Here is a 72089-nt window from a genome sequence, read left to right as displayed (position 1 = left end):
GTCTCGAGCCCACTGTTAATAGCTGTTTATTGTGATAATAACTGAAAACTCAAAGTTTTAGGGATTGTGGGATAATGTTTCCTGTTTTATTGCTGATCTAAATTATCAAAAGATTTCAAAAATAATAACTGAAAATCTATTAACAGTTTTCGGAAACTTTAATAGATAAAATTAAGATCAAAACAGTAAAAACACCCACTAATCCAAATTATATTCCAAAATTTAAGGAATTTTCGAGTTTACTTAGAACAAGTGATGAACCCTAAAAAATAAAAAAACATAATTCTGGAAATCCGAAACCTGAATTTTAATGGTTTTGTAATGGATTTCGTAACAACAAGTTTAACCCTTTATGATTTCGAGTCAAATATTTAAACATTCTTCCGAAAAACAGTGACTTCGGCACATGGTACTCGAAATCAGCCGAGACATTTAAAAGGCTTTAAAATTTCGTTTTCCAGATTTTTGATCCCAGAATAATGGATACGAAAACAGAACTGATTTATCAACATATGCTCTGATACCACATGTTGCATCAGTTCTGTTAAACATAAGGGAAAACATGTAAATAATACCTGTTACAGCAGACAGGCCAGCAGAGAATCCAGTCAGAGATGCAGCCATTGAGTTCGACATACTTGTCAGGATGATCTGGTTCCTCCTTAGGGTGTAAGATTATGATGGTGATGAAACCGAAACAAGGGAACGTTTCGGTTGGGAGAGAGAGCCGATTGGGATGTTATGAGGGTTGGTTGATTCACTAAATTTGTAACATCCCAAAACCCGAATGTTTATAATTGCCATGTGTTCTTATATGACTTAGCACGAAATGTAATAACTAGGTTATTAAACCTAGTTAAATGCTTGGTTAAAACAACTAAGAATATGAAATTGGGCGAATTATGAATAAGTGACAATCATGAGGGGTTGATATGTAATAAATGGAAAGTTAAAATATAAAATAAAAATTAAAACCCTAATATCACTGTGACAACCCTCACAAAACCAGGTATCCGTACGACTTAATTAACTATTAATTGTTGCCTAATTACTGTGCTTAACTGAGGTTTATGATAAACTGCTACTTGATTTTTGATACTTGTACATATCTGCATCATACTTTGATTTTTCCGTCACTACATTATTTAATTACTGAACTTTAGTGACAAACATGATGCACAAAAGCACAGTAGCATTTGAACGGATAACCTATTGAACATGCTGATATAGCCAGCATCAGGCAAACACTGCCTCTAAAGGCCTGTATGAGCCAGAAATATTTTACTACACCCATAGTGTGTATAGAGATACAAGGGTTGTATAATTGCGTCTCTAGGAATAAGATATAGAGATTGGATGTGCCTAAAACGTATTCTAAGCACAAGACACAGCACTTTTATCTACATACTAGCTTCTAGCTAATTAATAAAGTGCCAAAACATGAGGAATTATTCCTGACACCTTGCAGAATAAATTGTGTCGCTAAAAATATTATTTACGACGCTTAAAGGATTACTTAAGCACTTTAACGGATTACTATCTGACCGAACAACCGGACTATACCCGGAACATAAAAATATTGCCAGAAATATTATTGGTATTTTTCTGAGCCAGTTAGGGTCCCTGATTACCCTAACACCCGCTTTATAACGCATTAAACAACTAACGGGGTTAATCCCTAAAGTTAACCGACTTAACCAAACTGAACACTAACTGTACGATCAAGATCCAACCGGGTGACCCCACCCCCCTTAGGGCCGGTTTGGTCCCTTTGGAACTAGGGGAGTACACTTTTTATTATTTTATTTGGGTTCGTGGATATCTAGACGACTTGAAACCGTTGGACGATGATCTCACTTTTCTCTATAAATACACACACTCACACATAGAGATCACATCCACCCAACTTCACTCTCTCTCTTGCTCCCTCTCCCCCTCTCGGCCGTGAACCACCACACCCAACCATCCATCTTTCGGTTCTCGTCTTGACATTCCAAGTGCACACAAGTGTCGGGGATCACGTACGAGGAAGCTAGAAGCAAACGGAAGTTGGAGGACCACGTGCATTTGCTTTTATCCACGCCATTTCCGACTAGATTCTTCCCTAGCCCCGAGCTAGAGGTATAACATTTAAAACTTGTTCTTGAACGTATCTAAAGTGGTTAAAAGGATTTTTAACGGTTAAAAGTCGGTAACCCATCTTTTGAATCTAAAACGTCTACAAAAAACTCGAATATTGTTGGTTAAAAGCATATAACGCGTGTAAAAGTCGTAGTATTCGAATATGTTGGTTGTAGAGACCCGATCTACGATGTGGTGGCTCTTATCATCGTTTAACCCGACTTTGTTAAGATCCCGAATCTTGACATACACTTGTTTCTTTTGTACAAGGGTTAAAAGGTGAAACTCCACCACACGAGAAACATGAACTTGTGTAAAAGTGTTTTGACATGTAAAATAGTATTTAAAACGAGCCGATCTACGTATGTACAAGTGGTATATTCGTAGAACCAAGTGTCGAGAAAATCATGTTTTTATATAAGTTGGATAACATGTTTACAAAGGTGATTTTTATAAACTACAAGTGTATGAACACTTGTGAAACGAAAGGTCCGACAAAATAACAATTTTTATAAAAATTGTCGGGAAGTTGTAAAGAGTGATTTGTTCCAAAAACGGGGTTTTTGCAAGACTAAACTATTATATACATAGATCCACTAAATATAACGAGATCTACACAATAGTTTTAGAAAAATTACAAGTTCATGTAATAATGTGATTTTACATACTAGTCTACAAGTTTGAAGTATTGAAACCTGTTTAATGTGTTGGAAATTGATTTGGTTGATTTGAAGAATTGTTGAAATAATTTTGTAAAAGAAAATGATACGCTTGAAAGCGTGGCCACCTCCAGTTACAGGGGAAACTCTGGCGAAATTTTCTAAAATATAACACTTAGAATTATTTACAAGTGTTAGACTACTTTTGACATGTTTTCAAACTATATTTCGCCATGACTTTATCACAAATATTCGGAGGTGGGATTTTTCACAAAACTAAACGTGGTAAATATTTGTTCGATAAATATGATTTTTCACCACACTGTTTATTATTATTTTGTGAAAATATATAAATATTATTTTTAGAGTAAAAATAATATTTACTAACTTTGTCGAACCCAAAATAATACCAACGCTTACACGACAAACATATAAGTTACAATGGTAATTACTATTACCACTTAATCGCCAAAACGTAACTTACGCTTTATACGGAAATATTCATAAACGCATATGTTGTCAACGTATTATTTTGGAAAGTATTATGTAAAGAGAAAATATATTATTTTTGAGAAAAATAATTATATTTTGGAATGAGTAATAAAATATATTAAGTGAGACTTAATAATACAAATGCACATGTATTAATTCCCCCATCCTTGGGAAGGAGATTTACTACCAAATATGTACAAGGAACAGTTGTCTAACTGTTTCCCGAAAATTAAACTATAAAGCTAAGGCACGGCCATCCGTCTAATAGAATTAGCACATGTAGGTCGTTGCGCAGCAGTTGGATATTTGGATTACTTGGTATTGTGACGCACTCACTGTGAGTTCATGTCCCCCTTTTCTCTTAACTGTTTTCAGTTTTATAAACTGCGGGGGTGAAATACATGTTACTATGATTATGAATATGTTTATACACGGTATGGTTAGCGTAATGAGGTTTGTTACTCAGATCATGTGAGTGGGTAGGCACAACTTGAAGCCATTAATCCTCGTAGTAGGACCGAGGGACAGGAGCGGTAGATCTATCTGGGTGTAGCGAGCCCAGCCCCAGGTCCAGCATAACGGACCTCGGGGTGACTTAGTGCCCGACGCATAAATCCGCTAGGTTTGAGTCATCCCTACTTGCACTTCACACATATCAATGGCCTTGCAAACCATTGGTGATCTCTTTTTCCTTACTTGCTACATACCAGGTTTTTGATAAAGATAAAGGTTTGTTTACTCACTTTCGCATGAACTCGCTCAACATTATTGTTGATTTTTCAACTTACATGTATTTCAGGAAATTAACGATCTGGCGCGGTATGGCTTGTTTTCCGCTGCATTAGGCCCAAGGTCATCCAGGGTTCGAGACTTGTGACTCTTTCCTGGACAAGTCACAGTCCCTGAACCATGTTATTTTAAGTTTGCATTTGTAATGTTTAGACAAGTTATGGTTGTTGGGTGTTAACCCATTAAGACAATGTTTCATATTTTCAATGGATGATCTTGCATATTTTTAATTCATATAGCTTGTTATGATTAAGCTATGGTATTAAGAAGTTACACCAAAATTAACCACGCTTCCGCAAAGCCAGGGTGTGACAGCTTGGTATCAGAGCTCTGATCATAGCGAACTAGGATTCCTTCTTGAGTCTAGACTATGATCACTAGGGCTCTCACGAAAACATTTTTCTGCATACCACTTAAGTCCAGATCCAAAACCTTTTTATAAACAAATGTTGAGCATATTTTATTTATTATTTTTAGGCTCAGTCTGGGAGGCTGAGGCTCGGTCTGGGAGACTGAGGCTCGGTCTGGGAGGCCGAGGCTCGATCTAATGGATCGAGGTAGTTGTCTAGTGGGACTAGGGAGTCAGTCTGGGAGGCTGGGAGAATTTGCTAGTGGGACTAGGGAGTCAGTCTGGGAGGCTGGGAAAGTTGGCTAGTGGGACTAGGAAGGACAGTCTGGGAGGCTGGGAGGCTAGTGGGACTAGGTGGATTATGTGATTATTATTTGGTAGCTTATGTGATTACCTGATTTACTGATTATTTGTGCATACTTGTGATTGTGTTACAGACACATGGATACATCAGGCACCGGAGACTCAGATACTACTGGACCTCTACCCATAGTGTCGGATGACATTGTGTCATCGGAGCATGAGGTGCATACCTCAGACTACACGAGCACGGATGATGATGACTTCCAGCCGTTCGCTCTACCCGACGGCATTGATGAGCATGCTGATGACTCCTTGCCCTTCGCTTTACCCGAGGGTGCCTATGAGCCTATTGATGGCGATCCTGCTGAGTATCTTCCCCTTGTTGTGATTCCAGCTCCGATTCCTCTTGCTTCTTACCCAGCACACGAGCTATTACCAGACGCCGAGGCTGACGGCGACATTGATCTCTACGAGGACGAGCCTTTTGAGGACGAGGTTCCTGATGCAGCCCCTTTACCCGCTGGCGGTCTCTTGATGATCGCTGGTGCCCTAGCTGGAGACTCGCCCGTCCACTCACCAGTCCCAGACTCCTTTGAGTCTGTGGCATCTGCTCCGTCTCACGAGGTGAGCACTCAGCATTTTGTTCATGACTCGGACCCCGATCAAGCATCTTCTGCCGCCCCCATTCCGAGCTTTGTGTTCGAGCACGACGATATTGAGGATTCCGATCCCGTTTTTCCTCCAGGATTTGATCCTGACCGCGATATTGAGTATATTCCTATGGACCAGCATATGGAGGACCCTGTTGATCCTGCTGATCCTATCGACCCCATTGATCCAGAGTTTGATTTTGACATGGCTTTTGACGACCCGGAGCCTGCCGTGGCCCCAGAGCAGGCAGCTGCTTTCGATCCTGTACATGAGCATGACTTGGTACATGCTGACGTTCCTGTTGAGCCTGTTTTGGCTGACCCGCCAGTTGGCGATCTTCCCATTGATGATGTCCCTTTGTTAGTTGCTGATCATGCTGTTGATCCTTTTGTTGACCCACCTTTGATTGCTGACGTCCCTGTTGACCATCATATTGATCATGTTGATCCTGTCATTGCTCCTTTTGATCCTGTACCCATTGAGCCTGAGCACGCTCTATTTGCAGAGCATATGGATCCACCCGATGAGGAGGCTCAGCACGGTTGGATACCGGCTGACGAGGATGTTCCACCGCTTCCACCACATCACACTGAGGCACCTCATACTGATTTTTCGTTTCAGATCCCACCGTTTGTACCTCCAGCAGGGCCTGGAGAGGGCTCTTCAGCCCACCCTTTTGGGCACATACCGATGCCTATGCCTTTCATGCCTCAGATGACACCTGTTCCATCTTCTGTTCATGTAGCACCATTCGATCCCACCAGCATGCCACTGCTTTGGTCATCTTCCTCACCGATGCCACCTACTGATCCATATCATCCATTCCATATGGGACATACCATTGAGGACGTCTTGATGTCCTTTGTCCATCAGCATGATTCCCATACACAGCGACTCCAGGAGCTCGAGAGAGCTCAGTTATCACTAGGTCCATATCTTGGTCAGACATCTTCATCTTTTCAGCCTTTTCGATCATTACCTCCTGACTATGCTGCCCGACTTACGACCTTGGAGCAGCAGATTGCATCTGTTATTCGCACTCAGCAGGCGATGGAGGAGGATTGGCTTCATTTACGCCGCTTACTTTACGCTCACTTTCCCCCTCCTCCACCCCCATCCGCATAGGGCTCATTGGTACCATAGTGGTAGGCGATGGTGAGACGACCGCGATTGTGACTGCACAGCCTTTTGGAGACCATCTGACGATACTGATTTTTGTTGATATTTGTTGATGTACTGGATGTATGTGACACTGATGTGATATTGTTTTTGGCGGGGGTGATGTAGCCCCTATTTGATTTGTGATTGTATGATACAGTGACGTACTGATACCCTTACCACATTATGGTCTCGATATATATAACAATCGCCGTATTCTCACCATATCTGATTCACTTGATTGCTTATTTATGTTTTGTGACATGGGATGTTGGGACATGGGATGTTGTATGTATGATATTTGCAACATGGGATGTTGGGACATGGGATGTTGTATGTATGATATTTGCAACGTGGGATGTTGGGACATGGGATGTTGTATGTATGATATTTGCAACATGGGATGTTGGGACATGGGATGTTGTATGTATGATATTTGTGACATGGGATGTTGGGACATGGGATGTTGTGTGTGATATATAGATAACATGAGATGTTATATGCTATTACTATTACTATATAGCTTTATTATGGCCTGACCAACGTACACATCTTTAGAAGATGGCACCAAGACGTCAACCGCAGCCGATGCCCACTACTCCTGAAGAACTACAGCAGGTTATTGCTGCCGCCATTGCTCAATATGCTGCCTCGCAAGGAGGACCAAGCGGAAGTAGCTCGAACATCAACGGCAACCAAAATCCTCCTCATGGTAACCCTAAGTCATTAAGACATACCATGGCCTAAATGGATTCCTTTAGCAGATGCTAATGCCGTTCCTATGATGTAATGTATGTGCAGGGTGCACCTACAAACAATTCTTGGACTGTAAGCCCATAAATTTCGACGGCACAGGTGGTGCTGTTGCTTTCGTCCGCTGGGCAGAGAAGACCGAGTCCGTACTTCGCATGAGCAAGTGCGCTGTGGATCAGCAAGTCACTTACATCTCAGGGCTATTTGTGGATGGAGCCCTATCCTGGTGGAATCTACAGGTCCAGACCCTTGGCGAAGCCGCAGCTTACGCACTGACCTGGACAGAGTTGAAAGAGCTTATGCGCAAGAAGTACTGTTCTCGCGCGGAAATTCAGAGGTTAGAGACCGAATTCTGGCACCTTAAGATGGAAGGTTCCAAGATAGCTGAGTATGTCCAGAGGTTCCACGATTTGTCGCACGTGGTACCCTACATGGTTACACCGGAGTTCAAGAGGATTGAACGCTTCATTTGGGGATTGGCCCCTCAAATAATCAGCATGGTGACTTCTTCCAAACCTGCAACCATCACAGAAGCCATTGATCTGAGTGTGGCTCTCACCGAAGAGGCGATTCGGTTGAACAAGTTTGATGGGGTTGAGCCCAAGAAGAAGGAGACTCATGTGGAGTCATCTGGTGGTAATAAGCGAAAGTTTTCGAGTTTCAAGCAGAGCACCGGGATGGTGGTTAAGAAGGGAGAATCGAGTGCGCCAGCTCAGGATTCAGCTGGTGGTAGAAAGAAAGGGAAGGGATACATGGGTGCACATCCCAAGTGCAACTCATGCCAAAAACATCACTCTGGTCGTTGCAGCCTGAGAGTTTGTGAATCATGTGGGAAGACTGGTCATACGAAGGATTTCTGTTGGGCTAATGCTGGCCGGGGAGGCCAAGGAGGAAATGGGAATAGGAACAACCGTGGTGGTGCTGGGAACCGCCCACAAGGAAATCAGGGAGGTGATGGAAACCGTGTTAATAATGCTAACCAAGCGGGCGCCCTGAATCGGAACCAGGGAAACCATCAAGTTGGAAACAATGGTGGAAACGGGCAGAGGCCCGGATGTTTTAATTGTGGAGATCAAGGGCATTTCAAGAAGAATTGCCCAGAGTTAAACCAGGCACGCGGAAGAGTGTTTAACATGGAAGCCAGGGAAGCGCGCCAGGATCCCAACGTTGTCACTGGTACGTTCCCTGTAAACCAACGCTATGCATCCGTTTTGTTTGATACTGGTGCCGATTATAGCTTCGTATCGTTAGAATTTAGAAACATGCTTGGTTTAGCCGCTAGTAAGCTAGATATTCCATACTCGATCGAATTAGCAAATGGAAAGTTAGTAGAAGCTAACGAAGTGATTCGAGGTTGCGTAATCGAGTTGGGAGAGCGTGAGTTTGCTCTCGATCTACTACCAGTCCAGTTGGGAAGCTTCGACGTGGTAGTAGGGATGGATTGGTTATCGAGTAACAAGGCAGAGATAGTTTGTCACGAGAAGATTATTCGTATCCCGACCAATGATGGTGAGACCATTGTTGTTCATAGGGAGAAGCGTGAGACGCCGTTAAGGATGATTAGCTGCTTGAAAGCAAGGAAGTGTTTGAAGAAAGGATGTGTTGCTTTTCTAGCACACATTGTGGATAAGAAGGCTGCTGAGCCGAAGATCGAAGACATCCCTGTCGTGAGGGAATACCCAGAAGTCTTTCCAGAAGACTTGCCTGGCTTGCCACCTCAAAGGCAAGTGGAGTTTCGCATCGACTTAGTTCCAGGCGCCGCGCCTGTGGCTAAGGCACCTTACAGACTCGCTCCGTCTGAGATGCAAGAACTGTCGACACAACTTCAAGAGTTGTTAGACAAGGGTTTTATCCGACCAAGCTTCTCGCCTTGGGGAGCTCCAGTTTTGTTTGTAAAGAAGAAGGACGGTAGTTTTCGGATGTGCATTGACTATAGAGAGTTGAACAAGCTGACGATCAAGAATAGGTATCCTCTGCCAAGAATCGATGATCTGTTCGACCAACTTCAAGGTTCAAGCTTCTATTCAAAAATCGATCTTCGATCTGGATACCATCAGTTACGGATACAGGAGGAGAGTATCCCGAAGACAGCCTTCAGAACTCGATATGGACACTACGAGTTTCTCGTTATGCTGTTTGGTTTGACAAACGCACCTGCAGTGTTCATGGATTTGATGAACCGAGTTTGTAAGCCATACTTGGATAAGTTCGTGATTGTATTCATCGACGACATTTTGATTTATTCGAAGACAAAGGCTGAGCACGAGCAGCATCTTAGAGCTATTCTGGAGCTGCTGAGGAAGGAACAGTTGTACGCCAAATTCTCTAAGTGTGAGTTTTGGCTAAGAGAAGTGCAATTCCTTGGACACGTGGTGAATGGAGATGGAATCCACGTGGATCCAACCAAGATCGAGGCGATCAAAGATTGGGAAACGCCAAAGACGCCAACCGAGATTCGGCAATTCTTGGGTTTGGCTGGCTATTATCGAAGGTTCATCGAGAACTTTTCAAAGATCGCTCAACCGTTAACGCTCCTCACGCAAAAGGATAAGAAGTTTGATTGGGGAATCAAACAGGATGAGGCGTTTCAGATACTGAAGGATAAGCTTTGTAACACGCCAATCTTAGCTCTACCAGAAGGCACTAATGATTTTGTGGTATACTGCGACGCATCGCGTCAAGGATTGGGTTGTGTGTTGATGCAACGCCAAAAGGTTATTGCCTACGCGTCACGCCAACTGAAAGTGCACGAAAAGAACTATACCACGCATGATTTGGAGCTAGGCGCAGTGGTTTTTGCTTTGAAGATCTAGAGGCACTACCTTTACGGTACAAAGTGCACAATCTTCACAGATCACAAGAGCCTCCAGCATATATTCAATCAGAAGGAGTTGAATATGAGGCAAAGGCGATGGGTCGAGTTGTTGAACGATTACGACTGCGAGATCAAGTATCATCCAGGGAAGGCGAATGTGGTCGCTGATGCCCTAAGTCGTAAAGAGAGAATCAAGCCCATAAGGGTTAGGGCTATGGAGATGATAATTCAGACCGACCTTTCCTCACGCGTTCGTGCAGCACAGAAGGAAGCTCTCAAGGAGGGAAACCTTGAGGAAGAATATCTCCGTGGGATGGAGAAGATTTTGATGCCAAACAGGGAAGGAACATTGTGTTTTGGGAAAAGGATTTGGGTTCCTCTGTTTGGTGGTTTAAGAGAGGTTATCTTTGAAGAAGCTCACAAGTCACGGTACTCTATCCACCCTGGAGCGGATAAGATGTACCAAGATCTTAAAGATTATTACTGGTGGCCTAGGATGAAAGGCGATGTTGCTATGTACGTGAGCAAATGTTTAACTTGCGCCAAAGTTAAGGCGGAATACCAGAAGCCTTCGGGACTCCTGCAGCAACCAAAAATTCCCCAGTGGAAGTGGGAAGAAATCTCCATGGATTTTATTACGAAGTTGCCAAGGACGCCAAGAGGCCATGACACTATCTGGGTGATAGTGGATCGCTTAACAAAGTCAGCACACTTCTTGCCTATCCGCGAGAAGGATAACACAAGCAAATTGGCTGAAATCTACATGAGAGAGATTGTTACACGCCATGGAGTACCTCTCTCGATTATTTCTGATAGAGATGGGAGGTTCGTATCGAGGATATGGCAGTCCTTCCAGGAAGCTTTTGGCTCAAAGCTGAATATGAGCACAGCTTTTCACCCGCAGACCGACGGTCAAAGCGAGCGGACGATTCAGACATTGGAGGACATGCTGAGAGCATGTGTGATGGATTTAGGCGGTAGCTGGGATAAGCATTTACCCCTGGTTGAATTTTCATACAACAACAGCTACCACACCAGTATTGGTGCCGCGCCATTCGAAGCGTTATATGGGCGCAAGTGCAGGTCGCCGCTCTGTTGGTCTGACGCAGGTGATAGACAATTGGTAGGTCCCGATGTAGTACAGGAAACTACAGATAAGATCGCGTAAATCCGAGATCGCATTAGTGCGGCTCGTGACCGTCAGAAGACCTACGTAGATCTGAAAAGGAAACCTCAGGAGTTTGAGGTTGGGGATATGGTTTTGTTAAAGGTATCACCCTGGAAAGGTGTAGCACGCTTTGGGAAGCGTGGGAAGTTGAATCCGCGCTACATTGGTCCTTTCAAGGTTTTGGAAAGAATTGGGACCGTAGCATACAAGTTGGATCTACCTGCCGAACTAAATAATGTTCACGATACATTTCATGTATCCAATCTGAAGAGAAGTCCAACCCAAGTTAACGTTGCCATTCTGATGACACGCTCCACTTCGTTGAAGAACCTGTCGAGGTCACGGATTGGAAAGTTAACAAGACCCGCCGGAGCAGTGTCAAGCTCGTCAAAGTTCGCTGGAATGCTAGACATGGTCCTGAGTTCACCTGGGAGCGTGAAGACCGAATGAAAGAGAAATACCCCCACTTATTTCCTAAGAACCCTGCTTCTACAAGCAGAATTTAAAATTTCGGGACGAAATTTATTTAACGGGGGGAGAATGTGACAACCCTCACAAAACCAGGTATCCGTATGACTTAATTAACTATTAATTGTTGCCTAATTACTGTGCTTAACTGAGGTTTATGATAAACTGCTACTTGATTTTTGATACTTGTACATATCTGCATCATACTTTGATTTTTCCGTCACTACATTATTTAATTACTGAACTTTAGTGACAAACATGATGCACAAAAGCACAGTAGCATTTGAACGGATAACCTATTGAACATGCTGATATAGCCAGCATCAGGCAAACACTGCCTCTAAAGGCCTGTATGAGCCAGAAATATTTTACTACACCCATAGTGTGTATAGAGATACAAGGGTTGTATAATTGCGTCTCTAGGAATAAGATATAGAGATTGGATGTGCCTAAAACGTATTCTAAGCACAAGACACAGCACTTTTATCTACATACTAGCTTCTAGCTAATTAATAAAGTGCCAAAACATGAGGAATTATTCCTGACACCTTGCAGAATAAATTGTGTCGCTAAAAATATTATTTACGACGCTTAAAGGATTACTTAAGCACTTTAACGGATTACTATCCGACTGAACAACCGGACTATACCCGGAACATAAAAATATTGCCAGAAATATTATTGGTATTTTTCTGAGCCAGTTAGGGTCCCTGATTACCCTAACACCCGCTTTATAACGCATTAAACAACTAACGGGGTTAATCCCTAAAGTTAACCGACTTAACCAAACTGAACACTAACTGTACGATCAAGATCCAACCGGGTGACCCCACCCCCCTTAGGGCCGGTTTGGTCCCTTTGGAACTAGGGGAGTACACTTTTTATTATTTTATTTGGGTTCGTGGATATCTAGACGACTTGAAACCGTTGGACGATGATCTCACTTTTCTCTATAAATACACACACTCACACATAGAGATCACATCCACCCAACTTCACTCTCTCTCTTGCTCCCTCTCCCCCTCTCGGCCGTGAACCACCACACCCAACCATCCATCTTTCGGTTCTCGTCTTGACATTCCAAGTGCACACAAGTGTCGGGGATCACGTACGAGGAAGCTAGAAGCAAACGGAAGTCGGAGGACCACGTGCATTTGCTTTTATCCACGCCATTTCCGACTAGATTCTTCCCTAGCCCCGAGCTAGAGGTATAACATTTAAAACTTGTTCTTGAACGTATCTAAAGTGGTTAAAAGGATTTTTAACGGTTAAAAGTCGGTAACCCATCTTTTGAATCTAAAACGTCTACAAAAAACTCGAATATTGTTGGTTAAAAGCATATAACGCGTGTAAAAGTCGTAGTATTCGAATATGTTGGTTGTAGAGACCCGATCTACGATGTGGTGGCTCTTATCATCGTTTAACCCGACTTTGTTAAGATCCCGAATCTTGACATACACTTGTTTCTTTTGTACAAGGGTTAAAAGGTGAAACTCCACCACACGAGAAACATGAACTTGTGTAAAAGTGTTTTGACATGTAAAATAGTATTTAAAACGAGCCGATCTACGTATGTACAAGTGGTATATTCGTAGAACCAAGTGTCGAGAAAATCATGTTTTTATATAAGTTGGATAACATGTTTACAAAGGTGATTTTTATAAACTACAAGTGTATGAACACTTGTGAAACGAAAGGTCCGACAATATAACAATTTTTATAAAAATTGTCGGGAAGTTGTAAAGAGTGATTTGTTCCAAAAACGGGGTTTTTGCAAGACTAAACTATTATATACATAGATCCACTAAATATAACGAGATCTACACAATAGTTTTAGAAAAATTACAAGTTCATGTAATAATGTGATTTTACATACTAGTCTACAAGTTTGAAGTATTGAAACCTGTTTAATGTGTTGGAAATTGATTTGGTTGATTTGAAGAATTGTTGAAATGATTTTGTAAAAGAAAATGATACGCTTGAAAGCGTGGCCACCTCCAGTTACAGGGGAAACTCTGGCGAAATTTTCTAAAATATAACACTTAGAATTATTTACAAGTGTTAGACTACTTTTGACATGTTTTCAAACTATATTTCGCCATGACTTTATCACAAATATTCGGAGGTGGGATTTTTCACAAAACTAAACGTGGTAAATATTTATTCGATAAATATGATTTTTCACCACACTGTTTATTATTATTTTGTGAAAATATATAAATATTATTTTTAGAGTAAAAATAATATTTACTAACTTTGTCGAACCCAAAATAATACCAACGCTTACACGACAAACATATAAGTTACAATGGTAATTACTATTACCACTTAATCGCCAAAACGTAACTTACGCTTTATACGGAAATATTCATAAACGCATATGTTGTCAACGTATTATTTTGGAAAGTATTATGTAAAGAGAAAATATATTATTTTTGAGAAAAATAATTATATTTTGGAATGAGTAATAAAATATATTAAGTGAGACTTAATAATACAAATGCACATGTATTAATTCCCCCATCCTTGGGAAGGAGATTTACTACCAAATATGTACAAGGAACAGTTGTCTAACTGTTTCCCGAAAATTAAACTATAAAGCTAAGGCACGGCCATCCGTCTAATAGAATTAGCACATGTAGGTCGTTGCGCAGCAGTTGGATATTTGGATTACTTGGTATTGTGACGCACTCACTGTGAGTTCATGTCCCCCTTTTCTCTTAACTGTTTTCAGTTTTATAAACTACGGGGGTGAAATACATGTTACTATGATTATGAATATGTTTATACACGGTATGGTTAGCGTAAGGAGGTTTGTTACTCAGATCATGTGAGTGGGTAGGCACAACTTGAGGCCATTAATCCTCGTAGTAGGACCGAGGGACAGGAGCGGTAGATCTATCTGGGTGTAGCGAGCCCAGCCCCAGGTCCAGCATAACGGACCTCGGGGTGACTTAGTGCCCGACGCATAAATCCGCTAGGTTTGAGTCATCCCTACTTGCACTTCACACATATCAATGGCCTTGCAAACCATTGGTGATCTCTTTTTCCTTATTTGCTACATACCAGGTTTTTGATAAAGATAAAGGTTTGTTTACTCACTTTCGCATGAACTCGCTCAACATTATTGTTGATTTTTCAACTTACATGTATTTCAGGAAATTAACGATCTGGCGCGGTATGGCTTGTTTTCCGCTGCATTAGGCCCGAGGTCATCCAGGGTTCGAGACTTGTGACTCTTTCCTGGACAAGTCACAGTCCCTGAACCATGTTATTTTAAGTTTGCATTTGTAATGTTTAGACAAGTTATGGTTGTTGGGTGTTAACCCATTAAGACAATGTTTCATATTTTCAATGGATGATCTTGCATATTTTTAATTCATATAGCTTGTTATGATTAAGCTATGGTATTAAGAAGTCACACCAAAATTAACCACGCTTCCGCAAAGCCAGGGTGTGACAATCACACACCTGGGCGTGTGTGTCGATCAGAGCAGGAGAAGAAAAAGGGAAAACCCCTAATTATCACAAATTCAGCAAATTAAAGCCCTAGATGTGATTTTGAGTCCATGCATGTCTCGATTTTCTGATCATCTATGCATTCTTGAACACAAGGTAAGTAGAATTTTGGCGTTTGATGACTTTGAACATGATGGGTGTTCATAAATCCATGAACTTTTGGGAAGTTAGTATGAATAAAGATTAGAAAACACCAATATAACATGATTGATGCTTGAATTTGACTAATTTAATAGTGAATATGAAAACCCACTTGAAAGTGTCATGATGAGAAGGATTATGTAGAAGTTCTATGTTAATTAGTTTAATGATCAAGTATGATAGTGTTCATGATAAGGATTGTTAGTTAGAAACAAATTAAAATGAAGGTTGCATAGAAAATTTATGAAATTTGGTGTTCATGATGGTGTTGATATGTAAGGGTTATATTATGTTATGATGCTTGTACATTATGCTTAATTAGTTGTATGCATGCCAAGTGTTTGTTAAAATGCTTGAATCATTAGCTAATGCACACATACATTCACACATGTGTAGTTTCAATGTGGTTCATGTTCTATGTAAGAAATTGTGAGAATTATTGTATCATATGGTCTCTAACATGTTTATGATGCTTAGCATAAATTGTGAACATGAATTGATGATGTAAAGTCGAGTTTTAGTTCATAATTCCAAAGATTTACAAAGCTGATTGGAAGTAATTATTGTTGCGCACCTGTTTTGAAAAATTCGTATAAAATCAACCGTAGCTCGGTTTAAGGCATATGATATATGGTTGGAAAGCTATCAGAGCATATTACATTTTTCATGTGAACATATTGAGCTAATTCAGATCGTATAGAGGCAAAAATGGGTCGAGAACAGCTGCTGTACAGAAAGTGCAGCAGTGAAAAGAATGCGTATGGTGAACTCAACATGAATGATTGTCCATATACCCGTTGCCTAAACACTATATGTTGTTTTGGATGAATTATTAGGATTGTTAAGGTGTGATTAAAGTGTCTATATGAATGAAAATGGATCGTGCAAGTATTTTCTTAAATGGGTCGAACGGGTTGACCATATAGTCAATAATCTAGTAGAAAAGTATGTGGATTATTATCAATCTATTTGAATGGCATGTATAACCACGAGGTATAGTCTAATGATTAAAGGAATGAACTTGTTTCCATCAAGGTGTAGCAAGGCTTGGAAGACAACATGGAAAACAAATGGAAATGGTGACGACTTTCTTACGGGCTAAGGTAAGTGATCTCGATTCACTTATTAGTATGTATATAGAATTTTGATATTTATGAATGTGGGGAAATCATGTATGGTTGTGTAATAAAAGAGAGAATTAAGATAAGTAATTCTTTTTGTTAGACGAAGGTAGTTACCTAAGATGAAGGTAAATTGGTGGGATTAAACGGGTCGAATAAATGTGCATAGGTAATGAAGCAATATGTAATTCGTAAAGACTAAGGACCCGGGGTAATGTTCTTAGTCAATTATGAAAGGAATTGTTTTACGGATGTTTGGGAACAAGTTTCAAATGTAACGGATGCGAAACGAGCAAGTTATGCAAATTTTAATATTAAAATGGGATGCTGAACTGGGCTTCACCGTAGCTTACGGTGCCCACCGTAAGCTACGGTGGGAGCTGGGGCCCTACTTCTGCCGTAAGGCAGTTTACAACTGCCGTAGGACTTTTGGGGGCCACCGTAAGCTACGGTAGCCACCGTAGCTTACGGTGGAGGTTTATTGCATATGTATAGTTTACGAATTTCTTTGTTTTTCCTTCGATTTCGGACCCCGTAAACCCATTCCAAGCCTCATTAAGCATACATAATGTTCCTCAACCCTACCAAATGGCTTGGTGAGCTACGGGTGAGCATGGATCTCATTCTTAAGATCCAAAACCATCCGAAAGATATTTTAAAAGTGTTTATGATGTGTGAGTAAGAACGGGGTATGTGAGCGAGTATGCGGGGTAATGAATTAAGTACGTGGGTATGCATGTATATATAGATTTCACTTCATTCCAAGGGCTTAAGCTTATAAGTAATCATAAATAGGAGTGAGTATGTATATGAGTTTGTTCGTACGTGTATTTTTATATGGAGGTTCGTAATTAGGATATGTCAGTAAGCCATAAGGAATTATGTATGTGGTTTGTAAGAGCTAGTATGTATGTATGAATGTAATTAAGTATTTTATAAGTATGTATGTAAGTATGATGTGTGTGTGTAGTATGTGACCGACAGTGCACATACGGATGTGTGTAGGTACGATGTAGTATTAATTGTACATGAGGGAATGGGGCTTGTATATGTGTGTACATAGCCTTAATATGTTTGAGCACTAAGTTACTAATCATGTGCCTTGAGAATGTAATGAGATTGCAGGTATGCTATGGTAGTCCATCGTGAAGTTTTGAGGAACTGAATGCAAGATTGTACTCGGAAGGATAATCAAAAAGTCTGGCACACGTAGAAAGATTGCGGCGTGATCAATTAATTATGTATGATAGATTATGAATGTAGATTATCAAATTTTAATGACGTGCACGTTGTGGTGAATGTAGGTTACACGGTCTATCGTCGGTATAAAGTATTGGAGGATTGAAGATCGAGTCAAGGGCAAGAATTGTACGGGAAGAGTAGTCACATAGCTCAAACGCGTATATGTAATTGATGTGAAAATTCATAACGAACGATGTAAACCCTTTAATTGACTTTAAATATTTCTAGTAACGAACCCCAAGTATGATACATGACTAAGATAGAAAGAAATTTTTAAAGGCCCAAGTTTTCCGCTGCGTCATATTAAGGTATTACGTTTTAGGGCGTTACAAAATTGTGTAATTGTCTAACCCTTAAACTCTCTAATAATCTCCTTATATATACATCAAAGAGGAAACTCAATTAGTTAATAAAGATAATATGGTCTATCAACAATTATCAATTAATTATTAATAGGTTATTATTATATTTTAATCTAATATAATATAAATGATTATAATGGCTAAAAAAATAAATATTATATTAATAATATATTTAATCTCACAGTCAAAACAACCAAGTCTCATGAATAGCGAGGAAACAACTTTACCACCAAACTACGTGATATCTACCATTTTATTATTTTATTAATATAATCTAAAGTGGCATAACTTTAAGAAAAAATAACTTATAGTATAAGTTTGTTTCATTTATGTACCTCGTGATTGTCAATTTTATAATAAATAAAAAACTATTAAAGCATTAGTGGCTTGTTAAATGTTGAAGTGTGATTGCTAGAAAAACATTATTACATATTTATATCATCCAAAAGATACTAAGTTTTATAAAAGCTGTTAAAACTTAAAGAGTGTCGGCACCCTGATTGGCCAACTTCAACTTCAACTTCAATTCTCTCTCAACATCTTGCTGATCACATTTCAACACACCGTCACACTCACACTTCCAGATCTTGCTATTCGAATTCAATATAATCTCATTCAGATTGTGGAAACTGCAATCAATAACAGTTACCCTCATAGATCTACACACACAGGATGGGGTTAATGAGTTCAGATGATAGGGCTGTTGCTGTGATCATGGTCGGTGGTCCCACAAAAGGTAGTAGTTCTTAGTTCATTTTTAAGTGGGTGTTTGGCATTCCTTCTCAAAACTAACTTATTAACTTATATAAGTCAAAAGTGAGAAGTTAGAAATTCTAACTTCTCAAAAATGACTTCTCAAGGCATAAAATCCTTCAAAATAAGCTAACCCAAACACTCAACAAATAACTTATTAACTTTTATAAGTCAATAAGTCATAAGTTGCTCCAAAATAAGCTAACCCAAACACCCCCTAAGTAACTTCAGTTGCTATCATAACTTCATCATATCAATTGCTTTCTCAATTTTCATGATCAATAATAATCAGATTAGATAGTTGTTCAATTTTACTTGATAATAATACATGCTGTTTTTGTCTGTTTTTTGGATGTAAATTTAGGGGTGTTAAACGGGTCATGCTTGCGGGTTGGTGAGTTCAACCCGACCACGACCCGAACCCGAACCCGAAAATCTTATCATACATATGAACTCGAACCCGAATCCGAAAATCGTATCATACATATGAACCTGAACACACGACCTGAATTTTCGCGGGTCAACCTGAAGACGACCCACTCAATGCGAAAGTTTTATTTTTTAATTTTTTTCGGCAAATTAATATAGGGAAATTAAAATTTACTAAGAAACAGAAATGGATATTTATATCAATTTCTTTTTTTAAGTTATAATTTTGATATAAAATACGGACCCGGTTTAATTTATGACATAAAATGTATCGTAAAAAGTATAGGATAACATAAAGGAGTTAAACGGGCAACCCACGCCAACATGACTGGGTTGATCTGAACTCGACCCGTTTAGCTAAAGGAGTTCACGGGTTCAACCTAAAACTGACCCGAACCCATTTAGACTAAACCTAAACCCGTGAATTTTATGTTAGGTTCGTGTCGTGTTTTCGGAATTTCAGGTCGCGTCAGAAATTCACACCCGTAGATGTAATGTTGTTATAGCAGACTCTATAATCTGAATTTACTACTGGTTTGATTATTAGAGAGAATAGATTGGTTAGGTTTATTGTAATAATATTTACCGACTAGGAGATGTGATTTGATTTGATTTGATTTTTTTATCGTTTATTAATTATTTATAGTTGATCCATAAAGTAATACATAATACGTTACGGGTTTTCATTATTGTATATTTTTTAGGTACCCGGTTCAGGCCGTTGTCGCTGAATATTCCAAAGCCACTTTTCCCACTGGCAGGACAACCAATGGTTCATCATCCAATCTCTGCGTGTAAAAGGGTATGCTCTATGTATTAATGTTAGCGGAGTTTATTATCTATTACAGTTTTTATTATTAATTAATTTGTCGTTTATTTTAAGGTTCTTTTTTTGTCTATGGGTTGAGCATTATGATAGTTATTGACGTTTTATCATTTTATATAATGGTTCGCTTTATCATTATCTGGGTAGGGATAGTGTACATTAATCCAGAAGTGTGAGAAGTGTATCATAACACTATATATAACACTATATAACACCATATAACGCTATGTAACACCATATAATACTATATAAGACTATATAACAATGTATAACACTATACATCTATCATAGACATGCTATCAGACAAAATATAGTGTTATATCTGTTATATAGTGTTATATAGTGTTATATAGTGTTACATAGTGTTATATGGTGTTATATGATGTTACATAGTGTTATACGGTGTTTATATGGTGTTATATATAGTGTTATAATACACTTCTCACACTTCTATTAATGTACAGGATCCTCTACCATCATTATCTTTTTCGTTGTATTCAACACTGTAAAAAAAAATATTGACAGGTGCATTTTTTTCAGCTCTTTTGAATACTTTTACCAAACAGAACACCCAAAAAATTAATTTACTTATTGTTCATATGAATCATGATCACAAAATATAATGTTCTTATGCATAATTCTTTCTGTTATAGATACCAAACTTAGCACAGATCTATCTCGTTGGTTTCTACGAGCAGCGTGAATTCGCCTTATATGTATCTTCCATCTCTAACGAGTTAAAAGTGCCAGTCAAGTAACTTCCGAATCTCTTTCTTACTTATGGTTTTCTATTCAGAAGGGGATGGCGGCGCAGTTTGTTGCCCGTCTACCTGCTATCCTTATGTAATTTGCCCTGTTGATTGGAATGAAAATGAATTTTCTCAAAAAAAAAAATGTTACTGAATTTTCCTTTGTATCATTCTACAAATAGATACTTGAAAGAGGACAAGCCACACGGGTCTGCTGGTGGTCTATACAAATTCAGAGATCTGATCATGGAAGATAATCCGGTTTAACCTTCACCTTCACCTTCTCGTTCTTGATTTACTGCATTAACATGAATAACTTAACAAAGTGATTATGTTAATATGGTACTGTTTTCTTTTTCCTCACAGTCACACATCTTCTTGCTAAACTGTGATGTTTGCTGCAGTTTCCCATTACCTGAGATGCTCGGTAACTAACTAGACTCGTTCTTAAATGTTGACGATGACTATTAAATTTCTAAATGACCTGTGCTAATATAAATATACACATTTATATTGTTTAGATGCTCATAAAAGATACGGTGGGATGGGAACGATCCTTGTAATTAAGGTTCGTATAGTTTATATATATATATATTATAACGCAAATGTATGTCATCTGATCTGGCCATATTTTTCTTACTTGGTGGTGTTGTGTGCTGTTTTGTTGTATAGGTTTCCCCTGAATCAGCAGACCAATTTGGTGAGCTGGTAGCTGATCCCGATACCAACGAATTGCTGCATTATACCGAGAAACCTGAAACTTTTGTATGTTCTTGAGTAAAGTCAACCACTTGCATCAAATTATCACTCTATTCGTCTAATATTTATCTGATCTACAGGTTAGTGACCGAATAAATTGTGGTGTTTATGTATTTACACCAGAGATTTTTACCGCCATTCAAGGTGTTTCCGCACAGCGAAAAGATAGAGGTCAGTTTATATGTTTTTTCCACAATTTGTAATATTTGCATCACTTCCTTAACACAGATATCATCATTTTTTTATGTAATTGTAATATTGTATTAAATTAAATTCCACATGGATGTAACTTGTTTTATTGTAGTATCATGCAACCTTAAATCCGTCTTCTTTGATTCTTATACAGCTAATCTAAGACGTCTATCAAGCTTCGAAGCCCTACAGTCGGAATCAGCAACAAGGTAACTTCCCTATTTTTGAATTAACGACACAATTGACTATGTAAAACTTGTTATTTTTTTTATTTATTTTTTTTGAAAATTGATAACAATGTTTGTTCCAATATTCTGTCCTGATACAAGTACGTTTCGTCGGACAGGAGTCTTCCTGCTGATTTTGTAAGATTGGATCAAGATATATTATCACCGTTTGCAGGAAAGAAGCAGTTGTACACATATGAAACTATGGATTTTTGGGAACAAATAAAAACACCTGGGTAAGCACAACGCATCAAAAATATTTTATTTTAGTCATAACTCATAGCGGTCCACAATGACGTGATTATTATTTGTTCATATTTATACAGAATGTCCTTAAAATGCTCTGGCTTGTATCTTTCTCTATTTCGGCACATCTCGCCTCACCTTTTGAACCAAGGGGATGGTACAAAGAGTGCCACCGTAATTGGTGATGTTTATATTCACCCGTCTGCAAAAGTTCATCCAACTGCAAAGGTAATCGGGTCCTCCCCTTTACCGGTTCAAAATAAGTTCGCGTTCAAATACGTTAAATCGTTTTTTCCATGTAGAAGTTGCATTTGGATTAATATAGCAGCCTCTATTGAATATGCTACGTTCTTTGGTATATTGATCTCTAAAATTGCACAGATTGGTCCAAACGTATCCATATCTGTGAATGCACGTATAGGAGCTGGCGCACGACTGATCAATTGTATCATTCTCGATGATGTTGAAATCAAGGTACAGGATTATATGTCAAGATAATGATACAGAATTTACAGTTTAGCACTTGCCGGTGGAATTGTAGCTTAATACCGTTATTCGGTTGTCTCAGGAAAACGCAGTGGTGATTCATTCGATTCTTGGCTGGAAATGTTCGATTGGGCGGTGGTCACGTGTCCAGGCTGAAGGAGATCACAAGGCAAAACTTGGAGTCACAATTCTTGGTAAGCTATCGTTAACCTTTCGAAAAAGTTATGATAAGTTGGTTAGAGGTGGCAGGTCAAGCGGGTTGGGTAACAAGTCAAAACGGGTTTGGATCATAAAAATATGTGTGGGTCAAATATGTTACAAAAATAATCTCAAACATTGTTTGATCATAAACTTATGAATAGATGTTTGACTGGTTCGCCCAGTTTAATTTAGCTCATTTTTTGCGTGTGACCCATAAATTAAATACTTATCGCATTGTCTCGTTTCTAAAATTAAGGTGAAGCTGTTAATGTTGAAGATGAAGTGGTGGTGATTAACTGCATTGTCCTTCCTAACAAGACTCTTAATGTTAGTGTTCAACAAGAAATTATCTTATAAGAAAGAAAGATTCGACATCATTTCACATGGTCGAAACCTTAATCGCATTTGTGGTCTCATCTATTCATCTTGTTCAAACAAATAATGTACTGTCTCCAGGCTCCTTCTTCTCGTTCCCGCTTGTAATAGCATAATGAAGTTAGTATGGAGTTCTTATTCTTTATATAGCGTGTAACTTTGATCATAAAGTGAGCGTTTGTATTATTTCGTAGATCTTGCATCTTGAATCTTTGTTAGGATCCCGACCTTTGTACTAACACAAATAATCCATGTTTCGATATCATTGAATATCAAAAGCATTACGACCTCACATACTCACAGTGTCGGACTCTCGATTTTTTTATTGTGCGTTTATTCTTCAAAAGACGTGGGTCACTCAATAGTCACATATGGATATTACACATAAAACGAGTATCACATACTATATGACTCAAAAAAGTCATTCGGCATCACGTGACACGGGGCTTGTTAGCTAATGACATACATGTCTTCCCTTACCTGAATAAGATCTTGTATACATTGGGCCTCAACCCAATGTACCCTTGGCCCATTCAAGAATTAAGTCATTAACCGTTTTTATCGAGTATTCGAGTTTCATATTAGAAAGATTATGGAAGCTCATTCATCTTTTGTTATGTAAATTAAGTGTGATAATTTTTTAATTCATCTACAATATTATAGAAAGATCTTTATGAAGTATAACATCTACTTTTGCAAATTCACAAACTATATTTATAACTTTCATAAGACTTGATGATAACACTATCAGTCTATGGTATGCAGGAATGAGAGGCGAAATGGAATTGATCATTACGAGAGAATGAAGAAAAGGGTGTTTGGTTAATCAGTGGAATGGAATCATCCATTCCATAAGACATTCTATTCCCTCAAAATCATTTCATCCACCCCCATATTTTTTTTCATTTCATCCTCTCTTCTACCATTCATCAACACCACAACCCACCACCTTTGCCACCACCCACCACCAACGCCATCACCTCCTCCACCTGCAACCCGTCACCGCCTCCGCTACCACCCCGACAACCACCACCGTCGCCGTCGCCACCCACCACCGTTGCCACCCACTGCCGCCACCAACCACCACTGCCGCCAACGCCACCCGCCGTCACTGCCCACCACCGCCACCACCAACCACCGCCGCCGCCACCAACCACCACCGACGATCGCCGCCACCACCTATAACCACCCACAATCACTACCACCGACCACCACCACTCACCGTTGATTTTATTTCTTCGTTTTTCTTGCCTACTAAACAATACATTATAATTCATTCTATTCCCACATGTAACCAAACAAGACATGGAATGGTAATGATCCATTGCATTTCCTCGTCTATTCCATTACCTCGTCTATTCCATTCTTTTATCCATTTTATTACCCCATACCAAACAAACGATAGAAAGATTCATTAGATAGATTATATAAGTTAGTTTATAACTTGAGACATAAACCTTAACTTATATATTCTATCTGATATCAAAAAATATAAACATCTTTTGTAAACGTAGCATCGCGACTATAATCAATGGCAAATGAGAATAAGTAGTGTCCTTGTCCATGGCATTATAGCCTAATGGCATCTTGAAGGTGGGATAAGGCTTAGCGACCATTAGGTCCTAGATTCGATTCTCACAAGAGTGTTTTTCCCAGATTTATTAGGTTTCCTCCTGAATTGGTGTATAGGTATTACTGTCTAGTGGAAATGGATATGATCGGGTAGTTCCGTTGATGGCACGATGATACTCTAGTGGACCGTCAATGATCCAAATTTTCCGTTCACAGCAGCAACAACAACAACAACAACAAGTAGCGTCCTTGGTATTTCTAACTTTTTTTTTGTTTTGATTGCACAACTAATAAATTCATTAGTTAGTTTTGTATATTGTGTTGAAGGATGATTTTGATGTCATTATGTTTGATTCTTTGAATATGTTTCTACCTTAATATTGAAATATCAATAACCATTTCTATTATTGATAAACCAAATTAGTATGTTTTTACCTTACAAGAGATTTTATAAATTATTTATATTTACCAAGACATTTTCATCAAAGACATGTGTAAAAACAAAGGAACACATGTCATGTGATGTGTCTCACTTGTCACAACACACTAAATCGAAGCAACATAAATAGACCCAACCAACCTTCACCATCATCATCATTCAAAATAAATAGAAATTATATATAAGTTGAAAAGGAACAATCAATGCAATGCCATAATTGAGATGTTTGTTATTATGAAATAAATAAACTTTATATGCATAAATTGGTTATATCAATGTGTATACATTGTTGAGATAAAATGACAAAAAAGAAGTCAAAATTCGGTCAATAAACAATAGTGAAACATATGATATAAATGTTTTAAACGGCATTAGTAACATGAGAACAAATGGCCAAAAGAAAAAGCTTAGTATGTGTATATGGAGAAGTGGTTATTCATTAATGATTATAACTTTTCATTGTACCAAGTATTATAATTCTTTCAATAAAGTTCGAGATAATAACAAAAGCGGGTATTTTAAAAGATTTTAAAGTTTAATGTGAATACTAAAAGTTATTATAATAAATACTTTACAGATTTTAAACTAAAATTATTAATAATTCATAATATGGTGTATGAACACACATATTTAAGCAAGCCCAAGAAAGCCAACCTCAAACGACAAACATACAAATTAATCATGATAAACAAGTGAGATTGATCTTAGCTTAAAATTTTCTATTAGTTCTTCACACTCGAGTTCGATTTTGAAACTGGTGCTTGATTGAACTGGAGTCATTTTTGAAGCTTCGAGTTTTAAGACGACGTTGAAACTGAGTTTAGCATTATAATGAGTCGACTCAGCTTGATTATATCCTACTTCTGATGATGTCATAGAAATTTCATTCAACTTTTTTAGGATTCAAAAAGGCATGCATCAAGCTTAAATACTTGATCTCAAAACAAAAGTGAGTATGTATTCATAGATAAATAAAGAGATGGTCCCAATAGACAATAGCAGGGTGATTAGGAATTTATGGATAGCGTGTTTGTTGAACAAACTTTGTTCCCACAACTCATCGGATCTCATATCACTACCGAATGACATTCCCATTCAACCCCACACATTATTTCTACTTTGATTTTATAATTAAATAGAATCTAACTTATAACTTATAATAAAAGACTCCAAATAATGCCACATAGCATTCTCTTCTTCAACCTCCTAAGCTTTATTTATAATTATTTAATAAATTTATTTTAATATTATTATTTTATTAATAACTAATATATAAATATCATCTATTTTATCCTTATCTTTATCTAAGATTAATAAATAACTTCAAGTTTGCAATTTAGACCCTTTGTTTTTTACTTTAAATCCAAAGTTTTTCATCTTTTGCTATTTAATCTCAACTCTTTTTATTTTTATTTTCCGGTGTTGGTGGTCACTGACAGTGGTATAGCATTGGTACTACTTGACACAGTTTTACAACAACCGCTGAAATGCAGGGGCTTAATACTAGTATAAAATAACGCAAAAGATCAAATACACATACCTTTAACGTATACGAACTGAAGGTTTTAATGAAAAAACACGGTGACATTTTGATAATAATTTACTTGTAGAGTAATTATCAAAATTACCCTACAAATGATCTTATAGGGTCTTGCAGGGTAATTTTATAAAATGATCTTTTAGGATAATTTTAATCTTTGTAGTGTAATGTTGTAGAGTATCATAATTACTCTAAAAAGATCTTTTAACGTAATTTTGATCTTGTAGTGTAATTTTGTAGAGTATCTTCCCTATAATATAAAGGAGCAAGACTATTTAATTGGTAAATTACTAAATTAAAATGCTAGTAAAGTGCAATTTGCGTCGCTGAGGTAAGTAGCTGACGTCAGCTCGCGTCTCCCAAATGAAAATTTTGCTACATGAGTCCCTGTTGCTTGAAATTCGCTACACTCTGAGTCCTTTCGTTAAGAATCTGTTAGTTTGACCGTTAAGTTAAGGGTATTTTGGTAATCTTACCATATTAAAATTAAAAAAAAAAACGAACAAACCCTAATTACTAATCTTTTTTTGGGTAAAGGGTTACCCCGGTAAATTTTATAAATAATCAATCAGAACAAAGCATGTGCCTAACATAGCACACGCAACTAGACTTGGCCTACCAAGACTAGGACATCAAGAGAAAACAAAACCAGAAACAAACATTCAGACATCAAGACACATAGCCCAAAACACAACCAAAACAAACAATTGCTACTAAAGATAAACTCTAAACATCTTCCTTAGCCTGGGTCTTCATCCGATGCCCTACAAAGGATCTGCCACTTTATAAGTGTTCTTTGATAATCAACATCACCCCTAAACTCGAAGCCCATTAATCGAAGTCGAACAGTGCTTTTGATTTTCTCGGTCACCTGCTTAGCCGTACACTCGGTAGTCGTGAACAACCGATTATTCCGCTCTTGCCATATGAAGTAAGACATCGCCGCTATCACTAGTTTACACATAATGTGTTTCATACTCTTGGAATCCGAATTATGCTCCATCCAATCCGAAATAGAGTTCCACAAGTCGTTAACGTTATCCAAATCTACCAGCATCTTCATGTTTGACCAGACTTGTGAAGCAAAACTACACACGAAGAATAGATGATCTCTAGAATCCGTACCGTGCTTACAAAGGGGGCAACACATGAGTCTTCGGTTTGTTTCACTGCCCGCTTCCCAAACTGCCAACCGATCTTGAGTCTTAAGCTTGTTTTTTATCACCAACCATAAATGAAAGGAGTGTCTCGGGATACATTGACTAAACCAAATCATGCTAGCCCACTTAACAGGAGTGTCATGTGTCCGTAAAGAGTGCCACACTTCCAAGGAGCTAAAGTGATGATCATGACCCTCCAAATCCTTCCAAACCATTCGATCCACTAACTGGGAATTCTGTTGGTTAGCAGTTAACCCAATCAGAACCGGGTAAATATCATACCATGCTTGGGGCCATTTCCATTGCCATTCTCGTCAAGTAACTCGGCCACCGTAGTTTGAAGATTAAAACCCGCGTTTGCGATATGTCTTGGCGTTATAAAGGACCTGAGAGGACTCACATGACACCAATTATCACTCCACGCGTTAGTTTGCATTCCACTCCGAATAATGCTCCAAAAAAATGGCCGAACAGCATCCCGAATAGATAAAATCTTCCTCCAACCCCAAGTCATACTACCTTTACACTGGACATCCCGAAAATTCTGATTCTTCAGTTTATGAGTATAGATCCACTGTACCCATAGAGAGTTTCTTTTCGAGAGAATACTCCAAATATGATTAGTGATAAGGGCCCTGTTGACATCCGCAATTCGCCTAATACCCAAACCACCCTCCACTTTAGGCAGGCATATTTCATTCCACGCCACCTTAGCTTTAACTCTCCCATTATTGCCCGCATTCCAAAGAAAACGACACATACGCTTTTCTAACTCATTGGTCACTCGGGCCGGGATAATGAAAACCGACGCCCAATAAATATGCATGGCTGAAAGAACAGAGTTTATGAGCTACAACCTACCTGCAAAAGATAGAGTCTTTGTCATCCAGTTATCGATTTTCTTCTCCATTCGATCCACCAATCACCTTCATATTTGATAATTTGTAGCCATATCAAATATCTTCATCTTCGTCATATTTCAAAACGGTAATCTTCATCCCTTTATCCCCCCATCTTGTTCTTTATCTTTATCCCTTATAAACCACTTCAAGTTTTTTGTCATTCCACCTATGTGCGACAAGTTGACAAGGCTTAATCCATTTTCGTCTTCTTTAGGGTAGTGTTTGGTATGCAGGAATGAGAGGTGGAATGGAATGGATGATCACGAGGGAATGAAGAAGATGGTGTTTGGTTGGTCAATGGAATGGAATCATCCATTCCAAAAGGCATTCCATTCCCTCAAAATCATTCCTTCCACCCCCCATGTTTTTTTTCCATTCCATCCCCTCTTGCACCATTCATCAACAACACCACAACCCACCACCTTCGGCATAACCCACCACCACCACCACCCATCACCGACGCCATCGCCGCCACCCGCCACCACCTCACCCCGACAACCATCGCAGCCGCCGCCACCCACTCGCCACCGTTATCACCCACAGCTGCGACCAACCGCCAACGCCACTCGCCGCCGCCGCCCAGCACCATCGTCGACGCCACCACCGCCACCAACCACCACCTCTACTGCCACCCACCACCAACGGCCACCTTGCCGCCACCACCACTCGTCATCACCGCCACTCGCCGCCGCCGCCACCACCGCCCATCGCCGCCGCCGACACCAACCATCGCCACCTATAACCACCCACAATCATTATCACCGACCACCACCACCACCACTCACCGCTGATTTTATTACTCTGTTTTTCTTGCCTACCAAATAATACACAATAATAATCCATTCCATTCACACATGGTAACCAAACAAGACATGGAATGGTAATGATCCATTGCATTCCCTCGTCCATTCCATTACCTCATCCATTCCATTCCTTTGTTCATTCCATTACCTCATACCAAACAGACCCTAGTTGTTCCAACCATATACTTTCGAGCATCGATATCTCATTCATTTTAACTTCATTTTAAACGTTGTTTGATTTGTTGTGATCCTCTCACATGATATGGTAGAACACACACCCACAAATCAATACTTGTATAGCACATAAATAAATATATTTATATATGTCCAAAATCAATCAGTGAAAACCCTATTTTCACTAACCTTTTTTCCAACGTTATATTTAAATGAGTAAATTACGTTTTTGGTCCCTGTGGTTATGTCAGTTTTACTATATTAGCTCAAAATAAGAATTTTTAACGTATCTGCCCCCATGGTCCCTATATCTAACCATTTTGGCTCCTAATTCTAACCAAACCCTAACTCTGGTTAACTTCTTGGTCACATGGGTTGCAGATGATGGGTAAAATTGTAGTTTACCCATCATGTGCAACCCATGTGACCAAGAAGTTAACCAGAGTTGGGGTTTGGTTAGAATTGGGGGCCAAAATAGTTAGATATAGGGACCATGGAGGCAGATACGTTAAAAATTCTTATTTTGGGCTAATATTGTAAAACTGACATAACCACAGGGGCCAAAAACGTAATTTACTCTATTTAAATATAGCAATGCATTTTACATAATTTGGTTACTAATTATAATATTTATTTATAACTAATTTTCTATTCAGTTTTTACTTCTTAAATTTAAAGATAAATATTTGATAGTTTAAACTACTAACCCGTCACTAATTTAATCTATATATATTAATAAATGAGATGATTTGGGCCATTTGTCTTTTAATGGTGGAGCTATTTTGCTTATGTGGCATGTTATGGTGGAGTAGAGGGTGATTTTGGGAGGGAAGACACAATATTAGATGTGTTGAGAATTGGACATGGGATCCGAATTATAATCGGGTCAGAGTTAATGGATCCTTTATATTTCTATTTTTCTCATTCTTCTTTCACACGCTTGCTTTTTACTCATCCACAAACCCTAGAAAACAAAGCTGCAACTCTCTCTCTCCCTCTTATCGCCACCGCCAAGATCCTCCATCAGTTCCACAAGATCACAAGATGATGACATTTCCTTCTGATTGAAGCATCTACGATCCAGACAATACAATCCATCGGGTATGTAAACCTAGAAGGTATTCTAATCCGGATTTGAGAGTAATTAGGGTTTTCTAAAACTGGTGGCTTCTTCTCTTTCCTTTAATCAGAAACCATAAATCAATCGACGCCGCCACCACAATAATTCGGTTCTTAATCAACCTCCAAAGACGCCATTTCATCTCTGCGTTGGATTCCCAATTGTGTTTCATTGATCCATCGGTATGTTTCTCAAATCCCTAAGTATTATTCCATCGCCTTCATACATAATCTCTTTTTTCTTCGATTAATTTAGAATTATTGTTGAAATCGGTTAGTTCAATGTAAGATTCAGGTTTATTTATTAAATGCAGATGATAATTTAGTCAAAATTGGTATTTTTTCTAATTGAATTGGCTTGTCACATTTCATTGTAATTTTGTATTTGTGGGTTGCAGTTTGCTCATAGGAAATGTTTTCAGAAATGCTGCAATAAGAAAGGGGATATAACCTGTGAGATTTGCAATCAGGTTTGGCCTTTTTTGGTCCAGAATTTTAATAATTTGGTTATTTTTTTATTGAAATGCTATTGAATTTGACATGTTTCATAGATTTATTCACCGGATTACGCTCTTCCACCAGCTAGAACCAATCCAGATGTCATGACTATTGATATCAGGTGAAGTTGCTACAAAGATTTGGCGAAAAAATTATTCTTCGTTTTTTTAAATCTTTCTGCACAAGGTTTACTGTTTTTGATTCTCATTTTATTTTTAAGCATGCATGGGGCCCGCAAATCGATTCCGGGATGCTCACTCTTGGATTTTGCTTCTGAGAATCAGTTTCTTGAACCGGATTACGAAGATTACGGTGTAGGAAGTAATAACAACAATGCGTACCCCCGGTTTATGGCTCTTATTGTAAGTGAAAAACAAGTCTCATGTCACAAATTTTATTAAAGGTCATATAAACTTATTATTATTTGCTTAAATTAAATTAAATGTCAGTTGATGTTAATATTGTTGATACGTCAAGCTTTGCTGGTCATAAGAGACCTCGGGATGCTGCCAGAATCATCAAAATTCTTTAACGTAAGTTTTTATTGTTGGGTGACTTATAGTTTGCAATCATTGACTTCTCTACATGAATATTTCTATTGTGCCTGAATGAAACCTAATTTCGTTTCACATGTTTATATGTGAAGAAATATAATAATCGAGAACGATATCGGGTTCGAGATTGAGGACAGGTGCGGTCGAGTTGGAGCAAATGGAGGATTCATAGTATATTCATAGTTAAGTTGGGTTTGTTCGTCCCTGATCACACTTATACCCCCTTATTTTTAACAATTAAATAACCATCCCTCTATTGTTGGTTATCATAACACTTATCAAGTTTACATTATTCATTATTATTTGTAGAAGACGTTGAGAAAGGATGCGAAGCTTTGCAAACTGCGAGAAAATTATTAGCAAATCAGGGTTGTTTTCAACTAATGAGACCAAGGAAGAAACCAGCACTACAAATCTCAAGTATATTCTGGTAAATGTTATTCATTTATGTAGATCTTTGACTGTTCTTTTTCTTTATCCTAAAATATATTGTTTTAGTGTTAGAAACAGATTCATATATATGATTTTGATTTTGGGAACAGGTCCCAATTTATCTTGCTGAATTGACTGAGAAAACTGGACACAATGACGACATGATATAGATTCTGAAGGCTTTACAATCTAAGTTGAAGGTGTTGTTCATTATGGTTTATTTGTGTTTAGATTATGTTTTTTTACAAATCAGTTCAAATTAGGGTCTTTTTTTGTTTAGATTTGTTACATCGATTTGTTCCTCCTTCTTCATCGTTTAATGATTCAGACTGGTCTTTGTTTCTTGATTGTTAGTCAAATGTATACTTGATTTTTCTTTACAGATTCAACGATGGCGGACACTTGCGGGAGATATTTTTGTTTTTTGGACAACCTGTAAATGGCAATGTACTCTCCACCCGTTTGTAAGTACCAGCTTCTCTTCTCGAACGATACATGTATTGTTATTATTCGAATTTGATGATAACAAAATCTATGAATTAGTTTCAATGTTGATTATTTTTATTGTGCCTGAATGAAACCTAATTTCATATCACATGTTTATATGTGAAGAAATATAATAATCGAGAACGAGATCGGGTTCGAGATCAAGGACATGTGCGGTCGAGTTGGAGTAAATGGAGGATTCATAGTATATTCATAGTTAAGTTAGGTTAGTTCGTCCCTGATCACACTTATACGCCCTTATTTTTAACAATTAAATAACCATCCCTCTATTGTTGGTTATCATAACACTTATCAAGTTTACATTATTCATTATTATTTGTAGAAGACGTTGAGAAAGGATGCGAAGCTTTGCAAACTAAGAGAAAATAGTTAGCAAATCAGGGTTGTTTTCAATTAATGAGACTAAGGAAGAAACTAGCACTACAAATCTCAATTATATTCCGGTAAATGTTATTCATTTATGTAGATCTTTGACTGTTCTTTTTCTTTATCCTAAAATATATTTTTTTTACTGTTAGAAAAAGATTCATATATAGGATTTTGATTTGGGGAACATGTCCCAATTTATCTTGCTGAATTGACTGAGAAAACTGGACACAATGATGACATGATATAGATTCTGAAGACTTTACAATCTGAGTTGAAGGTGCTGTTCATTATCAAATTAATGTATAACTTTTTTAACATAATGTGCCTAACTTTGAAAATCTAGAATCTCGCAAAGAGTATAACGGGTGAAAAGGTTGGGGTTTGTAATTATTACCATTGAATGGTAATATTCTTTTTTTATTATTATTATTTTTTAACAATTAAAACATTATATAGGATTTGGGATGTGTTTTAACTTTGAAGTTTAGCATTGTAGAAATGATTATGGAACAAACAAACATATTATTTTGTGGTTTAGTAGCACAATATGTATTCTTACATTATTTGTTGTTCCACGGTTTCTTGATACTTTCGTACGGGATAAACTGGACACATAAGTGGAAAATGATTATTGAGTAATGACTGAAATGTAAAATGTTTTGACAAAACCTGTTTCATGGAGCAGAAGTCTCATGTTTTTACTAATAGAAGTGCATTTATTGTAGATATCAGTATTGACTGTGATGAAAGATTCACAATGACTTGATCTACTAAAGAAAATTGCTGGTAGTCGAGATTATGAAGAGGTTCGTCACAGAAGCTGAAAACCCATGCAAAATAGGTATATTAATTGTTGAATTGTTTTTTTTTTTCATATTGGAAATGTTATTATATTATTTTAATGATAATAACATGAATGAAGATAAAGTGTATAGTTTAACACTTACAATACTTTCAGGAGAGATTAAGAGAGCTAGATGAATAAAAAGAAGAGTTGAAGATGTATCAACAATTTGACATGCATATAGTCTCTAGAGTACACCATATATGATAAGAGATTGAATGATGCATGTTGGGAATTGGAGGATATCTTGAATGTGTTTCCCCTGCTTATTAAGAACCGTGCAAAAATCTATTAGAACCAAAAGGGCTTGCTTTTGTTTTTGCGTGATTAGGTTCCTAAACTTCATTTAGCATCATTTAATCCCCTTTTTAAGCTAAATGAATAGGTACCTGTCTCAATTAATTTAAGCATGATTGTAAGGATCAGTTGATTTATTGGATTTGGAAGACATTTCTTAGTTCTACTATAATAGCTATTTGGTATGATTGGCATCATTAAACGTGGCGCTTATTTATAAAAGTAGATAAAACAATTATTTACGAACTTTTTTATGACAGGTCATAACAAATCATAATGTTCTAACTCTTTAAATGTTATATGTAAATCATTTGATAATGACCTGGAAGTCATCTCAGCTCGGAACATGGTTTTGAGTCCTTTCATTGTTAGTGGTTTGGAAGATAGAATTTGAGAGCCTTTGTGTCAAGTACTTTTTAATAGGTATAGTTTGACTTTGGGATTTAATATTGACCCATAACTGTGATGAAGAAAGTTATAAACTTTTCTTTTCTTATCTCTGTATGACTTTAGTTAATTGTTGTTGATATACATATTGGGAGTTAATTATATTGAATCTGTAGGACTTAAGTATGTATTTGGGTTTTTAAGTTATGATCTTGCTGGTATGTAAGGAGACATGTATTTAAAAAGAGTTGTATTTGCCTTATATAGTCAAATAAGTTAGGTTTAGAAGCTAAAGTTATATAATATAACTTTCGTTTCTTTACTCTCCAGTTGGTTACATATTACTTAACTAGATATGTTTTGTGCTTTAATGGCGATTATGGGAGGCTATTTTGTAATACCAGAATAATATCTATTTTTTTTATATTGCTAATAGGCTTTAGTTATTGTATGGCGTTTTAGAAACTCAAGAACTTAAGGCCTTAGCTATATTCGACAGCAGAATATTGTGAAAAACCTTATCTGCATAGTGATCGAAAACAGATGTAAGACTGTCTTACTAACTGCCTATCACATTAGCAGCTTAGTATCATGGTCAGTTGTAGATTTGTGAGTAATTTACTTTTCAATCCATCATACTTAGCTTTTTCAATGTAAAGAACTATTGTTCTTGCGAAAAAGCCAAAACAACCTTAGATTTTGTCAGAACCGCAAGTACTTTTGCACGAATTGTCCACTATTTCTTATTCTTGCAAACTACAGTGCTTCTTTGGTCTTTTGGAGGATTGATGGTTGTTACTTGGCATTAACAAACCAAATTAAATGGTTTAGAGTTCCATCTCCATTGATGGATATAGAGAAAGAATAGTTTAGGATAGGGTTCATTTGTTTTGCATTACGTGTATTGAATGTCAACATATCCACATCAAGGATAGGTTCATTCGTTTTGCATTTGTTTTGCATGATTGGAGTTGCAACTGATACTATGGGTCATAGTGAATATTTTACCAACTCTATTCTAAAATTTAAAGCTTAATTCTTTTACGATGTCCCACAAACAAGTTTCCCTTTTAAGCAAAGTTTCAATATAGGCTGGCTTGGCTAACGCTTCTTGATCATCCATTTGTTGCATGTTCTCTTGACGTTTGAGGCTACGATACTTATCTTCTCTTATTCAGTTCTAAGTCAGATACCATTTGATTCAGAAGTAAATGGCGGAGCTTGGGAAGAAGATCGGGCGTCTAAGAGTTTTTTTTAAGGAAATAATGCAATGGTTGCTGGAACTGATGTTTGGTGTTGGTTCTACTCTTCTTATTTTGGTGGCTCATAAAGGACCTCTTACCCTTTTAAAGGTATGTGTTAATTATGATGGTAGGTATGTTATTGTTCTTTCATCATAGGTATGTTATTGTTCTTTCCCTCTTTGTTTTTATTATTAATCCGTTTTCTAACGTGTATTGCATATCATCAAGAAGAAATTCTTTGTGTTTTTAATTCTTCCACTCCGAGGTGAGTTATGTTGATTCGTTGAGATTAGGGTTTATTTTTGTTTGGATTACGTTTTATTTTTACAAAGAAGTTTAGATTAGGGTTTTTTTTGTTCAGTTTTGTTACATCGATTTGTTCAAATTAGGCTTTCTCTTTGTTAAATTATGCTCATCGATTTGATTTTTTTCAAATTAGGATTTCTTCATTTCGGATTAGGTTTTTTAGTTTTTCTTTTGTTTTTCTTCACATACTTTTTTAATTATTTGATAAGATGGGTGTTGGGAAGAAGTTTGATTGGAAGGCCGTACTCACCACTTATTACGTGAACGGGCCGGACTCACCGCCTTAGAATTAAGTTTTATATCTCATCAATGTGTTTTGTATTTTATTTGTTCACAAGGTTAAGTGTTCTACATCCGTTTCTTTGCAGATAAGAATGTGTTTTGTATTTTATTTGTTCATAAGGTTAAGTGTTCTACATCCATTTCTTTGCAGATAAGACATGGAAATTGCACATGACACGGTTAGTGGCAACATGACATATATCAAGTTTTTGTAATCAATCTACTAATTTTAGTATACAGCTACAATCATATACAAATTTTAATTACCACGATTAGGAAATGGAGCGTGCAATAGTCGATGGCAATAGGGTTGAGACAAGACATATAATCATAACAACCATCGGTCATGTAAATGTTAACTAACATAGGTATAGGATTTTCAATAGAAAGATAGAGTAAATGCTAAAATTAGTAGATTCTTCAAGCGTTTGAAATCAACAACATTATTTGGTAGGAAAACAAATCTAAATTGAAGTTGTAATATAGGAATCTATAAAAGAATGTTGACGATTGTGTTAGATCAAATATTTGAAACACAGCAGCTGGTTGTTTACGTTAAAAGCATAACTTTTACACATGTGGTACTGAATGAAAGGGATGAAATTGCAAGCCATTGCTCCGGACAAGGTGAACCGGCTTTCTTCTATCTTTGTTTTTTAATTATTTAAGATAAATTTAGTTTAGGATTTCACAATTTCATGTTGAATTGATTGATATGTGGGTAACTGGAAAGGCCCTCATATTAGATGAAATTATTAATTATGTCTGGCCCTTTCAAATTAATAAAGTTGAGGTGTATGTGTATTTATTTTGTTTAATTATATTAGTTGGAGAAGATAAACTTACTTAGCTATTGTTTAATACATGAATTTCAGGTTCTTTCCACAAAACTTGCATCTGTCAATCTTATGGTGTATGATTTTGGAGTGGATTTGGATGCATTCAAGATTAAACCTAATGAGGTACCATGTTGGTTAATAGGCAGTGAGCATGGTTAGTAGTTGGATTACACCCGTATAACATTATTTTTAATTATATGCAATACATTTTTCATTCATTTACTTTTTATTCGTTAGTTCATAGCTGAATCACTAATCATGAATGTGTTTTTTTTATCTTCTTCGTTTTTGTGAATAGTCATGAATGGATTCAACCCGTGTAACTCGAGTTTCTAACTTGATCTCCTCTTTGGCATCATAGTAATTGGTATTGATACTAGCGTTGTACATAAACATAGCATATTTTTGTTTTTTTATTATTTTTATAATTTTTATAAAGTGCTATCAGCTAATTAGTTAAAAGTTGAGAGTGGTGTGCTACAAATCGAAAGTTGAGAGTGTTATCGACCAATTGATAAAAGTTTAGTTTATTTAAACCTAATATCTCTTTTAAAAATGTATTTAAATTTGTGTTTGATAAAATTTAAATGGTCCAACCCGCGAAGTTCGCGGGTGATAACCTAGTAATGTACATATCAAACATGTTGTAACATTCATTGTCCGCTTCGTTTAATACGATTTTATATATTTATGCTATACTAGGTTATCACCCGCGAACTTCGCGGGTAGAAACATTAACTTTATATTAATCGAACTATGTCATTAAATAAAATAAAAATACATGTTTTCGAACATAATTTTTTTTATAATTGTTTTGAATTGAAAGTTGTAGTCATTGGGTTGCGAGTAAGGTCAGAAACTTCGGGCAAGAACCAGAGGCAGAAACTTGCCTCATTGAATGACCCAAGAAACAAAAAAAAAACTTTTATTTTTTATAATAAAATATACGCATGGAGTTGTTCGAACCTACAAAACAAACTCATTTAATTAAATTTAGAAATTAATTAAAAGTTTACATAAGAAAATATAAACAACAAAAACTTTATTCATTAAATATACATTATATATTTTTTTAACAATCATGACCAATCGAAATATAACAAACTAATAACATGGATATTAATATAATGTTGATTGTTCCCATTTTCAAATAATCACTTGTTTATTAAAAAAAATCCATTAACTTTGAAGGCATTAAACTGTCTTGCTAATGGTATTCATTCATACCTAATACGATACGCTAATCAATAAATAAAACACACACACTAAAAAACCATTCAAATAATAATGTTGAGTAAATCATTCAAAACTCTATCCAAATGTATGCCATTTAGTACTCAAAGGTAACAAAACACACAACAAAGTGAAACCATCATGCTGCCTCCTGCAATTGAGGTGCCTACATAAAGATGTACTGCAGAAAACATAGATTAAACTAATCGCTCTTAACACGATACATTTTTCGTATAAAATGAGCGAAACTTAATCTTCCAAGTACCTCAAATGGTTTGCCGGATCGTTCAAAATCCAGTATGTTTAGAGCAACTTCACAGCTCTATGAAACAATCGGCTCTGGATATTTCGAGAATTCCTCAAGTAGAGATATACACTGGTCATCTACAAAAATGGTTTATTAAGGTCAAAAACATAAAGTTTTTCATAAAAGTGTCCCGAGTCAACCCAACAGAGCCGTTTTGACCCTAAAAACCATATTTGACTACCTACCCAACATAGTCCATTTTCCACCAAATGTTATTAAAAAGTATAGTAGATTTTAGAAGCATGGTTACCTTATATTTTTGGTTTTAAAAAATGTGGCAACTCTCTCTCTCTCATTTTCTTTGTGTTAAATTGTTTTTTTCCCTTTTCCTTTCAGTATATAATTCAGTTTATAACAACCTCTCATTTTTTATACTTAAATGTGAATCTAATAAGTTCTGTTCAAACTTATTTGTCTACAATCAACAAAATCTCATATAACCAGCAATTTCATGCGCAATCAAAGGTGTCGCAATCAAACACAGACATCAATAAATCTACACACTTTCTCAAAACATAATCTCTAACATCACTAACCTGTATCAATAATTCAAAACCCTAACTAATGTGTTGTGCACTCACTAATATCTGCTACACACGTCTCACTTATTCATCTTCACAACTTCAAACACATCTTATCTAATACCTTATGCCAATCAAGAAAATCTCATATATCAATCAGCAATACAATGCATAATCAAAGACCTCACAATCAATTTCAAACATCAATCAATATACAAAATTTCTCAAGACACAAAGTCTAATATCACTAACCTGATGCGCTACTGCTCAATAATGTGTCGGTGCCATGAAAAACTTCATAACCCTAACTAATGTGTTAACTTGCCAAGGCTCAAGGTTGTATCTTATTCCAATGTTGTTTGTCTGATGCATCGTCACAAATCTAACAACCGAGTCAATCAAACTATTAGCTAAAAAATTAAAATAATGATTGAGTTCAAAATTTAAAATTTAAAATTTAAAATCTGAAAATCAAATCACTAATATCTAATCTCGTAAATCAAGCAAACTTATTAGGAAAATCTAACCTTGCCAAGCAAAACCAACCGATATGGTACCAATTTCCAGCCATAGCAAGCATATCTCTGTCCAACATAGTTGCAGCCAAAAACTCCGGACCATCCAAAAACTCCGGACCATCCAAAATAAAAACACATAAACCTTGAATATTACTCAATTTATGACTACTATCCCATAAAACAAAACTTTGTCAACAAATTATACTAACTTATGCAATGGTAAACCATAAAAATAACAAATTAATTTAGATGATTAGCCTTGCAGAAAACCCAAATCGGGAAAGTTTACCTGAATTGTTAACGAAAAAAATCAGGCTCAGATTGGGTTACTCAAGCGGATATTAATCACTGGATGAGGAAAAGAATATACATCAGTTAATCGAATAGAGATCAATTTCCCATAAAATCCTATTCAAGATATATAGATATATAAATATATAGATATAGATAAAAAATGTGCAAGATATACCTTTCCTTCAACTTCTCATAGGATCCCATTCAAGAGTTCCTTGTAAGGGAAGGAGTCTGAAAGAAGTTTATCACCAAAAATTACAAAACACAGTTTGAATTAGATATGCAACTCGAGTACAAAAACAATAGTCGAAGACTCGAAGCATTCCTAAAATTACAAATAATATAGTCAAAGCATCTCATAAAAAAACATCAAGATTTCAAAGCATTCAAAATTTAAAATCAAACACAATAATGGTTTACTTCAAAATTTAAATTTAAAATAATGCTTGGCTTCAAAAATTAAAATTTAAAATCTGAAAATCAAATCACTAATATCCAATCCCATAAATCAAGCAAACTTATTTAAAAGTCTAACCTTTCAAATTTAAATTCAATTTACAGATTCGAAATTTAAAATCAAACATATTAATGGCAAACTTTCAAATTTAAATTTAAAATAATAACTGACTTCGAAATTGAAAATTAAAATCAAGCACAAAAATGGTTTACTTCAAATTTAAATTTAAAATGATGATTGACTTCAAAATTTAAAATTTAAAATCAAGCACAACAATGTTGTTTCCAGCCATAGCAAGCATATCTCTGTCCAACATAGTTGCAGCAAAAAACCCCAAACCATCCAAAATAAACACCTAATGAATCAAAATAAAAACACATAAACCTTGAATATTACTCAATTTATGACTACTATCCCCCAAAACAAAACTTTGTCAACAAATTATACTAACTTATGCAATGGTAAACCATAAAAATAACAAATTAATTTAGATGATTAGCCTTGCAGAAAACCCAAATCGGGAAAGTTTACCTGAATCGTTAACGAAAAAAATCACACTCAGATTGGGTTACCCAAGCGGATATTAATCACTGGATTAAGAACGGGTATCAAACATAAGAGCACACATGAGTTGATTAACGGAACAAAATGGTGAGGAGAAAAATATACATCAGTGAATCGAATAGAGATCAATTTCCCATAGGATCCCATTTAAGATATATATATATATAGATATATAGATACAGATAAAGAACGGTGCAAGATATACCTTTCCTTCAACTTCTCATAGGATCTCATTCAAGAGTTCCTTGTAGGGGAAGGAGTCTGAAAGAAGCTCTTCACCTAAAAATACAAAACACAATTTGAATTAGATATGCAACTCGAATACAAAAATAATAGTCGAAGACTCGAAGCATCCCTAAAATTACAAATAATATAGTCAAAGCATCTCATAAAAATCATCAAGATTTCAAAGCATTCAAAATTTAAATTCAAACACAATAATGGTTTACTTCAAAATTTAAATTTAAAATAATGATTGACTTGAAAATGTAAAATTTAAAATCTAAAAATCAAATCACTAATATCCAATCCCGTAAATCAAGCAAACTTATTAGGAAAGTCTAACCTTTCAAATTTAAATTCAATTTACAGATTCGAAATTTAAAATGAAACACATTAATAGAAAACTTTCAAATTTAAATTTAAAATAATAATTGACTTCGAAATTAAAAATCTAAAATCAAACACAATAATGGTTTACTTCAAAATTTAAATTTAAAATAATGATTGACTTCAAAATTTAAAATTTAAAAATCAAATCACTAAGGAAACATACGAAAAATATAGGATCATATTCCTCAATCACCTTTAACAACGAATGAGAGATGTTTTTAGGATCCATAACTACAAAGTAAGTAACCACTGTTTTAAAAAATATATAATGGTAATCTATTTATAGAAACAAAGTCTATTTACAGAAACCGAATCATAATTCCGAATACAAAAATCTTCTTTGACAACAATAATCTGTTTATAGAAACAAAAACAACTTTAAAAATGAAATTAAAGGCATCTTTAAAGAATTAACAACTAACTAAATACAAAAATTATAACTAAATGACTCACGATAAATCATCATCAATAATTTTAAGACATTAACATATGGAAGTTTTTCTCCCCACAATAAGGTTGCAAAATCATACGGTATTTCCTATCAATCGAAACAAAAAAAAAACATATAAGTTGCAATAACTTATTGTGTGCACAAAACTGAAAACTTAAGAAACATACCAAAAATATAGAATCATAGTCCCCAATCAACATTAATAACGAAGGAGCGTTATTTTCATGATCCATAACTGCAATGGAAGTAACCACTGTTTTAAAAAAATATAACGGTAATCTATTTATAGAAACAAAGTCTATTTACATAAACCGAATCATAATTTCGAATACAAAAATCATCTTTAACAAAACTAATCTATTTATAGAAACAAAAACAGCTTTAAAAAGAAATTAAGGATATCTTTAAAGAATTAACAATAAACTAAATACAAAATTATAACTAAATACAAAAAATTATAACTCACAAAACAAACCATAAGAACTTCAAAAGATAATCACATAAAATTTCAAATTAACACCTAAAGAAAAAATAAAAAAGAAAGACTATACATATCAAAAAACAAACAACAACAACAAAACTGAACTAACCTGTTTTTGGTCGACGAACAATTCGAAAAATATAGGATCATAGTCCTCAATCAACTTTAATAACGAATGAGCGTTGTTTTCATGATCCATAACTGCAAAGGAAGTAAACACTATTTTAAAAAAATATAACGGTAATCTATTTATAGAAACAAAGTCTATTTACTTCAAAATTTAAATTTAAAATAATGATTGACTTCAAAATTTAAAATTTAAAATCTGAAAATCAAATCATTAATATCTAATCCCGTAAATCAAGCAAACTTATTAGGAAAGTCTAACCTTTCAAATTTAAATTCTATTTACAGATTCGAAATTTAAAATGAAACACATTAATAGAAAACTTTCAAATTTAGATTTAAAATTATAATTGACTTCATAATTGTAAATTTAAAATCAAACACAATAAAGGTTTACTTCAAAATTTAAATTTAAAATAATGATTGACTTGAAAATTTAAAATTTAAAAATCAAATCACTAAGGAAACATACGAAAAATATAGGATCATATTCCTCAGTCACCTTTAACAACGAATGAGAGATGTTTTTAGGATCCATAACTGCAAAGTAAGTAACCACTGTTTTAAAAACTATATAATGGTAATCTATTTATAGAAACAAAGTCTATTTACAGAAACCGAATCATAATTCCAAATACAAAAATCATCTTTAACAACAGTTATCTGTTTATAGAAACAAAAACAACTTTAAAAATGAAATTAAATGCATCTTTAAAGAATTAACAACTAACTAAATACAAAAATTATAACTAAATGACTCACGATAAATCATCATCAATAATTTTAAGACATTGACATATGGAAGTATTTCTCCCCACAATAAGGTTGCAAAATCATACGGTATTTCCTATCAATCGAAACAAAAAAAAACATATAAGTTGCAATAACTTATTGTGTGCACAAAACTGAAAACTTAAGAAACATACCAAAAATATAGGATCATAGTCCCCAATCAACTTTAACAACGAATGAGCGTTGTTTTCATGATCCATAACTGCAATGGAAGTAACCACTGTTTTAAAAAAATATAACGGTAATCTATTTATAGAAACAAAGTCTATTTACATAAACCGAATCATAATTTCGAATACAAAAATCATCTTTAACAACACTAATCTATTTATAGAAACAAAAACAACTTTAAAAAGAAATTAAAGACATCTTTAAAGAATTAACAATTAACTAAATACAAAAATTATAACTAAATACAAAAAATTATAACTCACAAAACAAACCATAAGAACTTCAAAAGATAATCACATAAAATTTCAAATTAACACCTAAAGAAAAAAATAAAAACGAAAGACTATACATATCAAAAAACAAACAACAACAACAAAACTGAACTAACCTGTTTTTGGTCGACGAACAATTCGAAAAATATAGGATCATAGTCCTCAATCAACTTTAACAACGAAGGAGCGTTGTTTTCATGATCCATAACTGCAAATGAAGTAACCACTGTTTTAAAAAAATATAACGGTAATCTATTTATAGAAACAAAGTCTATTACTTCAAAATTTAAATTTAAAATATTGATTGACTTCAAAATTTAAAATTTAAAATCTGAAAATCAAATCATTAATATCCAATCCCGTAAATCAAGCAAACTTATTAGGAAAGTCTAACCTTTCAAATTTAAATTCAATTTACAGATTCGAAATTTAAAATCAAACACATTAATGGAAAACTTTCAAATTTAGATTTAAAATAATAATTGACTTCGTAATTGTAAATTTAAAATCAAACAAAATAATGGTTTACTTCAAAATTTAAATTTAAAATAATGATTGATTTCAAAATTTAAAATTTAAAAATCAAATCACTAAGGAAACATACCAAAAATATAGGATCATATTCCTCAATCAACTTTAACAACGAATGAGAGTTGTTTTTAGGATCCATAACTGCAAAGGAAGTACCATTGTTTTAAAAAATATATAATGGTAATATATTTATAGAAACAAAGTCTATTTAAAGAAACCGAATCATAACTCCGAATACAAAAATCATCTTTAACAACAGTAATCTGTTTATAGAAACAAAAACAACTTTAAAAATGAAATTAAAGGCAACTTTAAAGAATTAACAACTAACTTAATACAAAAATTATAACTAAATAACTCACGATAAATCATCATCAATAATTTTAAGACATTGACATATGGAAGTTGTTCTCCCCACAATAAGGTTGCAAAATCATACGGTATTTCCTATCAATCGAAACAAAAAAAAAAACATATAAGTTGCAATAACTTATTGTGTACAAAACTGAAAACTTAAGAAACATACCAAAAATATAGGATCATAGTCCCCAATCAACTTTAACAACGAAGGAGCATTGTTTTCATGATCCATAACTGCAATGGAAGTAACCACTATTTTAAAAAAATATAACGGTAATCTATTTATAGAAACAAAGTCTATTTACATAAACCGAATCATAATTTCGAATACAAAAATCATCTTTAACAACACTAATCTATTTATAGAAACAAAAACAACTTTAAAAAGAAATTAAAGACATCTTTAAAGAATTAACAATTAACTAAATACAAAAATTATAACTAAATACAAAAAATTATAACTCACAAAACAAACCATAAGAACTTCAAAAGATAATCACATAAAATTTCAAATTAACACCTAAAGAAAAAAATAAAAAAAAGACTATACATATAAAAAAAAAAAAAACAAACAACAACAACAAAACTGAACTAACCTGTTTTTGGTCGACGAACAATTCGAAAAATATAGGATCATAGTCCTCAATCAACTTTAACAACGAAGGAGCGTTGTTTTCATGATTCATAACTGCAATGGAAGTAACAATTGTTTAAAAAAATATAACGGTAATCTATTTATAGAAACAAAGTCTATTTACAGAAACCGAATCATAATTTCGAATACAAAAATCATCTTTAACAACACTAATCTATTTATAGAAACAAAAACAGATTTAAAAAGAAATTAAAGACATATTTAAAGAATTAAAAACTAATTAAATTCAAAAATTATAACTAAATACAAAAATTATAACTCACAAAACAAACCATAAGAACTTCAAAAGATAATCACATAAAATTTCAAATTAACGCCTAAAGACAAAAATAAAAAAGAAAGACTATACATATCAAAAAACAAACAACACCAACAAAACTGAACTAACCTGTTTTGGTCGACGAACAATTCGAGTCCAATTGTCACAAAAGATTGAGGGTTTACCATGAGAAAAACAAACCATAAAACATTCAGAACATATGTTATTAATTTTTGAAAAAAATACGGAACAGAAAGGATAAAATCAAACCTACACAAACTTAAAAAAAAAAGAAAACAACTATAACATTTAACTAACCTCTGTTGTTTCACGAATGATCGGAGTCCGATTTTATCCAAGATTTAGGGTTCCACATGAAAAACAAAATCAACAAAAATCAGTAACTTTGATAAATGTAGATGATGATAATAAAACCTCTGATCTTGATTTTGTTTGCAAATAAACAAAAAGATAAATGTTCAATCGCTTGATTAAAGATACACAATAGATAAACAACAAATTAAAACAACATACTTTCAATTTTTATGATCAGATCTACAAAATTTAGGACAAAGAAGAAGTTAATAGCATTCGACACAATCTTTATAAAATCAAGTTTCTATAGAATTGAATAACATAAATAAAGCAGATTTAGGATCGATTGTGTAGATTAATCGTAAAACAAAGAAATCAGAAACAATAAAATCAAAAACATAGAAACATACCTTTGATTGGTTAATAGGATTGATTTGTGTGAAGAAGATGATGTTGCAGAGGTTTGGCTATGGTTTAGAATTGAGGATCTTGGTGGTGGTGATAGGAGAGAGGATGCAACTTAGTTTTTTAGGGTTTGTAAAGTGTGTGCAAGAAGAATGAGAAAAAAAAAGGAAATATATACTATGACCCGAATTCAAAAAACCCGACCCAACTCAATTCGGATCCCGTCTTTTTTCCTTGGAATCGTGATTGTACAAAGCAAATTGGGATTTCCCTCCTAAACCAAATTGCCACATCAGCCTAGATGGCCAAAGACAAAGGACACATAGCCCAAATCCATCTCATTTATATATATATATATATATATATATATATATATATATATAGATTATTATGTTACCTAAATGGAGACTTATCATGAGCTCTTTGTTATCGAATTACTTACTCTAACCTAAAACACCTTTGATTTTGAAGCTTAATCTAATCCACAACCAATACGTTGATACTCTTATGCTAATATTTTTGCTCAGACATTCTTCATACGCTCGACACTTTTCTATATTAAATTGAGAAACAATATCTCATGTATTATTAATTAATTATATATGTAAAATCCGAAAAATAGAATAATAAAATAAATAAATTTTGTGGCATCTTTATCTTTGGGAGGATTTGATTTGGTAGATCAGGTGTACGATCTCCAATATCCACCCAACTTCGGTAGATCTTTCTTGGCAAGTGGACCCCACCACCGCCACTGTATCATATTATTTTAAGTTTTAACAAAATTTAATAAGATTAAATCTCGTCCTTATTGGTATAATACATATTTTAACGTTACAAAAGCATATATTCTATTTTAATTGTTGATTATTTAAGGTGTTTATGGTTAAAGTACTATAATTATGCATGTATTTTTTACTTGTATGTTATTCCTTCCTTTATAAATAAAAGAAATCACGTGACAAGATATTAATAACCTTTTATCTTTTTTTATTTTTCTTAATGTTGAGAAATATCATAAAAAAAGGTAACATAGATGATGCACTTGTTTTGGTCAAAAATTACCAAAGCAATTAAGTGATCAAATTAGTTAAGGGAGGTAGTGTGCTAAGAATGTGTATCGAAAATATGCTAATTTAGTTGTTTGTAAAAACAGTTTTCAGGATACGATTCAGGATATTGAGCTGTATCTACAATCAAACAATGAGCAAAAAGGTAAAAGGTGACACGGGATGTACGAGGAAAGCCCTTGATCAATCTAAATCGCCGGCACAAAATCTCGGGAGCTGACAATCGCAGCTGCCTTGTTCTTCTTATTACTTCAAATACCAGGATACAGTGCAGGATATGATGCAGATCAACTAAGTGTTACAATGCGATTTGAATACAAGTGTAAGTGTATTGTGAGTGTTTGCAGCTAGAGAGCTAGAGAGTTCGAGAGATTGTGTGTCCTTACCTGATCCGATCAATCCTATTTATAGTAAAACAAAACTAACTAACTAGCCTACAAATCCGGGATATAACGAATATTCCCTTTGTGAACGTTGTAGTCCACGTCTTCTGGCTTCAACATTCATATTCCAACAGATTTGCCCGAGTCTTTGGGAGAAGAAGTCCACTTGAACGTTATAGACTTGCACCATTAACCTGCACGTGGATTAATTAGTCACTATCAGGATACTATATCAGGATGTTACCAATATCCTGATCCGGTACCCTGATCATAACAAAAGAAACACGGTCAGAATATTATTCAGGATGTATAAGCGGAAAATCACCCATAACAATTGTCCCCAAAATATATCTGTTGGTATACCAATTCCAACGGATATATTTTAAAACTTATCTCGTGAATCGAGGTTATTAAGTTGAAACGACGGTTGAGATGACATTGTGCAACTTCCAACGTGGTTTACACTCAATGGCTATCTATTACGCCCCTATATCTTCTCTCTTTCTGTTTGAAAACCAAATATCTTCAACAGAATCTCCAGGTAATCATTCACTCTTCCTTTCTTGCTAATCTCTTCATTCTACTCCCAATGGCCACTAGAACCCGTTCTCATACTAGTGAATCGACGGAGACCTTCGTCCAACAAAACCTTCTCAAGAACCCCGAGAAAGAAATCTATGCCTTCGATAATGCAGATATCGCAGCGTTGAGAGCCTCCGGCGCCTTTCCAGATAGTGTGGTTATCAGACCATTCGATCGATCAGTTCGATCGGACGTTTCGTCTGTCGATTGGGTCTGTTTTCCGGCATATCCTTTCTCGCTAGGCCTTCAGTATCCTTTCCCCGAATTCATGATGCAATTTTTTCGAATCACCGGTCTTTGCTTCGCCCAAACAATACCCATGGTTTGGAGGGTACTAATCGTACTTAACCAAATCAAAAACTTTCACTTTCCTGACCTCTGCATCGAGGATATTCCGATCGCCTATCGTCTCCGATCACATGGTTCTAGCCGGTTTTTACTCTTTTCTACTTCTAGTAAACCCCTCATCCTCAAGGCTACCAAGAATGAGGATGGATGGCAAAGGAAGTTCTTCTTCGTTAAGCGAGATTCCATCTATGAGGGTGTTAGCCTCTCGATGGAGTGGTTAACCACCGGTAGGGTTTAGGGTTTTTGGAATATCCCTAAATACATCTTGAGCCTATATCCTGTGCTGATACTCTTTTATTTGGCCCTTATGCAATGAACTTCAGAGAAGTAGCCCCTCCTACTGAAGAATCTGAAAGGAGAATCGAAGCGATTTACCGGTTACCGGAAGGTGATAGGAGCTTTTCCACACATCTCCCAAGTTCCAGTCAATATTCATCGTCTGACATGTCTGGTAAGGATTATTCTGCAAATGATTGATTAGCTTAATATAATGAAAGAGTAGAAAATATTTAGAACTTCTCCTTTTATGCAGCACCAGCCAAAATCCCAGAAGTTTTTGACCTTGAGGAGTTGGACGGTTACTCTGATCCTGTCCTGGTCAAAAAAGAGCCAAGTCCCAAACCTATTACTTCATCCAAGCCCACCAGCTCGAAATCCACCGCCATTCCCAAGCCTTCACCAGCTACTAAGCCCCGGGCCTCTAGTTCCCATAAGAGGAAAGAGACTGATTCGCCTGCCGCTCCCGAAACATTTCCCTACGAGAACCATGGGTTTGTCGAGGCAAGCGGGTTCATGACTTTTTTTCTCAACCAGGTATAGATTCTTATCCCGTATTCTGCATATATATGTCAAACCAATATCTTGGTTAATATACAATAATACCTGCGTTTTTTGTTGTATGGCCTCGAACGTTTAGTTCACTTGTACGAAGAATCCTGCGGGCTCAACAAGATGCTCGAGTCCAAATTGAAGAAAGCCGAGGTCACTATTTCTGACCAAGGTATGATCGCCGCTGCTAAATCTCAACATTACGAGGACAAGTTCAAAGCTATGACCCAGGAACACCAAGCTGCTATCAAGAAAGTTACTCACGAAGCCCAAGCCCATCTTGACGCTGCCTAGGCCCAACATGAACAGGATATGGCCTCTTACCGGGAAGGACTTAAGAGCTCCGTCGTCATCTCCCTTCTTCAGGCTAGGCTAAAAATGGCTTACGAAGCCAAGGCCCTGGGCTTCGAATGCCCTTCTTGGAATGTCGACGCCTGGGAGACAAAGCTAAGAGGTCTTGGCGGTAATCCTGTGGAGCATCCTGCTAAATCTGTAGTTGAGGGGTCTTCCAAGGCGACTGAAAAGCTAATTGACGCTGGTGGCGAGGCTGAGAAGGATGTTCGAGGTAATCCTGAACCGGGTGCTGGTGAAGACGTGATGGATGAAGAGGGTGTTGCCCCTTGAATGCAACGAAGTGGGCGATGATGGATATTGTCGCCGAGGCCGGAGCCCACTTTTTAAAATTGGTGGTTTATGATTGTTTGAACAATTTCCCTTTCCTGTCTTTTAAACAATTTACTTTCCTGCACTAAAACAATATGGTGACCAAAGGTGGAGGGATCCTGAGTTTCAGGATGAAGCCCTTGGTCATCAGTTAGTATCGTTTATTTTGAACAATATAACAGTTGGAGGCGGATGGGTCTCGGTTTGAGACGAAACCTTCAACTCTTAAGTGAATATGGTAGAAAACTAACTGTGCTTTTGGTGGATGGGTCTCAGTTTGAGATGAAACCAAAAGCACAATCTTTTGATATGTTAATAATATAACCTTTTATGACCTTATCTGTCATTGTCCTTTTTCAATTCTTGTTATACATTGCTTAGTTTGAATACAATTTCAATGTTCCAAACTTAGTGTAATATTTCGAATGTCCTAACCAAACATCATGAAAATATCTTGATCAGGATACTCGCAAATATCCTATTAAGACTTTTGTCAAATAGGGTTTTTATAACTCAAACAACTTAGATAAAGTTTTCAAAGAAAAATGATAGTTCACTTTTATTTTACAAAGCTCGTTTTGATAATAGTGTTTCACTCAAATATAGTTTCAATTTTTCAATCTAATTACCATGCCTTAAACATTCTGAGCAAATTCCCTGAAATATATCTTGAAAATATATCCTGAAATATATCCTACGGATATATCCTGAAAATATATCCTGAGAATATATCTTGATCATAATATCTTCAATCTAAGTATTATACTCATAAATGTTTTAATCAAGCTTTTGTCAAATATAGTTCCAGAAATTTAAACAATTTAGATAAGGCAAAAAGGAAATATCATACCAGATACGGAGTATAACCCTATCCTCAGACTTCAATCTTTTTGCAACTTCTCTATCGGAGATGTCCCCGGTCTGGGACACTTAGTGAACTAAGCCCAAGCTTGATCCCCTGAATTCTTCACAATGCCTTAGTAAGAATGTCCCATGTGCATTATGTTTTCGAATACTTAGAAATTTTCTGGACTTCAATTGCAACGGTTTGTATAATTTTTGTGTTACAGGGGATAAACCCTAAAATATCCTGGAGATAAATCCTTAGTGTTTTGGTCAAAAATCACACTAGGATAATGCAACCAAACTCCAAGTTACGGGGAATGATGCTTGAAATGAAGAACTATGATAAGGATCACTATGATATAAATTGCACGAACAACACAAGGATTTATACGAGGAAAAAGCCCTTGATCAATGAATGATCTCCGGCATAAAAAACCTCGGGTGATGGAAACTACCGATCACCAAGCTCAAATAAATCAATTAAAGTTTACAACTTCGGATAGTGACGAGCTAAGTACAAGGATCACTATGCTTAAACGTGTAAAAGTGTAAGAAATGCTAAGTGTTTGCCAAGAGCTTTGTGACTGCAATTGTACGAGAGTGTGTGTAAGCAAAAATGGCTAAGTGTTCTAATTTTAGCTCGTCACCCCTTTAAATATGAAAGCTAAACTAAGCTAACTAACTGCCCGACTTTCATGCCATTCTCCCACGTTCTCCACAACGTCCATTTTCATTCAAATGAGTGCGAGATACCCGGGGAATATTCTATAGTAACGTTGCCAAGACCAAGTCAAGCTCAATACTCCTGCAAAATAATACGAAATACAAACAGCCAATCGTTAGTATGAGGATCCTTAAGGTGATCCATGATCCTGATCCTGAAGCTCTTCCGAGGATCACTATTGTCACGGCCCCCGACCCGGTTTGACCCGTTTCAGGAGCCGCGGGACAGGAACCCCGTGGTACTTTAATTTAGGCGACAGCGGAAGTCTTTTCAAAACAGGATCTTTCAATAATTCAAACTGCTCGTTAGGGATAAATTCCCGAAAATTACAATACTGTGATTTCTCAAGGAAATCTATATTTTCAAAACATGTTTATTTATTTATTTACATTGAGCCACTTTTCTAAGCTGGGAGTGCTACACGGCACTTTTCTTTGCTCACATCATATCACCTGAAACATGTTTGAAAAAGGTTTTGTCAGCAGGGAAATACTGAGTGAATCATTCAGTTTACTGAAAACGACACATTTGTTATAATCTACAGTATTAAGGGGAATTACAATGTTTCTGATATCAAACCAACTACCCACAGTATTTGTCACTCGACCATCCATTGGCTAGCCCATTTTTCCAATGGTGTCTGTGACTATGGTCAGATCACCCCTTGGCCACCCGTTTGTCCAAGTGTGACGGGAAATAAGTAATGTATACAAAACCCCACATACCGGCTGTACTTTGGTGATTACATAGACTTAATCCCTGTAATTATAACTTTGGAAAATAATTTGGAGTTTTGTAAAACAGTTGATTAAAAAGAGAATGACTCACATTGCAGATTTTACGAGCAGAGTATAAGCTTTACTGATTAGCCTTTTAACCTAATTTAAATAACAATGCACACACAAACGGGATTAGTAACTAATTCAGCAGTTACGTCAATTCACGAGATTAAACCCTCACAACTATTATCAAGTGCGATACTTAACAATTCAATGGATTCACAACGAATGACAGAGCATAGTCCGAATTCGAACAGCACTCAAACATTCAAGTCGAAATCACAATGAATAACAAAGTACAAGCTCAATTTGAGCAGCACTCGGACAATCGTTGGATAGTTATAATCGATCGGACGTTGAATCGTATAGCGATCGAGTTATTACCCTGATTGCGGCAGCACCTCGTGATCGTGTGTGTTTAATTGTGATATAACAGTGATAATTCGACGTCTACAGAAGCTATTCACGTCGTTCCAAGTCCCCTATTCAAGTCCCAAGGTCGGCTATTTATAGCCAAAATTTGGCCTCGCTTATGGACCGTAAGCCTGATCCCTTACGGTCCGTAAGGGATACCTATAAATCCTAGACTTGCCATGCACGAGAGTAGCTTGCATGAATCAATGGAATTGGCCAATCAGCTTTAAGCAACGAAATTTTTAGATAATTATCAACTAGGGTTTACCCCCCTCGAGTTTTAGGGGCCCTGATCCTGATTCTGATTGTTCTGAAAATTTTAGGGCTAGTGCAGAATTAATTGGGTGTCTCAATTAGGGTTTCCTTATTAACTAATTATCGTCCTAATTATTGATTTTAGTGGCAGTTGTTACAACTATCTGTCACAGAAGTAAGGATCACTCGTCAGGATAATAAGTAAGGATCACTAATTGTTAGAAAATCCTCCCCTAACAATTGCCCCCAAAATATAAGGAGTGTAATGTAAAAGTAACGAATTATGTTTTCTTGATCTTATCTGTAACAAACTTAACGGATTTATAGCTGTTAATTTCTAACTAGCCGTTGTGTCGTGACGTCACAGAAGTGACATTCCTGCAAAATCATGATTATAAATAGAGATAGAGATATGATCGAATGCATTTAAATTCAAAGCTACTCCCTTTATAACCGTATTCAGAAGATCAACCAGGTATTCTCCCCTTCATCTTCTCTCTTTGCTTGCTCTGTTTTTCTTTCTTTTTCCATCATTTTGTCAAAAATGTTGCTCCGGAACTCCCCTGCTAAGGATCATCAGAAGAACAGCCCGCTAAAAAGCCAAGGAATCATTGAAGATTCCATAAAGGAACGATGCTGCTTCACCGATCCACAGATTGACAGGATACGCTACTGTTTCCCAGCGAACACGGTTTTCAAATCCTTTAACCCCAACGCTCTCAGCGATCACATCTCTGATAACTGGGTTGCATTCCCTGTTACCCCATTCACCATAGGTTACACGTATCCTTTCCCAGCTTTCACCCAATCCTTCTTTTCCCTGACCGGCATATCCTACATCCAAGCTATGCTGATGATCTGGAGGGTCTTATATACCCTTGAAAGGATCATCGAGCAGGAGGGGATAGATCTAGGTATGGCTGAGTTAGGAGAACTGTATGACCTGACCACCTTTGGTTCCCATCGGTATTTATTCAAACGAAAACCTGGGGAGGAGCATCCAATCTTCAAGGCCACCAAGAATGACACCAACTGGAAGCGGCACTTCTTCTTTGTGAGGAGAGATTCTATCCCAGATGGGAAGGATCTACCCAAGACGTGGGCTACCTATGGTAGGATGAAGGATCCTGGGGAGGATCACCAGAGAACCTTTCTTTTGATATAAGGATCACTGACTTTTTATTGTTCTTTTGTTGTACAGCTATCTCCGTTGCACATCTCAGACTGACTCCGGCTGCTAAAGAGAGACTCTTGGCTTTCAAGAGACTGGACCCTGAAACAAGAACTTTCAAGTCTACCACCCAAGATTCTCAGGAAGTATCCTCTAGTTCTGTCACGATGTCAAGTAAGTATCCTTGTTTAAAGATTCAAATAAATAATGAAATATAAGTGAAATTAAGATACTTATCTTGTTTTGGTTGTGTAGGTGCCGGAAAGTCCACCAAGTCAGCTTCGAAGTTCAGCATCACCGATCTCACCAATGTCAAATCCTCGAGGAAGAAGACTCCTGCCAGCCCAACTGCTTCAATCCCCAAGGCACCCCTCAGGGGGAAGGGAGGCAAGAAGAGAAAGGCCTCCGAAGCTGAGGATTTGCAAGGCCTTCCCTTGATCCGCCAACAGTTCATGGACTACTTCAATGAGGTAAGGATCACTGTCCCTGCTTGTACATCCTGCTTGTATGAGGATCGCTTGGTTCTGACAATATCCTTCGTCTTCCTTGCAGAAATTTGCTGAGATAGAGACCTATGTTGGCCACGTCGAGGATCAAGATAGCAAGATTGCTGATCTTCAACAGGTTGCTGTGCTGAAAGACCTCAAGATAGCCGATCTTCAGAAGGATCTCCAGGCCACCAAGAATGATGCTGCCAAGATGCTGATCAACTTTGACTATGAGAAGCACGAGATCACCCAGGATGCTAAGGTCTCCCCTGCCATAGCAATGTACAAGATCCAACTGCAAATGGCCATGGAAGCTCAGGATCCTGCTTTTGACAAAAGCACCTGGGACGTGGAGGGTTGGAAAGCAAGGCTAGCTGAACTGGAGGACGATGAAGAGGCTGAGGAGATCTTGACACTTGAGGTTGGTGGCAGTGGCAAGGATCAGGGTGGTGAGGCAAGTGGAGCTGGTGGTGAGGATGCAGCGAAGGTCTAGGCTGCAGGATTGGGCAATGATGGAAATTTCGAGACTTAGCCGGAGCCCAATTTTTTTTTGTTTAGTGGTTGTTTGTTTTGAACAATTTGATGGTTTGTACTGAACAATAGTTTTTAGGATTAAGGATCTAGGATCCTTCAGACAATAGGTAGGATTGCATATGGTGGAGGGATCCTCTGTTTGGGGGATGAAACCATTGTGATCTTGCTGTTTTTACTTTCCTGCACAACTTTAAACCTATGATGATGGACACCCTTTACCTACCCCAGCGGACGGGCCACGTATTGCTGGTAGATGCTTGGGGTAGGTAATTTTGACAACCTTGGAAGGGTTAGTCTTTTTGTTAATAAATAAAACTTTAACTTTTTGTGGCTTATCCTGTGTTGTTATCCTTTAAGTTCCTTTAATTTTTAATTGTCTTGATGTACACTTATCAAGTAAGCAATTTTGAATAAGTCAGATTGAAAACATTTAGGATATGATCCATGATCAAATATCCTATATTTGAAAAATCCCAAAAAGTAGTAAATATTTTGAAGATCATAAGTTCAGTTGTCAAAGCATAAGGGTTATTCAAATAAACAATGAATAGAATAGAAATAGTCAAGGATCATACCTGAGGACCCAAGTTAGGATCCTAACCATAATCAGGATAACTATAAGATAAACCTTAGAGAGAAATAAGGATCAAGGATCCTTAGTTGTTTAACTTCAAAGACCTGAAATAGAGCATAACTTGGGACTAAGCCAATATAAGATAAGAGTTAGCAACTGGGGACAAACCCAAGGATAACTGGGGACAAGCCCAAGGATAACTGGGGACAAGCCCAAGGATCGTATGTAAACTGGAGTATGGCCCTAACTGGCGACTATCCAAACTTAGTGACATGATAATGCCAAAACCTTAGCTAACGTGAAAACGTTAGGAACCTTAGGAACGGATGTATGGTACGTCTACCAGGATCAGCCCCTAAAGCGAGTACTGGTCCCAATGCCTTGAACTATACCAGGATCATCATGCGCTACAGGCGAAACTGGGGTCAAGCCCAAATAACTGGGGTTAAACCCAAAGATCTGAATTGCTTCTGTAGATAATCAACATTATGCTAAGGATACCTGAACTTTCAAAACTCAAAGTCTTGTGAGAGAAGGATAAAGGACACATGATCCTTATCCTTGTATGAGAAAATTAATAAAGGAAATAGTTCAAGATTAGGACATTACCAGAGTAAGGATCGTTGAAGCTTCAAGGATCCTTCAAGGATACCCCTAATGTAAGGATCATATGCTTTCAGAGGATCCTACTCACATAAAATACTTCTTCAAATGGACAGCATTCCAAGCCCTTGGTAACAAATCACCTTCCATGGTCAGCAATCTATATGCCCCTTTTCCTGCTTCAGCTTCAATCAAATAAGGGCCTTCCCATTTTGGTGCCAACTTTCCATCAGCCGGATTGGTGGTATTCTGGAATGCTTTCTTCAATACCATATCTCCAATTTGAAACTTCCTTATCCTGACATTTTTGTTGTAAGCACCAGCCATTTTCTGTTGATAACTAGCCATCCTTATCCTAGCCAAATCCCTGATTTCCTCGATATTATCCAAGTCTTGAGCTAGGTTCTCATCATTTTCCTCAGGATCACGGGTACTTGTTCTAGCAGTTGGAACCACCATTTCTGTTGGGATCACAGATTCAGCCCCAAATACCAAAGAGAATGGTGTTTGACCAGTAGCATTCTTGGGGGTTGTCCTATCAGCCCAAAGCACATAAGGTAATTCTTCTGCCCATTTCCCTTTCTTGGATCCAAGTTTCTTCTTCAAATTGTTGATGATGATCTTGTTGGATGATTCTGCTTGACCATTAGCTTATGGGTGGACTGGTGTTGATGTTATCATCTTAATCCCCCAGCTGTCACAAAAGTTAGTGGTTCTGCCCCCAATAAATTGGGAACCATTATCACATATAATTTCAGAAGGAATGCCAAATCTAGTTATAATATTTCTTTTAATAAAGGATATAACTTCCTTTTCTCTGACTTGGGCAAAAGCTTCAGCCTCTATCCACTTGGAGAAATAATCAGTCATAGCAAGCATGAACACTTTTCCACCAGGTGCCTTAGGGAGCTTACCAACTATATCCATACCCCATCTCATAAATGGCCAAGAGGAGGATATAGGATGTAGAAATTCAGCCGGCTGATGAAGGATATTGCTGTGTCTCTGACAAGGATCACACTTCTTAGCATACTCCACAACATCCCTTTTCATAGTTGGCCAGTAGTATCCTGTCCTTAAGATCCTTGAGAACAATGCTCTGCCCCCAGTGTGGTTTCCACAATCTCCTTCATGGAAATCTTTTAAAACTTCTTGAACTTCAGGATCCTCGATGCATCTTAAATATGGTCCTGCAAGAGATCGCTTATACAACATATTATTTAAGATTGTGAATTAAGATACCTTAATTTTGAAAGCCCTAGGGTTTTCTCCCATAGGAATCTCTCCGTGTTGTAAGTATCTCATGATTGGTGAGATCCATGATCCTGATCCTGGAAAAGATTGAGTATCCTCACTAGGGATAATCGCAGAATCCTCTCCTATTTCCATCGCCACATGATCCTCAATGGCAGGAGCCAGGATATGGATAATGGGAATGCTTATATCCTCCGGGACCTTCAAAGATGATCCTAAATTAGCCAGTGCATCAGCTTCTGTATTTTCTTCCCTTGGTACCTGTGTCAAACTAAAGGAAACAAAAGAGAGTGCCAATTCTTTGACTATCTCTAAATACTTGGTTAGCTTTTCACCTTTAACAACATAGGATCCATTAAAGTGATTTGTAATTAACAATGAATCTACATGTACCTCAAGATACCTGATTCCCATATGCTTAGCAATTTGCAAACCAGCAATCAAGGCTTCATATTCAGCCTCATTGTTAGTGGTTTGGAACTCACAAGCTATGGAGTGGGGTATTATGTCCCCCTATGGCGATTTTAGTAGTATACCAAGCCCTGTGCCTTTGACATTTGAGGATCCATCAGTATGGAGTATCCAAGGATCCTTGGTCTCTTCCAGCTGCTGGACTTCTAACTTGGCTTCCTTTTGTAAATCACTACTGAAATCAGCCACAAAGTCGGCCAATGCTTGGGATTTGATGGCTGTTCTAGGCTCATATCTTATATCATAGGCACTAAGCTTCACTGCCCACTTAGCCATCCTTCCCGACATCTCTGGTTTCCTGAGGACATTCTTGATTGGAAAATTAGTTTTAACGACAATAACATGAGTTTCAAAATAATGTCTCAACTTAGTAGATGCCATGATTAATGCAAGAATAAGCTTTTCAAGGCGTAAATACCTGGATTCAGCATCAAGTAAACTTTTACTTACATAATAGACAGGATGTTGTGTACCTTCATGATCCTTAACAAGGACTGCACTTAATGCTTTTGAGGATACCACAAGATATAAGGATAACACATCTCCTTTTTCTGGTTTCATCAAGGCTGGGGCTGAGGATAGGTATTCTTTGAGAGCTCGTAAAGCACTTTCATGCTTCTCAGTCCACTCGAATTTCTTGTTCTTCCTTAGGATATCATAGAATTCTTTGCACTTCTCCGAGGATTTGGATATAAATCTGTTCAAAGCTGCTATCCTGCCTGTCAGCCTTTGCACATCCTTAGCATTGGCTAGAGATTTGATGTTCACCAAGGCTTTGATTTGTTCCGGGCTAGCTTCAATGCCTCTCTTGGTCACCATATATCCTAAGAATTTACCTGCTTTAACACCAAAGTGACATTTTGAAGGATTAAGTTTCATGTTATATCTGTCAAGGATATCAAATGCTTCCTCCAAGTCTCTTAGGTGATCCTCAGCTTTTATGGACTTTACCACCATATCATCTATGTAAACCTCCATAGTTTGTCCAATCTGATCCTTGAACATCATATTCACCAGCCTTTGATATGTTGCACCTGCATTCCTTAATCCAAACGGCATAGCAATATAACAATATATACCGGTTGGGGTCATAAAAGCCGTATCCTCTTGGTCAGATGGTTCCATCTGAATTTGTTGGAATCCAGATGAAGCATCCATAAAAGTCAACACTTCATGACCCGCCGTTGCATCCACCATGGAGTCAATGTGGGGTAATGGGAAAGGATCCTTGGGACATGCCTTATTTAGATCAGTGAAATCGACACATACCCTCCACTTTCCATTTTTCTTTTGAACAACAACCACATTGGCCAGCCATCTTGGATACTTCACCTCTCTAATCATACCTGCTCGGAGCAATCTTTCTTCCTCTTCCTGGATAATGGCATTTCTTTCTGGTGCAAACTTCCTCCTTTTTTGATGGATTGGTTTGAATGACCTGTCAATGCCAAGTTTATGAGTGATAATATCCTTAGATATACCTGTTATATCCTCATGTTTCCATGCAAAGGTAGTCTTCCTTCTTTTGAGGAAGGATACAAGGTCTTCTTTCGTCTTGCCAAGGATCCCTGACCCGACATAGATTTTGGATTCAGGATCATCAGGATCCATGAGGATTTCTACCACATCCTGCTCTCTTGCCTCCAAGACATCCCTTGGAGAATACTTTGATTGCTATTGATCCCTTGATTTTGAGGCTGGTTTCATTGATGAAGTATAACAATCCTTAGCCTCCTGCTGATCACTATCGATCTTGACTATTCCCCAAGGGCTAGGGAGCTTCACACATTGATGGTAGGTAGATGGGACTACCTTCATATCGTGTATCCAGGGCCTGCCAAGGATAACATTACAACAAGATAAACAGTCAATAACACAAAATTTTTGATAATTATGTAATCCTTTGACATAAATTGGGAGTTTGATGTCCCCCAGGGTGTTCTTGGTATGATATCTGACTCAGGGATACCCATTTTCTTCAGAACATCTAGCTGGATAATGTTCACTGAGCTTCCTCCGTCAATAAGGATCCTGCGGACAAAATGGTTAGAAATAAAAAGAGTAATAACTAAACCATCGTGATGAGGATCCTGGATGTCAACACGATCATCCTCATCAAAGGTTATGACTTTTCCCTCAGAGACACTTGATGTTCGAACAGGTCTTTCTCCATTATCCATTTTAGCTTCCTTTGCATGCCTTTTAGCTGCTGAGAAGGATGTACCACATGTTAGGGCTGGATTTTTATGACCTATGATCCTTACTTGGTATCCTAACAAGTGATCCTTGTTTCTTTGGCAGATAGTGATCCTCAGAAGAGCTCCAGGATCAGGATCATGGATCATCCTAAGGATCCTCATACTAACGATTGTTCTCTTTGGATTTAATGTTGTTTTGCAGGAATTACGAGTTGGACCAGGTCTTAGCAACGTAAACAAGGAATCTGTCATGCTAATTTCGCACATACATAATCAAAGATGGACGTTATGGAGAATATGGAAACTCAGCACAATTCAAGGGCAATTAATTAGGCTAAATTTACTTCTATTCCTAAAGGGGTAACGAGCTAGTAGTTAGGTGATTTGCCTAAAATACAACCACGCGCACTTCTATAAATTGCACTCTTCAGCATTTGGAAGACACAACACATTTCTCACACGCTTTAGCATACGATACTATAGTGATCCTTGTACCTAGCTCGTTATCATCCGAAGTTGTAAACATTATTTGTTATATTGAAGTTTGGTGATCGGTAGTTTCCATCACCCGAGGTTTTTTATGCCGGAGATCATTCATTGATCAAGGGCTTTTTCCTCGTATAAATCCTTGTGTCGCTTGTGCAATTTTCATTATAGTGATCCTTATCTCTGCTCATCATACCAAGCATCATTCCCCGTTTACAAAGAGTTTGGTTGCATTATCCTTGTGTGATTTTTGACCAAAACAGTTTGGCGCCCACCGTGGGGCAATTGGTGCTTCATTCATAAGAAAATTTTTCTGTTGGTGATCATTCCGGAAGTGTTGCATGGCTTCATCGTTGAAGAATACTTCCACAACGATGTCTGCAGTCAATTCATCTAATGGCATTCCACCTTTGCCTCCACTACCAGCTGGATCTCAGAAAAATGCTGAGAAGAGACCAACTCCTATCTTCTCTAAACCTTCATCTTCTGCTCTAACTTCTTCTGCTCCCAGTACTAGTGATATATTTACTTTGATTTTGCAGATGAGGGATCGTATGCAGCAGCAGGATGAAACTAACGACAGGATCCTCAAGGAAATCGGAGATCTCAAAAGGCAAAAGAAAACGACAGAGGATCATTCCCCACTCATGCCCAAATCTTTGAATTTTGATACTCCGATGATTACTTCTCAGCCATCAGAGGCCCCAGACATTCAACATATGGGTGGATTAAGAGGAGTGCATTTCGGCCCAGCAGCAGTGACTCAGGCATCAGGATCATATTTCCAACCGGCAGGATCCTATACTCAGCATATGGGATCCTTCATGAACTCAGGATCCTCCTTCGTTCCAGAATCATCCCAGGTCCAAGGATCCTCCTTCGTTCCAGGATCATCCCAGGTTCAAGGATCCTCCTTCGTTCCAGGATCATCCCATGTTCAGGGATCCCTTCAGATACCAGGATCCTTGAAGAATTTGCAAACAGGAAGTCCAGATGTCCATCAAGGAGATTTTATTCCGATGCAGACCATTGCTTCCACTGGTCCCTCCATCATCCCAGAATCCCAGCAATATGGATTCACATCCAATGTTCCTAACTTGAACCCGATGGGAGGTAACACTTTTAATAATTCTCATACCACTAACCATGGATTCATGCAGGATACAGGTATCAACCATGCTATGGCCAGAGAACTGCAGAAACTGAAGGATATGATATCAAGTGTTCCAGGGGTAGTCAAATCTATCCCGGAAATTGCAGATGGAAGCCATAAGGTATCTCGTTTTGCACCACCAATTTGTGATGCTGAGATACCCAAAAGATTCCATATCCCTACTATGAAGCTGTATGATGGTACGACGGATCCTGAGGAACACATAGCACAATACAGGGAAAGGATGGAGATCAATCCAATTCCAGAAAGGTTAAAGGAAGCATGTCTGTGCAAGGGATTTGGATCCACTCTTACTGGATCAGCTCTTAAATGGCTGCTAAGTCTTCCCCCTTACTCTATTACTTTGTTTGCTAATTTAGTCAACTTATTCAATAATCAATTTTCTTGTAGTAGAAAATTTGAACGATTGACTAGCGATTTATACAGGATAACTCAGGGTCATAATGAATCATTAAGGGATTATATAACCAAATTTAGTAAAGAATCCTTGGATATTCCTAACTTGGATGTGGCCACAGCTGTTGAGGCCTTCAAGATGGGATTGCTTAAGGATTCATTGTTCTATGATGATCTTGTTATGACACCATGCAGGAACCTAGACGAAGTAAGAACTCGGGCACTCAGGTTCATCCGGCTAGAGGATGACAAAAGGATCCAGGAGAGACAAGTAGGATCCTCAAAACAAGAAAAGCAAGGATCCTCTTTCAAAAGCAACAAATTCAAATCCTATAACAGAACTGACAACCAGAATGTGCATGCTGTTGACCAAGAAGAGGATGATGAAGATTATCCTCCGATTTCTGAATACTGTTTTTCCGTTGATAACCATGAACTAATCCTTGCAATGCAGAATCTAGGAGAAAAGGCCAGATGGCCCAGAAAAAATGACAAACCAGCCGCAGCTAAAGATAAATCAGAGTGGTGTGCATACCATGAGGATTTTGGGCATTTGATAGAGGAATGCATCGCATTACGAAAGGAAATTGGATATCTGCTGAGCAAGGGGCATTTCAAAGAATTGTTGGGAAGAAAAAAGCAAAGGACTCAGGATCCTGAAAGGATCCCTGAAAGAGCTCCAGCTCCTCCGGCAGATGCACAAGTGATCAACTTTATTTCTGGAGGATCAGACATCTGTGGTACATCCTTCTCAGCAGCTAAAAGGCATGCAAAGGAAGCTAAAATGGATAACGGAGTAAGACTTATACGAACATCAAGTGTCTCGGAAGGAAAAGTGATAACCTTTGATGAGGTTGATCGAGTTGACATCCAGGATCCTCATCATGATAGTTTAGTTATTACTCTCTTTATTTCTAACCACTTTGTCCGCAGGATCCTTATTGACGGAGGAAGCTCAGTAAACATTATCCAGCTTGACGTTCTGAAGAAAATGGGTATCCCTGAATCAGATATCACACCAAGATCCTCCGTGCTTGTAGGATTTAGTGGCGAAACTAAGAAAACCCTGGGGGACATCAAACTCCCAATTTATGTGGAAGGATTACATAATTATCAAAAATTTTGTGTTATTGACTATTTGTCTTGTTGTAATGTTATCCTTGGCAGGCCCTGGATACACGATATGAAGGCAGTCCCATCCACCTACCATCAGTGTGTGAAGCTCCCTTGCCCATGGGGAATAATCAAGATCGATAGTGATCAACAGGAGGCTAAGGATTGTTACACCTCATCAATGAAACCAGCCTCGAAATCAAGGGAGCAATAGCAATTAAAGTATCCTCCAAGGGGTATCTTGGAGGCAAGAGAGCAAGATGTGGACGAAATCTTCTTGGATCCTGATGATCCTGAATCCAAAATCTACATCGGATCAGGGATCGTTGATAAAATGAAAGAAGACATAGTATCCTTCCTCAAAAGAAGAAACTCTACCTTTGCATGGAAACATGAGGACCTGACAGGTATATCTAAGGATATTATCACTCATAAACTTGGCATTGACAGGTCAGTTAAACCAATCCATCAAAAAAGGAGGAAGTTTGCACCAGAAAGAAATGCCATTATCCAGGAAGAGGTAGAAAGATTACTACGAGCAGGTATGATCAGAGAAGTGAAGTATCCAAAATGGCTGGCCAATGTGGTTGTTGTTCAAAAGAAAAATGGAAAGTGGAGGGTATGTGTCGATTTCACTGATTTGAATAAGGCATATCCCAAGGATCCTTTCCCATTACCCCACATTGACTCCATGATGGATGCAACGGCGGGTCATGAACTGTTAACCTTTATGGATGCATCATCTGGATTCCAACAAATTCAGATGGAACCATCTGACCAAGAGGATACGGCCTTTATGACCCCCAACCGGTTTATATTGTTATATTGCTATGCCTTTTGGATTAAGAAATGCAGGTGCAACATATCAAGGGCTGGTGAATATGATGTTCAAAGATCAAATTGGACAAACTATGGAAGTGTACATAGACGATATGGTGGTGAAATCCAAAAAAGCTGAGGATCACCTAAGGGACTTGGAGGAAGCATTTGATATCCTTGATAATTATAACATGAAGCTTAATCCTTCAAAATGTCACTTTGGTGTTAAGCAGGTAAATTCTTAGGATATATGGTAACCCAGAGGGGAATTGAAGCAAGCCCGGAACAAATCAAAGCATTGGTGAATATCAAATCCCCTGCCAACGCTAAGGATGTGCAAAGGCTAACAGGCAGGATAGCAGCTCTAAACAGATTCATATCCAAATCCTCAGAAAAGTGTAAAGAATTCTATGATATCCTAAGAAAGAACAAGAAATTCGAATGGACTGAAAAGCATGAGAATGCTTTACAAGCCCTAAAAGAATACATGTCCTCAGCCCCAGCATTGATGAAACCAGAAAAAGGAGATGTGTTATCCTTATACCTTGCGGTATCCTCAAAAGCAGTAAGTGCAGTCCTTGTTAAGGATCATGAAGGTACACAATATCCTGTCTATTATGTAAGTAAGAGTTTACTTGATGCTGAATCCAGGTATTCACACCTTGAAAAACTTATTCTTGCACTGATTATGGCATCTACTAAACTAAGACATTATTTTGAAACCCATGTTATTGTTGTTAGAACTAATTTTCCAATTAAGAATGTCCTCAGGAAACCAGAGATATCCGGAAGAATGGCAAAGTGGGCAGTAAAGCTTAGTGCCCATGATATAAGATATGAGCCTAGAACAGCCATCAAATCCCAAGCATTAGCAGACTTTGTGGCTGATTTCAGTAGTGATTTACAAAAGGAAGCCGAATTGGAAGTCCAGCAGCTGGATGAAACCAAGGACCCTTGGATACTACATACTGACGGATCCTCAAATGTTAAAGGCACGGGGCCACTAATAATGAGGCTGAATATGAAGCCTTAATCGCTGGTTTGCAAATTGCTAAGCATATGGGGATCAGGTATCTTGAGGTATACGTGGATTCATTGTTAATCACTAATCACTTTAATGGATCCTATGCTGTTAAAGGTGAAAAACTAACCAAATATTTAGAGATAGTCAAAGAATTGGCACTCTCCTTTGTTTCCTTCAGTTTGACACAGGTACCAAGGGAGGAAAATACAGAAGCTGATGTATTGGCCAATCTAGGATCATCTTTGAAGATCCCAGAGGATATAAGTATCCCCATCATCCATATCCTGGCTCCTGCTATTGAAAATCAGGTGGCCATGGAAATAGAAGAAGATACTGCAATGATCCCTAGTGAGCATACTCAATCTTGTTCAGGATCATGGATCTCACCAATCATGAGATACTTACAACACGGGGAGATTCCTATGGGAGAAAATCCTAGGGCTTTCAGAATTAAGGTATCTCAATTCACAATCTTAAATAATATGCTGTATAAGCGATCTCTTGCAGGACCATATTTGAGATGTATCGAGGATCCTGAAGTTCAAGAAGTTTTAAAAGACTTCCATGAAGGAGATTATGGAAACCACACTGGGGGCAGGGCATTGTTCTCAAGGATCTTAAGGACAGGATACTACTGGCTAACTATGAAAATGGATGCTGTGGAGTATGCTAAGAAGTGTGATCCTTGTCAAAGACACAGCAATATCCTTCATCAGCCGGCTGAATTTCTACATCCTATACCATCCTCTTGGCCATTCATGAGATGGGGGATGGATATAGTTGGCAAGCTCCCTAAAGCACCTGGTGGGAAAGTGTTCATGCTTGCCATGACTGACTACTTCTCCAAGTGGATAGAGGCTGAAGCTTTTGCCCAAGTCAGAGAAAAGGAAGTTATATCCTTTATTAAGAGAAACATTATAACTAGATTTGGCATTCCTTCTGAAATTGTATGTGATAATGGTTCCCAATTTATTGGGAGCAGGACTACTAACTTTTGTGACAGTTGGGGGATTAAGATGATAACATCAACACCAGTCAACCCACAAGCCAATGGTCAAGCAGAATCATCCAACAAGATCATCATCAACAATCTGAAGAAGAAACTTGGATCCAAGAAGGGGAAATGGGCAGAGGAATTGCCTTATGTGCTTTGGGCTGATAGGACAACCCCCAAGAATGCTACTGGTCAAACACCCTTCTCTTTGGTGTTTGGGCCAGAATCAGTGATCCCAACAGAAATGGTGGTTCCAACTGCTAGAACAAGTACCCGTGATCCTGAGGAGAATGATGCAAACCTGGATCAAGACTTGGATACTATTGAAGAAATCAGGGATCTGGCTAGGATAAGGATGGCTAGCTACCAACAAAGAATGGCTGGTGCTTACAACAAAAATGTCAGGATAAGGAAATTCCAAGTTGGGGATATGGTATTGAGAAAAGCATTCCAAAATACCACCAATCCTGCTGATGGGAAATTGGCACCAAAATGGGAAGGCCCTTATTTGATTGAAGCCGAAGCAGGAAAGGGGGCATATAGATTGCTTACCATGGAAGGTAATCTGTTACCAAGAGCCTGGAATGCTGTCCACTTGAAAAAATATTTCATGTGAGCAGGATCCTTCTGGCATGAATGATCCTTACATTGGAAGTATCCTTCAAGGATCCCTGAAGCATCAATGATCCTTACTCTGGTAATGTCCTAAGCTTGAACTCTTATTTACATATCTTCTTATTTAAGGATAAGGATCATGTATCCTTCATCCTTCTCTCACGAGATTTTGAGTTCTGATAAGTCCAGGTATCCTAAGCATAATGTCGACAATCTTCAGAGGCAACTCAGATCCTTGGGTTCAACCCCAGTTATTTGGGCTTGTCCCCAGTTATCCTTGGGCTTGTCCCCAGTTTTTGCCTGTAGCGCACGATGATCCTGATATAGTTCACGTCTTTGGGACCAGTACTCGCTTTAGGGGCTGATAACCCCATCGTACTGGCTATACCTAGGGTCCTTCGTATAATGGTAGACGTACCATACATCCGTTCCTAAGGTTTCTAACGTTTTCACGTTAGCTAAGGTTTTGGCATTTTCATGTCACTAAGTTTGGATAGTCGCCAGTGAGGGCCATACTCCAGTTTACATACGATCCTTGGGCTTGTCCCCAGTTATCCTTCGGGCTTGTCCCCAGTTACCCTTCGGGCTTGTCCCCAGTGATCCTTTGGGCTTGTCCCCAGTTACTAACTTATCTATGATATTGGCTTATGTCACACCCCCAAAATCCACCTGCGGAGTATCACTGCTTGGGAGCGTGACTGACCAGGATCAAGCCACCAATCATATAGAACAATATATATATATATATATATAGTAAAAGTATTTGCCATTAAACCAAACCAATTCTATATGAAAAGTGTTCCAAAACATAAGTAAGTTATCACTGTTTAGCGGAAGCGTATAAATAAAACCCATCACAATAAAGTATCAAATGTCATATGTGTTTAACAAGACAATCACGATCCAAGCCCACAACGACCAGCTCCTCCCTGTGCAAGCTCCATGTATCTAACGACCTGCAAGGCATGTAACAGAGGATCAACAACTAGTTGAGCGAGTTCACAGAAAGTAAATGTGTAATAGTAAGTTTGTTTGTAACATGTGGCTCTACTGGGCCGATAGTATGTTCTATTGGTGGGGGCTTCCCATGTTGTATAACCACTAGACTATTCGTAATCATAAATGTTCTTCACAACCGAGAACAGTAGTACGTACAAGCTTTACGTAGGTTTACGTAAGTATCCTTCACAACCGAGGATAGTAGTAAGTATAAATACACGTAGGTTTTACGTGAGTATCCTTCACAACCGAGGATAGTAGTAAGTATAAGTATACGTAGATTTTACGTAGGGGTCCTGCACAACCGAGGACAGTAAGAAGCATATGCATATGTGAGCTTTACGCATGTGTCCTGCACAACCGAGGAGAGTAAGTAGTATAAGCATACGTAGGTTTACGTATGTGTCCTGCACAACCGAGGACAGTAAGTAGTATAAGCATACGTAGGTTTACGTATGTGTCCTGCACAACCGAGGACGCTGGTATGGTAGTCTAGTGGTAATGTCAGTATGAATCTAGTCAATCTCATTCCTTCAATCCCATTCCCAAGCCCTTGGGAATCCCATGGCTTAGTAAGGGTGTGAACTCACCTTGGTTTGCTCGGTATGTTATGTTATGTGTTCACAAGTAATCAGTCAAGTCCTATTGCATGCATGTGTAATAAATCAGTTCATGTTCGTAATGATACGCATGCAATCTATGTCATAACATGTACTTAAGCCGTTATCACGTATCACGTAAGCAGATAAACAAAGTCGTGCAGTTCATGTTTCATGTAGGTGTCATTTACAGTCCGCACTATCATGGTTGTTCATATTGTACTTGACAGAGTTAACATACGTAACGAAAGTGATAAATTAACAGAGTTAGTAAGTTAACAACATTCACAACCCATTAGGGTTTCATGCTTAACAGAGTTAAACCAGAACCATCATACTAAACAGAGTTTACAACTTAACAGGGTTGCATATGTACTTTCACAGAGTTAACATAACATTAGGATTGATATCAAACTGTGTTTGTTGAATGAACAGGGTCAGGCATATAAATATTACAACATCAGACTAGGCATACTTTCCAAAGGTCGGACCGTTACATGTTACACAAGAATTGGACATAACCCTTAACATTTAAAAGTCGGATATAAGCTTACACACTTAAAAAGTCGGACATGGGGGTTTTGGGAGTTAAAAATCGGACCAAGGAGGCAAGGCCACAAAGTCGGACCATGTGGGGATAAAACTCGGACTAGGGGAAGGCCCTTATCAAAATTCGGACCAAGTGAGGGGGTTTAAAGCTCGGACAGGGGTGTCCCCCCCCCCTTTTAAAACTCGGACCACCTCCTTAACATTAAAAGTCGGACATACTTTACCCCACTTAGAACTTCGGACAAGGTTAATAGTTAGGAAACTCGGACCTTGATCACTTTAAAGGTCGGACACAATCTTGAGGGTTAAAAGTCGGACCCTATTGCACCAATACAAAGATCGGATCACTTAACAACATAATAATGGTCGGACCTTTTACATAATCAGAATTCGGACTAAAGTATATATCAAAACTCGGATCACACAACTCATGAAACTCAGACGATAACATTCATTCACAAAACTCTGAGCAACAATTCAATCATTTGTTCCTTGCATCATAACAGTTACGCTTTATACCTTTCAACAGTTACGTTCTTGGCTTCAAAACCCTAATTTCATACATTCTCATTGTGCAGAATCAAAATCAATCATCAACAGTTTAAACATATCGTACATCTAATCATCATGCAATTGATTTCATAATAATCTTATTCATTTCTCAATAAATCAGGCTCAATCAATAAGCATGGAATATCAAATGAGAACTAGGGTTTAGCATGAATGAATCAATCAACAATTAACAAAAACCAATGATTAACGATTACCTTGAATGATTCTAGAGGGAATGTGGAAACAAAAGTGATGAATGTCTTGCCAATGATTTGGTGATGATTGCCAGAGAATGTGAACTACGTGCTTGAATTTTTGTGAGTATCATTAGTGAACAAGAGATTAGGGTTAAGTATAATTTAGGTTTCACTAATTACTCTATACTACCCTAAGTAATATATTTTACACAAGGACACCATCTCACAACAATTTCACAGTTTCACCACCAAGTTTATATATTTGTCAAGTCTTTCAATATTTAACAAACAATCATGCACAATCACACAATACCATTCATTACATCAAAGCGTATACAAATCCATAGCAACTAATTGTGCAAATAAACAACTAAACAATAAATGAACGTGCAATAAATGCGAAATAGAAATCTTGGGAATTCGAGTTGTCACATTATCCCCAACTTAAAAGAAATTTCGTCCCGAAATTTGGTACGCACTCACTGAGGAAGCTAGGTAAACTGTATTGTTCACTGGTTTTCCTGGGGTGTCACATCATCCCCCCGTTGATTTGGAATTTCGTCCCGAAATTCCGCAGTAGTAGCTTCAGTCTCAGTAGTGGTTGCATTGGTTCCGAATAACTGGGGGTACTTTTCTTTCATTTGGTCTTCGCGTTCCCAGGTGTATTCTGGGCCACGTCGGGAGTTCCAACGAACTCGAACAAGAGGGATTCTCTTGTGTTTGAGGACCTTAACATCCCGGTCCATGATTTCAACTGGCTCCCCGACGAACTGCAACCGCTCGTCGATAGTGAGTTCCTTAAAAGGAACTATGAGGGTCTCATCTGACAGGCACTTCTTCAGATTCGACACGTGAAATACATTGTGAACTGCACCAAGTTCAGCTGGTAGATTTAGCTTGTAGGCCACTTTGCCTATTTTCTCTATGATCTCGAACGGTCCGACATACCGCGGATTTAGTTTGCCCCTTTTGCCAAAACGAACCACACCCTTCCAGGGTGAGACTTTAAGTAAAACCCGGTCCCCGACCTGAAATTCCAAAGGCTTCCTACGCTTGTCCGCGTAGGCTTTCTGACGGTCGCGTGCGGCCGCCATGCGTTGTCGTATCTGTGAAATCTTTTCCGTGGCGTCCACTACAATCTCTGGACCCGTGATCTGACTATCCTCCATCTCTACCCAACAGAGAGGTGACCGGCATTTACGTCCATACAATGCCTCGAATGGAGCGGCTTGTATGCTGGTATGATAACTGTTATTATACGAAAACTCCACTAAAGGGAGATGCTTTTCCCAGCCGTTGCCGAAATCAATGGCACATGCCCGAAGCATGTCTTCAAGAGTCTGGATCGTTCGCTCAGACTGCCCATCCGTCTGAGGATGATACGCTGTGCTCATGTCTAACCGTGAGCCGAAAGATTTGTGCATCGCTTGCCATAGCTCTG

At 37.3% G+C, this 72089-nt stretch overlaps 1 protein-coding gene and 1 long non-coding RNA gene across 3 annotated transcripts; one reads left to right on the top strand and one right to left on the bottom strand.

Moving 5' to 3' along the window:
• Positions 1-18510: 18510 nt before the first annotated feature.
• On the top strand, positions 18511-23646 carry LOC110935880 (mannose-1-phosphate guanyltransferase alpha). Its single transcript, XM_022178227.2, has 14 exons — positions 18511-18847; positions 19998-20095; positions 20773-20873; positions 21051-21129; positions 21235-21295; positions 21390-21436; positions 21541-21633; positions 21708-21798; positions 21974-22028; positions 22166-22282; positions 22373-22520; positions 22674-22766; positions 22861-22972; positions 23236-23646. Exons 1-14 carry the CDS (start codon positions 18784-18786, stop codon positions 23334-23336), a joined length of 1260 nt encoding a protein of 419 aa, XP_022033919.1. The 5' UTR covers positions 18511-18783; the 3' UTR covers positions 23337-23646.
• An 18658-nt stretch (positions 23647-42304) lies between these two features.
• LOC110934418 lies at positions 42305-45507 on the bottom strand. 2 transcript variants are annotated; one of them, XR_004884928.1, is made up of 3 exons: positions 45479-45507; positions 45315-45399; positions 42305-42359 (listed from the first exon to the last, which is right to left on the bottom strand). It is a non-coding gene; the product is annotated as an uncharacterized LOC110934418 (long non-coding RNA). The 2 variants fall into 2 exon arrangements; XR_002588319.1 differs by lacking the exon at positions 42305-42359 and adding an exon at positions 45056-45093.
• Positions 45508-72089: the final 26582 nt, after the last annotated feature.

The sequence above is a fragment of the Helianthus annuus genome, chromosome 16 (assembly GCF_002127325.2).
Source record: "Helianthus annuus cultivar XRQ/B chromosome 16, HanXRQr2.0-SUNRISE, whole genome shotgun sequence".
NCBI classification, from domain to species: Eukaryota; Viridiplantae; Streptophyta; class Magnoliopsida; order Asterales; family Asteraceae; genus Helianthus; species Helianthus annuus.
This window is presented reverse-complemented; position numbering and strand designations above follow the sequence as displayed.

What these genes read in the sequence shown, in the direction of transcription:
- LOC110935880 (XM_022178227.2), top strand. Translation starts at nt 18,784, where the DNA reads ATGGGGTTAATGAGTTCAGATGATAGGGCTGTTGCTGTGATCATGGTC. An exon ending in GAGTTAAAAGTGCCAGTCAA is followed by an intron (nt 20,874 to 21,050) that starts GTAACTTCCGAA and finishes TTCTACAAATAG; the next exon opens with ATACTTGAAAGAGGACAAGC. An exon ending in GAACAAATAAAAACACCTGG is followed by an intron (nt 22,283 to 22,372) that starts GTAAGCACAACG and finishes ATATTTATACAG; the next exon opens with AATGTCCTTAAAATGCTCTG.